At 39.7% G+C, this 72089-nt stretch overlaps 4 protein-coding genes across 8 annotated transcripts; 2 read left to right on the forward strand and 2 right to left on the reverse strand.

Moving 5' to 3' along the window:
• Positions 1–12314: 12314 nt before the first annotated feature.
• On the forward strand, positions 12315–17476 carry nefma (neurofilament, medium polypeptide a). The gene is made up of 3 exons (XM_039780745.1): positions 12315–13562; positions 14425–14549; positions 15188–17476. Exons 1-3 carry the CDS (start codon positions 12504–12506, stop codon positions 16794–16796), a joined length of 2793 nt encoding a protein of 930 aa, XP_039636679.1. The 5' UTR covers positions 12315–12503; the 3' UTR covers positions 16797–17476.
• Positions 17477–21948: 4472 nt separating this feature from the next.
• Positions 21949–25161, reverse strand: nefla (neurofilament, light polypeptide a). The gene is made up of 4 exons (XM_039780393.1): positions 24004–25161; positions 23712–23836; positions 22759–23186; positions 21949–22661 (listed from the first exon to the last, which is right to left on the reverse strand). Exons 1-4 carry the CDS (start codon positions 25042–25044, stop codon positions 22219–22221), a joined length of 2037 nt encoding a protein of 678 aa, XP_039636327.1. The 5' UTR covers positions 25045–25161; the 3' UTR covers positions 21949–22218.
• Positions 25162–29378: 4217 nt separating this feature from the next.
• On the forward strand, positions 29379–31452 carry pgam2 (phosphoglycerate mutase 2 (muscle)). The gene is made up of 3 exons (XM_039780400.1): positions 29379–29907; positions 30106–30286; positions 30962–31452. Exons 1-3 carry the CDS (start codon positions 29491–29493, stop codon positions 31129–31131), a joined length of 768 nt encoding a protein of 255 aa, XP_039636334.1. The 5' UTR covers positions 29379–29490; the 3' UTR covers positions 31132–31452.
• Positions 31453–32709: 1257 nt separating this feature from the next.
• Positions 32710–38236, reverse strand: LOC120545803 (syntaxin-2-like). Of its 5 annotated transcripts, none has more exons than XM_039780398.1 (9): positions 38103–38236; positions 37423–37481; positions 37245–37344; positions 36506–36580; positions 35478–35551; positions 35169–35277; positions 34596–34669; positions 34286–34423; positions 32710–33146 (listed from the first exon to the last, which is right to left on the reverse strand). In XM_039780398.1, the coding sequence occupies exons 2-9, from the start codon at positions 37471–37473 to the stop codon at positions 32940–32942; spliced, it is 828 nt and encodes a 275-aa protein (XP_039636332.1). In that variant the 5' UTR covers positions 37474–37481; positions 38103–38236; the 3' UTR covers positions 32710–32939. The 5 variants fall into 5 exon arrangements, with proteins under 5 accessions (XP_039636332.1, XP_039636329.1, XP_039636330.1 ...); XM_039780395.1 differs by having other exon boundaries at positions 37423–37484; XM_039780396.1 differs by lacking the exon at positions 38103–38236 and adding an exon at positions 37822–37925.
• Between the last annotated feature and the right edge of the window lie 33853 nt (positions 38237–72089).

The raw sequence follows: 72089 nt of genomic DNA on the forward strand, positions 1-72089 counted from the left end.
GGAGATAGATACAATAGATAGGCCTAGAGCTCTGGAAATGAACACTGTCCGAGATAGATACAGTAGATAGAGCTCTGGAAATGAACACTGTTAACTAAAATGCACAATGTTGTTTAAATAACACATGTCTGCGTTGCTGAGTGCCTTGAACAGTGAGAAATGGATAGATGGATGGATCATTTACTTCAATAGATAAAGCAAAAAGAGTCACAGACCTGACAGCTTCAGCATTCTCAAACACAGAACTTTATCTCAGCAGGTTAGTTGGCATTTATAAAGCCTCTTCCTGAAGACAGGATCATATGCATGACTTGTGTAGTTGGCACCCTACGGCACCAGGACCAAAAGGTCCTTAAGGCCGACCCACCTGCCGACTGAATTCCTTCTTTGTATAAAAAGAAGTCAGGCCATTGAGTTAGTGTTTTCAGAAAACTACCCTCTTAAATGATGAACACCATCTGATTTTGTTAACGGAGAGTAAAAAAACAGACACTGATGAAATAATTCCATAGGGGTCTCACAGTGCTCACCCTCAGTGGGGTAATTCAGTTTGATCTGCTCGGCTCCCGCTGATCGTTCACTTCCTCCTCCAGATGAGAAAAGCTGCTGACTTCAGCTTTAGATATGTTAAGAGTCATCGTGAGGCAAGACCGTGTCAGCATGTGTGAGACATAAAGAGCAAAAGACACGGATGCAAGGTAACACTTTACAATAAGGTACATAGCATTTTGAGTATATTACCGGGAAACAAATGAGGAACGGATGAGAAACTAACTGCTAGTGAACCATTAGTTTAGTAAGTAACTCATAATCAAATTTTATAGAGTAGCTAATGATTAGTTAATGATTGATTAAATAAGCACTTACATAATCATTCCTAATGGAGGACTATATAGTAGATAATGATGAGTTACTAAAGAACAGACTAAGAGATCCTATATTAATAAAGGGTGAGGCTATTTGCACCCCTGGTACAATTAGCAGTGTATGCTATTTGCACCCCTGGTACAATTAGCAGTATGCTATTTGTACCCTGGTGCAATTAGAAGTGTATGCTATTTGCACCCCTGGTACAATTAGAAGTGTATGCTATTTGCACCCCTGGTACAATTAGCAGTGTATGCTATTTGCACCCCTATTTGCACCCCTGGTACAATTAGCAGTATGCTATTTGTACCCTGGTCCTGACTTGCGCAATTGCATGCAAATTATCCAATCCAAATTTAAAAAAAATAAGATCATCACACTGGGGAATCGAACTCCAAACTCCCATACCAAAGTTAAGCGCACTAACTACTCACCTAGCAGTTCTTTCAGGAAGTTGAGCAACTTTTTACCACTTGGTTTCTTCAAGCCTCGGTTGCTAGGTAACCATACTGTATACAAAAAAATAGGTACTAACTAACAAACTAACGGTTGTATGCTTTCACTGAAGACAGAAAGCGCAACTGTAGTATCCATTTTCCGCTAGAAATTCAATTGTTATAAACTTTAGAGACAAAACTTCCCTAATATGCCAGTTTCTGCGGTCATGGAAGATGAACGTCCGCCATGTTTTCGGTGCACGCGAGCAACGTTTTTTTGTTGTTACGTCACAGGGTGTAAATAGCTCAGCTGTGTGGCCGAGGCTATTCGTACCGGGGGTGCAAATAGACACTCCGATTAATAAATCGTTAAATAATGTACAGTTCATGAATAACTGTGAACAGATCACACCACTTTCTTTATGAGTCGTTCCTAATTAAGCTGCTGAGCCGCACAAAACTAGCAACAACTTATTATTGATTACTTAAACATTAGTTACTGTTTTTTGTGTCCCCCAAGTAAAGTGGTACATAATACTGAATAGTTACTAAGTAGGGGTGTAACGATACATCAATCTGTATTGATATATCGATTCAATTCTCAATGATCCAATATTATCGATACAAAGTGAAAATATCGATACATAGTCATCTTTAAGATGCGCCTTTATTTTGAAATTCCCACTTTATATTTATTCTTTTTTATTAAAAAGAGTAGTTTGTTTTTAATTTAAATGTCTGGAAGAGCTTAGTAATGAAATTGTCAAATCATATTTTAGTTTAGTTGTAAATATACAGTATAACTGATTGTGTTAAATGGGCTCATGTATTTTCTCGTATCGGTCGCAGGCCCCTGAATTGGAATCAATTGAAATCGTATCGCGGCAGACTTTGTGATATCAGTAAATATTGTATCGTTGTCTTAAGAATCTATATAATAACGTATCATGATAAAACGTGTGATTTACACCACTATTACTAAGTAGTTCCTCATTACCTCATCATTACGGCACTTTTCCGGTGATGGCTGAGCATTACTACGCAGCCTCAAACTGAGCTTGACGACGTAGATGTGACATGAGCAACCTGTCTGAAAGTTGTAAGTCTTCTGGTAGCTGAAATCTCAATCATTCCGAATCTTGCAGAGACGGAGAGCATAGGTATATGTAAGGAGATAACATAGGCACAGGCTAATTATTGCTAACTAAAATGCTAGTTAACATTAGTAATTAAACTTAAACAGCTGATGTAAGTCAAAACTGCCTGCGAGCCTCTCCTGACTGTACGGTAATTTCTCTACTGTGCGACAGTAAGTCGCGTGGTTATGACACAATTGTTAGCCTATTTTTACAAAAATGTCTCCTACGGAGCCATAATGTGAGATACAAGGTAATGGAGCCTTTTATACATTGTCGTGTTTCTTTAGAAATAAACAATGGACAAACAGAGTCTTTAAACGCTTCAGATGTAACGTTATCCACTGTCCAAGTGACGCCAAAATGAATGGGAGTCAATGGAATGCTAACGGAATGTGATGGCTTGTTAGCCTACAATCTCCCCATAGGAGGTACGCTTTCCGGATGCTCTCGTACCCCCTTGATATCTATTCAGAATTGTACTAATTGTAAAGTGCTACCATGTAATATGTACTATGTGTGTTTATGTGATGTTCCTTTTGTTCTGAGTGACCCTGAAGAAAAGCAACTACAACAGCTTCCTGCGGCAGCGCGATGCACAATCTTCCCCTCAGACATCAGGTCGCTTTATTTGCAAAGCACAACATGTGTAATCGAATTTGTCTCGATGACATTGAGACATATTGACAACTTACACAGCCGTACAATACATGCTGACACACATGGTTCAGGGACAACAGGGGCTTACAGAGCGAGGAAGAGGACGCCGCCACAAACATGCAAAAGGTGGCAGAAGGTGCTTTACAGTTAACAGTCCATATGCACTGAAGATATGACAAAGCATTTTTGCTAAATACTGTTGGAGTACTACTAACACACAGAGGGAAAATAGTTGTTTCTACAAACACTCTCCACTCAAGCAGAGTTGAGATAGGTAATCCATCAACCCTAACCTTAACCCTAAGTGATTTTATCACTTTCATTTTTTAATACCTCAACTAATTAAGGACTCTGCATTTTTCATATTCACTTTCACCTAACTTTACTTTCATATTGTAGTAAAAGAAACCCTTAACCCAAATATAATTGCTGAAGGAAATCAATGTCTCAATGACTAATGGCATCATTAAAATTCGTGGCTAAATCCTGATAAAACAGCAGTCCACTGGCCACCCTAACCCTAGTCTATATCCACGACCTTCCACTTCCAGGATTGCCGCCGCAAATTCCACCATATTTCCTTTTATGCCAGATGTCCGTTACCTTATGCTTTCTTTGTGTTGGAATTTTAAATTACGGTTGATTTCTGAGGACTATGGTTAACTGCTCCTCAGATCTCTGCAGGGTAAATCTAGACAGCTAGCTAGATTATCTGTCCAATCTGAGTTTTCTGTTGCACGACTAGAACAACTTTTGAACGTACACATGTTCCACCAAAACAAGTTCCTTCCTGAGGCTATTTAGTGCTGCCCATGACGATTGTGATTGGTTTAAAGACATGCTAATGAACCACAGCACGTTTTTTTCCCATCCTGGAATGCTGTGTGGACTAGCCAGACCCTCCTCCGCAGCGCTGTGGAGGAAGGTCTGGCAAAGCGAGACTACCCTAACCCTAACCTTAAATATGGACAATGAAACCCTAATGCAAATCTTGTACATAGGCTGCTGTATACCAGTGACGGACTGGGATATAAAAACGGCCCTGGCATTTGCAACACACCAGCCCTATTTTTGTCAATAACCTAGCTTCGAAATTAGTAACTCTGCCTTCCGAGTGTATCGTTCCACGCACTTTGCCGCAGTACAATCTTGACTATTTGTGGCTGCATGCATAAAATAACTTATCAAAATTAACCAAAGACAAATTATCAGAAGTGGCCCATAGGCATTTGTCCAAATTCCAGATGGCCAGTCCGTCACTGCTGTATACTGTACTTAGAAAGTGTTACTGTACTCAGTACACACAGATGAAGTTCAAGGCCATGCTAATCAAACTGCTAGAGTATAGCTCCTGTGTGATCATAGAGAACAAGAACACATAAAGCTATCAGAGTAACTGATGGTGACGTGAGGCGAGAGTAAATATTATCATAATACGTATATGAATATCAGGTTGGACTATATATCATGTATCTGTAGCACCATATGCTGCATAAACAAACAAAATGAATCACTGGAATATATATAAGGTTTAGAGGAATATAAAGTGTGTGTGTGTGTGTGTGTGTGCTTTAAAATGGTTTTGCACTCAGGGAGCCATCAGATTTATAACACACTCCCCACTTTGTTTGTCATATAATTTGTTGTGTGACTTTATTAAAAGAAGACAGATTGAAATTAATGTGAAAGTTTGATGTTTCCCTTGCTGAGGAAGTACTGACGGAAAGAGATAAATTATTTTTCAGCTTGTGTTTCAAAACTTTACATGCAGACAAATGATTTGTATGTAGGTCTTGTTTTTCCAGGTATTCACAATTATTAACTTGTGCACATGAATAATGCTTGAGTGTCCAAAGTACTAGCTCCTGAGGACAAATTATCTAAACTTAAGTCTCAGACCTGCCGGGCTCCACACAAGTCTAATCTGTTTTGACTTCTTTTTGTGTGTCTCATAATGTGAGTGTGTCACATAAGTTCTTTGGCTTTTGCCAGCCATTCTCCCTGTGCGAGGAGAAAGTGGAACAGTATTATTTCTGTGAGCCGTCCACAGAGAATCACCTACGAGAAAAGACGCCGCATCTGCCCAATCCACACACACACACCGAAAGACAGTGAGGGAGAGAGCTACTGATGCATTGCAGATAAACTGCAGATCCTAACCCCTCCCTTTCTTTTTTCCTATGCACCCCCCCCCACACACACACACACACTCTTGATGCTCTTTTTTTGCCATGCCACTACTGATGACATCATCACCTCCCACTAACATCACCCCATACAGTTATCTACAGCCTGTCCCACCCTGCTTACCTCATCTGATCCTCCTCACCTTACACCTCTCACCCATCCATCTCAACAGCCAGCAGATATTTGACCTATGCAGAATGCTGCAGTCTCAAATCTTAATCTCCATTACAAATGTTGCATGGTTTAATGACTCAGTTTGCCACGATCATTCTTTCACTTTGTTACATAAATTCGGACACATGGCACATGTTCTGTTTGTTTGTTTTTTACTTAAAATGTGAACTGTTTGCGCTTTCTGTCGAAGAAATCCATGAGACCAACATTCTAAAAGCACAATTAAATCATTAAGTTATATGAACCTATAGTGCTCATCATAAGAAATCTTTTTTATGCTTCTCACACAGGTTCTCTTTGACTACAAGCTTAGATTCCATAAAAGAAGAGTCCCTGGTGGAGGAAGTACTTAGATCCTTTACTTAAATAAAAGTATAAATATGTCACAAAATGTACTTAGCGTATTAGAAGTAAAAGTACTATTTATGCAAAGCTGCCCTATTCATTGTTTTATACTATTATATTCATTACATTATTTGATTTTACTGTTGTAGTTGGTCGGGGTGGGGCTCTACACGCTTTAGTTTATAACATATCATCTTTTAGAGGCTGATCAAATGTTTTGCATGTAAAATGACTTCATCTGCAAAGTCATTCGCAACTCTAGCTGTCAGATGAATGTAGTGGAGTGAAAAGTACATTTCTTTCTGAATTATAAGGAGATGGAGGATATATTTGCAGAATTGAAAAACTGCAAAAGTACAAGTACCTCAACATTGTACATAATTACAGTACTTGACTACATGCAAATGTATTTAGTTACTTAGCCTACTGAGAAAGATTTTGTTTATACTTTAAAGTGTGTTTCTGCCATTTAGATGACACTTTTAGGCACTGACATGCTTGCTGCCATAATTACAGGTAATTCACTAACATATACTAAGCCGCAGCTGAAAATAGACCCCCCTACAAATTTTAATTTATTGGAAGGATAGCATCTTGTTCTTGAGGGGGGGTCCTATAAATGCACTATTTACTATTATAGAAGTCTTGCACATAACTTTATATGCATTTCCACAAAAATTTCAGCCAGACATATTTTGTATCTTTGGAAATTTTGAGATCTAAACTAAATTTCAAAAATAGAGTTCTGGGAATTTTAACAATGTTTGGCTGCACAGCATCATAGTGACTCACAGTCATAATGACTCACGAGCAGGTCGGTGAGGTTTAAACTGTGATAGGAGTATGCCTACATTCCTAGATTTTTATACTCAAGGGCGATATTTATACATAGACAATATCATCTTTAGGTTCAGTGTCATGTCCTTAAAAATATTTTTTCTCTTAAAGTGCTCATGTTTATGCTCATTTTCAGGTTCATAATTGTATTTAGAGGTTATATCAAAATAGGTTTACATGGTTTAATTTTCAATTTTCATATTTTTGTTGTACTGCACATTGCAGCTCCTCTTTTCACCCTGTGTGTTGAGCTCTCTGTTTTAGCTACAGAGTGAGTCATCTCACTTCTGTACCATCTTTGTTGGAGTTGCACATGCGCAGTAGCTAGGTAAGGACTACTAGCCAATCAGAAGCAGAGTATGAGGGAGTGCCACGCTAGCAGCTAGGCGAGCATTATAACGTGTGTTACAAAGTGACGCACGTTCGTCTCTGAAGTAAAGGCTGGACTACAGTAGAGCTGTTTGGAGCAGTTTGTGAACAGTGTTTTTTGTTGGAGATGGTAAGTCCCTTTGGGGTGGACTTTGGGCTTTTTCACTTTGTAAACCTATAACGTGCACAAAAAGATAACACAATAAAGGAAAGGGAAAACGCAAAAAAGCATAATATGTGCACTTTAATACAAAAGAAAACCTGCACTGATTTTTTGGGCCAACATGTGCATCAGCAGAAAAACTCTGGGAAATAAAATGTTAATCAACATACAACGGACCTCAAATGGGAGCTGAACATGCAATAATCTAAATCCTTCAATGTCAAGGCCCTGAAGTGCACACACATGCACAAACACATGTCTCAATGATGCAAATGGGAAAACGTATGGGATGTAGTAAAACCTTGCAAACACATCTTATTAACATGGTGATGAAAAGTTATTTTACTGTACATTTAAAGTCAACGTTATACTATCATTCTGTGAAACATCATTATGGAAGCACACAATGCCTCAGGTGTAATGGTGCATCAGGACAGAGCTACGTCCTTGGTGACCAACGTGTTTAGGTACTGTATCCTGTGAAGGACGTCTCCGTGACAACTGCTGGTGCTTAACTAAAGGTATGTGATGCCAGGCGCGGCAGATGGATGCTAGTGTTGTAGAGGGCGGAAAAGGGATAAAGTTATTACGGTGAACAATAAGAGACAACCGCTATATGGTGACTGGAAGCCAGACAGAGTGACGTATGGAGAGGCAGAGAGGAGGCGGGAAGGAGGGCACAGGGAGGGAGGGAGGAAGTCAGAGGGGAGCTGGGAACAGATGGAAAGTATAGGACGAGGTAGCAAAAAAGATAAGTAGAAAGACTTAGTAGAAAGAAAGAAATTAAATATAAAGTAAATAAAGTTAGTAAATAAGCAAACCTGAGTGAAAAGTAATCAAGAAATAAAAGACAGGATGCTGATAAAGAGGAAGACAACCCAACAGATAACAACAGCAGCAGAGATGGAGAGGGCAAAGTAGACACTGTTTCAACTGCTGTCTCCAGCAGCTCAGTATTTATGGCTGTGTATGTGACAAGTCATTCTGTCTGGCCACCTGCATTCGCCCCAAAACGGTCCTCTATGTCTTCCTTAAGTGGCTGACTGCAAAACACACACACACACACACACACACACACACACTAGGGGTGGCACGGTTCACAAAACCCACGATTCGGTTCGTATCACGGTTTTAAAATCTTTTAAACTGACCTTTGTCGATCAAAAAAACAGACAGATTCAGCAACTGCATGGCCTATTTCTCGCTTAAAATGTTTTCAGAAACACGTTTCGGTGAACTATTTTCGTAAAATACGAGATCGTATTCAGAACGAGCCGCCATTAACAGTCTGTTTTGAAATTCGGGAGCAGCCAGACCCACGTGACGCGTTCGTCCAATCAGCTGCCATGTGTTGCGTTCGTCACGCTCATCCCGCTCATCATTTCTGGTAAGTGTTTTAACATAAGTGTTGAAAGTGGGCACTACGGCAGTAAGTGGTTAGTGCACATTAGCAGTGTACTGACGAACCGTGCAACACACACACGCTCCGTACCGAGACAAGCAAACCGAACGGTTCGGATGTTTTTTCATGAACCGTGCCACCCTAACACACACACACACACACACACACACACACACACACACACACACACACACACACACACACACACACACACACACACACACACACACACACACACACACACACACACAGGCTAGTTTAATGAAATATATACTATACATAGGCTATTGCTAAAGGCATTAATAGAAGAATGCTCATAATTTACATGGCGTTTTGGGAGTCATTGTCAATCAACCTATTCTGTCGTTTAGGTATGTGGGTGTGTTGTCCAGTTGAGATGTTCAAGGATCAAATGTGGGTGTAGTGTTCGGGTGTCCACACACTTTTGGGTATGTGTATACAGTAGTGTGTCGTGTATAATAAAATAATTGCTAACTTTTGTTTACATTCATCAATATACTGCTGCTGTACAGAAAACAACCATTGTTTACATTTCAACTAAAGTTGCTTGTGTTAAGCAATCACACTTTTGACACAGACCTCAACGTGATATCATGACTTTGCGTAAACGTACACGCCCACTTTCTTAAGACAAGTGGCGTGTTATCTGTACGCATTTTGAGCTATCCGCGTGTATGTCTACACTGTATACAGTGGACGGCAGTCTGCAACGTCACAGCGTAAACACACACGCCACTTTCTAAAGCCACGTGGCGTGTTATTGCGAGGCTACGTGTTATCGCGGGGCTACGGTTGGGTTTAGGAAACGTCACATGCGGGTTGGGTTTAGGAAAAGAAGAACGGGGTTGGATTTAGGAAGTCCTGTGTTGTAAGGTTCTGCATTCAAAGCCTTGATTGAGCAAACGTGAAAACAAAATGTGCTTACACTAAGTAACATCACTGTTTGAGAAACGTTACAGTTTGCTGACTTTATGAGTATTTTCTTCATGCGCTACAGTTACACTTCATGTACATTGGAATTTACCATTATACCCTAGTAGTCACTTGTGGCTGCTGGTTAGCAAAAGTTACAAAGTCTCGCTTTCAATAGGAGGAAATGCTATTTAGTTCCATTTAGCTACCTTTGCTGCATGTCATTCCCCCTCTCTCTCCCCCCTTTCTGTCTTCAGCTGTTCAATTTAATAAAGGCCTAAAAAAAGAAATTATCCAAAAGAATATATAATAATATAATAACATTTTGTATGGCCTTGACCTGAAATCCTACAGCCCTGCTCCTACTCACTGTTGAAAATCAAAGGATGCTTTGGAATATATGTGTCATATGCTTTATTATCCTTCTATTAACAAACACTGAACTGATTATATGTGCCACTCAACAGTATATCAGCTGAACTAAAAAGGGCACGCTGTCCTTGTATTTTCTGTATCAGCACATAACAACATATCCCTGCACTATGACACCTAAAGATGCCCGTGGCTTGACCTCATTCGAAGGGGAATGCATTCTCTGTGGACTGGTCTCTGCAGGTGAACAGCTGGGACAGCCTGGGATGAGCTTGTCTGCTTTTATTATAGAGCCTGTTTCTGCTGCAGTGCCATTTGAAAACACTCCAACCCTTCTGCAGTGCGCTGGAGCCCAGAACTGATGTTGAATGACTCCCCTGTTTTTGCCCAACCCACACATCCCTCACTCTGCCGTGTACATCACACCACCAACGCCCTCGTAGGGCATCCAAAAGCACCTCGAAGTCCTGAGTGGACCGCCCAACAATGAAATATATGCGTATTAAAACTCCTGCAGCCAGCAAGGGGGCCTGTAAACTCACAGAGTAATGGTCAAGGACACTGTAACATCAGCATGTGAGGAGAATTGTGGGTGCGGCTGCTGGAGTCTAAGCATTTACAATACATATTAGTGCTTAAAATAGGCAGACATGCACACACACGAGGAGAAAGTCATTGTGACCGTCTCTCTCTCCCTCTCTGTCTAGCTCTCCTTCTATTTCTCTCTCTTTCTGCCTTTATGTCTCTGGAGCAATCTAAAATTGGCCAGGCTTGATGCATTAGCTCTGCTTGACTAAAGCTTGCAGTGGAAAGCCAATGAGGGGGACAAGAAAATGTAGACAGGTGATTAATGGGAAATGTCTAAGTCAGTGTTGAAAAACAGAATGAGTTCTCTACTCACATGCTGCAACCAAAACAAGCAGGCTTTTAAAAAGATGATACCTTGACTTGTACCATACTTGTATAATTTTTTTCGCCAGGAATTTAGATCAGAGTGAGAGTGTAATAACCAGAAATGCAATATATATGTACAAGTTTGTGTATCTTGAGCACCTGTTGAGAAGTGTTGTGATAATTTTGACAGAATTATACACATAATGGATCCTCAAAAAGCACTAATGCAACTGTTTTTGCTGCATTACCTCCAAGAATTGGTAATCGTTTCCACATTGACCGGAGTGACCTGAGATTAGAGTGAAACACCAAGATTGATGGGAGATCAATAACCTGGTGGTGAGGTGAGGTCAAGCCACCAGACGGCAAGCCCGCACTGACGCTTCACTGTTCAGGGGAAATGTCTCAGCAAATGGATCCCACAAATCCCATGTGTCTTTGCACCTACAATAGTGATGATCCTACAGAAAGCTGGAAGGAAAGCGTGTACATCTGCGTCTGTGTGGTTTACAAATGTTAACACTATACAGTAAAGCTATGCAGGAATGTACAATAAGTACATGTGATCCACTACACAAGGGAATATATAAGAAAATGTCCCAGTATTACAACTCTCTGAAGGAAAAAGCATCCACATGTAGACTGTACAACTTACTCTCTTAATAGTTTTGCAGTGCTGCGACAGGCTGTCGGACCCTTTAATGTTTCACAGATGTTAACCAAAAATGAATACAATCAAATTAGTTTCTAGACATGAATTTATCATTTATAGATAGATCTGTTTGATTAAACAGAAATACATTCGGCATTTCTCTTTCGTTACTTTGAATGTAACAGGACAAATGAGGAAATATATGAGTACATACACATTTCTACTATTCATATGACATTATACTAACTCCACAATCACCACACACTCATGTACTGTAGTGGAGAAGACTAGGGGACACACATAAACAAGCTGAGGAAGATCACTTGGTGTAATCGTGTGAGAAGTTCAAGTGACAAGGCAAGCTTGGCTTCACAGTCCGCAGACTTTGTGTCAGCTGATAGCTGCCATGGTGTGGTCGTTCAAGTTCATGAATTCATAGTTCACTTCAATAAGCTGTCGAAAAGAAAGAAAGAAAGAAAGAAAGAAAGAAAAGAAAGAAAGAAAGAAAGAAAGAAAGAAAGGGTTTTTCAGCTGAGGAAATGACAGCTGTTTTGCTGGTCGCTGTCCATGGTGCTGAAATGACAGAGCCATTTCAGCAAGGATTGTTTAATAACACCAGTCACGTTAAAATTCACATCTTGATCTGGGTCTGACTAAAGAGATGTGGGACTGTTCTTTTACTTCAAATTATTTAGATAGACAGATAGATACTATCTAAATCGGACACCCACGTAGCGCATGGAGCCCACGTGGATCAGACTGAACGGGACCCCGGACCATTAGCAGACTGCCTGAGGGGGATGGGCCCTCCCCTCCCCCCCCTCCCCTCCCCTCCGTCGATGGACGAAACTAAACTGCTTGGACTTGCCTCGTTATCGACAGAGCCTCAGATATAAAAGGAGCAGGCAGTGGAGCTCTCAGTCGCTGTGAATGCCATACACCCCTCATCTGCACACACACACACACACATACACACATAACACACATACACCCCTATAACACACTCGGCCTGCGCCTTCGCCCCCCTGCACCGTCCCCCCTTCATTCCTGCTCACATCCCCGGTAGTCTGACCGGATGAGTTACCCGGTGGACACGGTAGGGAGCCCCTTCAGGAGAACTATGGATACTAGGACGACCGGCTACGGCTACAGCCGCTCCGGTGGCACCCCCTCCAGCGGCTTTCGCTCCCAGTCTTGGTCCCGGGCAAGCCCCGGCTCCACCATGACCACGTCCTACAAGAGGACCGTGAATATGCCGGTGTCCCGAGCATACGGCTCAACGGTGCTCAGCTCCGCCGACAGCGTTGATTACAGTCAAACCTCTATCCTGAACGGAGACTACAAGCGATCTAGCGAGAAAGAGCAACTCCAAGGGCTCAACGACCGTTTTGCTGTTTACATTGACAAGGTGCACTACCTGGAGCAGCAGAACACGCAGATCGAGTCGGAGATCCAGGCACTGCGGCAGAAGCAGGTGTCCCGCTCCCAGCTGGGCGACGTCTACGACCAGGAGCTGCAGGAGCTTCGCTCCATGCTGGAGCAGATCCACCACGACAAGGCGCAAATCCAGCTCGACACCGACCACATCGACGAGGATATCCAGCGGCTGCGGGACCGCTTGGACGAAGAGGCTCGCATTCGGGAGGAGACAGAGGCCATCATCCGCGCCCTGAGGAAGGAAACCGGAGACTCGAAGTTGGTGAAGTCGGAGTTGGATAAGAAAGTTCAGTCGCTGCAGGACGAGATCGCCTATATTCGCAACAACCACGAGGAAGAGGTGAGCGAGCTCATCGCCCAGATCCAGGAGTCTCAGGTGACCATGAAGAGGCAAGACCTCCAGAAGACAGACATCACCGAGGCTCTCCGGGAGATCCGCTGCGAGCTGGAGGGCCACTCGAACCAGAACCTGCAGCAGGTGGAGAACTGGTTCATGTGCCGCTACGCCAAGCTCACCGAGGCCGCGGAGCAGAACAAGGACGCCATAAAGTCCGCCCGTGATGAGATATCCGACTACCGCCGCCAGCTGCAGTCCAAGACGGTGGAGTTGGAGTCCGTCCGCGGGACAAGAGACTCGCTGGAGAGGCAGCTGAACGACATCGAGGACCGCCACAACAGCGATCTGTCCAGCCTGCAGGTAGGAACCAGCTCCGGGCAGCCGCACGGCCGGCCGTAAAGGGCTGCAGATAGTTGGAGTAGACTTTAAAATAGTATATGCTACTTTATTGTTTTTGTTTCAGACTTCATACTCGGAGTTTAGTTGCTATCGTAATGATGGATAGATTAAGTAAATCCACTAAATATTTCACGTTTGTTATATCTTAGTGACGCAGTTTTTATGTGAGGGACTTAACAATAGAAAACTTACTTAATAACAGTAAAAACGGATCATATTTTCTTTTCTATATTATAGTTAAGGGGCTGCGTTGACACATTTTCTGCTGCATAATGATTGCTATGAGCATCATTGCGCTTAGGATACAAGTGTCAGGAAATGGTTAAAGAAGGGGGGACACTGCAGCAGACTCTCACCCCCCCCCCCACCCTCTCTCTCTCTGTATTGCTGAGTCAGAGGCGATGCCTTCATTGGCTCTGTCCTTAGGCCTACATCACACCACTGAGATTTGGGGGGAGGGGGGTGGGTTGTATTGACAAGTGTGGAGACTGTCCTTGAAAAAGAGGCATTCAACTTCTCTAGAATATACTGTATTGCGTCAAATTATATTAAAGCAACAGCCTTTGGTGCACAAAGTCTACGGAGTTCATACAAATGTGCACAGAGAACAAAAGCGGGAATAAATCAACAGGGGTTGAGTTTAAGTTAAAGGTCAATTCGACAAAGGTTTTTGGAATCCTTTGTACAATTGCCACCATGGTTCTTGGTAATCCATGAACAGAGCTGCATACATTTATCTGCAAAAGAGAAGGAAGCTTTGCCCTGCACGTCATTTTGTTGTCGTTAATTGGCCTTGCGTCGTGTCTGCTCTGTTTTTCCTCAGGAGACAATTCACCAGATGGATAATGAGCTCAAGAGCACCAAATGGGAGATGGCTCGTCACCTGCGCGAGTACCAGGACCTGCTCAATGTCAAGATGGCCTTGGACATTGAGATTGCTGCATACAGGTATACAGTGGTGGAATGTAACTAAGTAGAATACATGTACTTTAAGTACTGCACTTAAGTACAATTTTGAGGTACTTGTACTTCACTTGAGTTTTTCCATTTTAAGCAACTTTATACTTCTACTCCAGTACATTTTAAGGGAACATATTCACTTTTTACTCCACTACATTTATTTTATAACTTCACTGACTTTGCAGATTCAGATCCTTAAAACAAAAAAACACATAAACAAATACATGATGACATATTATTATTTATCAAGCTACACAGCCGTATATGAAGTAATTCAAATAAACTCCAACATTATAACATGAACACATTAATGCATCATTAATTATAATCCAATAATATAATTTGTATTATTCTGAAATGGGCCATTCTGCATAATTAGTACTTTTTGGTAGTTTAAGCATATTGCGATGCTAATACTTTTGTACTTTTACTTTAGTAAAGTTTAGAATGCAGGACTTTTACTTGTAACCGAGTATTTCTACACTGTACTCAAATAAAAGAACTTCCTCCACCACTGCAGGTATTTCACATTTACAGTCATTTCACAAAAATGTGTACCCTTCTCTGTAACAAATGTGATTATTAAATGCATAATGTATAATGTATAATGTATTTGTTTTGCCCAGGAAACTCCTGGAAGGCGAGGAGACCCACTTCAGCACTTTCCCTTATCGCCAGACAGTCACCCCCACCAGAATCTCTAAATCAGAGCCTCCCAAGTTTAAGGTGCAGCACAAGTTTGTGGAGGAGATCATCGAGGAGACGAGGGTGGAAGACGAAAAGTCTGAAATGGACCAGGCCCTGGAAGACATAGCACAAGAGCTGTCTGCCACACTCGGAGGGGGAGGAGATGAGGAAGACGAGGGGGAAGAGGTAGGAGAGGGAGAGGAAGAGGAAGCAGAGGGCGCAGGGGAAGAGGGAGAAGAGGGTGAGGGCGAGGAAGAGGAAGTTGTAGCCGCCACTGAAGCCAAAGTTAGCTCTAGTGCACCCGCTAAGGAGGAAGAGGAGGCGGAGGAGGATGTAAAAGGTGGCGATGAAGAAGAAGAGGGGGAGGGAGAAGGCGGTGAAGAAGGAGAGAAGGAAGAAGAAGGTGAGGGAGGGGATAAGGAAAAGGGGGATGATGCAGAGGAAGGCGAAGAAGGAGAAGAGGGAGATGAGGAAGTTGAGGAGACAGTATTGTGCTCCAAAGCACCAGAGTCTAAAGCCACTCCTGACAAAGAGAAGGCCGGAGACAAAGAAGGAGAAGAGGATGCTGGTGCCGAAGAGGATGGCGGCGATCAGGATGAAGATGCAGGCGGTGAGAAAGCATCCAAAAGCGGAGATGAGAAAGAGGAAAAAGAGGATGCTGACAAAGGCAAAAAGGATGATAGCGAAAAAGACGAGAAGAAGGTAAAAGATGAGAAAGCGGACGACAAATCAGAAGAAGCTGTAGCCAAGACAGAAGCTCCGAAAACAGAGGCTGCAAAGCCCGAGGAAGCTGCCAAAACTGAGGCATCAAAACCTGATTCTCCAAAGCCTGCATCTCCGAAGTCTGAGTCCCCCAAAGTAGGCTCACCGAAGTCGGAATCCCCAAAACCTAGCTCCCCAAAAGCAGAGTCCCCTAAGTCAGAATCCCCTAAACCTAGCTCCCCCAAAGCCGAGTCCCCTAAGTCAGAATCCCCAAAACCTAGCTCCCCCAAAGCCGAGTCCCCTAAGTCAGAATCCCCTAAACCTAGCTCCCCCAAAGCCGAGTCCCCTAAGTCAGAATCCCCTAAACCTAGCTCCCCCAAAGCTGAGTCCCCTAAGTCAGAATCCCCTAAACCTGAATCTCCAAAAGCTGAATCCCCAAAGACAGAGACCGCCAAGCCTGAGGCCCCTAAAGCTGCTGAAGAGAAATCAGAGAAAAAGAGCGATTCAACAGATAAAAAGGTAGAAAAGAAGGATGTAGCCATGAACGGCGATCTAGACAAGAGCAGCCCAGAAGAGATAGAAAAGAAGGACGAGGGGAAAGAAGGCGACGTGATCGCTAACGGCGTGGACGAGAGCCCATCCAAGGAAGATGGCAGCCAGAAAGTGGTGATCACCAAAACCGTGGAGACAATCACCACCGGAGAGGACGGATCCAAGCATGTGACCAAATCTGTCACTGTGACCGAGACGATGAAGGAGGAGGTGGAGGAGGTGATGCAGGTCTCCACCAAGAAAACCGAGAAGCACTCCACCCAGTCCATCAAGCAGGTGACAGAGGCCGAATGAGCAGACTCCAGACGGCTGACCCGTCCGAGAGGACACGAAGAAGGCAAGCAAATCAACCCAGAACTAACATAACAAAGGAAATCATACAGCTAGAGCGATGTAATAAAGAAAACCACTCTCATACAAAACAAATCATACAGAGAAGCCAAAATTTAAATGCTACAAATTTCAAAAATGCATGTTGAGGGACAGCTTTAAAGGGGCTTCGCAACAGACGTGTCAGGAGCAAGCGACTGAGACATTTTATCCTCTTTTTCTTTCTTTCTGCAGTTCACGGGTGAGCTCACGGGAGGGAGGGAGGGAGGGGGGTGTCTGCATGCTAGCTCAGGAGAGGGGAGTACTTTCCTCTCTTATCTGTATGTTATGTATGGTAGAGATACACTGTAAAAAGAGTAAATATGTAAAAGGAATATATGTAATGTGGGTGAGAGTGAGAGTGAGAGAAATATTATTAAGGTTGAGAGGTTTTTTGAGTTGAAGTAAAAGGGGAGGGGAAGGCAGGTGGGAGGGTCCTCTACTTTACTGAAGACGCCTTACTTGGCATGTGAAGATACCAACTGAGCCAAAAAGAAACTAACAAGAAATACACAACATACAGAGAATAAAAGAGACGGGCAGTGATATGATAAACAAATGACCATATACATCCAGTAACTGAAGCAGTTAAAGCTTAACGAACCTGAAGAAACTACTAGCCTTAAACATGCTTTTTATCAGTGTCTGTTATGTTTACCTGAGTGCAACTGAAGAAAAAAAAACTGCAAATGCGCAGATTTATGCATCCTTGCATAGGATGGACTTGAATTTAAATACAGAAATAAATGAGGTGCTACTGTTTGCAATCCCATGACTTTACTCATCATGAACGATTTCCCAGCAGCATTTGCTCAATAAATGTCATAATGAAGTAAAAAAAAAAATATTGTGTCTTGTCAATTTGTATTGCAACCAGTGTCAGAATTTAAGGGGGGTAAAGGGCAAAAATGTACCAATTTAGGCCAATATACTTATCCTACAGTACATTAAGGCATTATTTTATTTCCTTGAATTAATAAAATTTCCATTTATGTCACTAAGTGGTGCCAAAACATTTTAAAAGTGTTTTTAGAAAAAAAGTATTATTTTTTTAAATTTCTGTTTGCAATTGTATATAGACCTACATATATCAACACTTAGAGTAGCTTTATTAAAGCGCCCATATTATGCTCATTTTCAGGTTCATAATTGTATTTTAAGGTTGTACCAGAATAGGTTTACATGGTTTAATTTTCAAAAAACACCATATTTTTGTTGTACTGCACAGCTCTCGAACGAGGTAGCATGCTAGCGTTAGCATTAGCTACGAGCTAACAGTTGCGGTTAGCCAGCTCATTTCGGCTTGTGACGTCAAAAGCCATGCCGATTTTGAACAGCTCACCCGAAGCCTGAAGGCAGGACACATTCAGAAACCGTATCTCACTCAAAACAGCATGGATGGATTTTTTTCAAAGTTTGTATGCGTGTGGAAGCACCAGAGACCAGAGATCACCAGAGAAAAGAACACCCCAAATCCAAGAAAAAGTGTTTTTTTCATAATATGGGCACTTTAAGTAGTTTGTAAGTAGTTGAAAGTATTACAACTTGGGAGAAAAGAGCTTTACTATAAATGTTTAGTTATGAAATGAATGGCTTTAATTTTAAAAAGTTATTAGGCTATATCTTATTACCCCATGTGATTTAATGTGGTCAACTAATTTAACTAATACTCATTCAGATGGTTTATTATTAGGGTGAGTCTATTTGCACCCCTGGTACAATTAGCAGTGTATGCTATTTGCACCCCTGGTACAATTAGCAGTATGCTATTTGTACCCTGGTGCAATTAGAAGTGTATGCTATTTGCACCCCTGGTACAATTAGAAGTGTATGCTATTTGTATACTATTTGCACCCCTGGTACAATTAGCAGTGTATGCTATTTGCACCCCTGTGCATTTACAGTACCTTGGCATATTTACACACAGTTATCCATACTACTCATGTATTACACCTTTTTGGAATATTATCGCCCTGACATTCTTACCCTAACGATAACCATCCCACTCCTCTTGCCTAAACCTAATCAACCCAACCAGAGCAGGCATATTCATGAGTTTTCCCCTACAACCCTGCCCATAAAAAAAAATTTGCGTTCGCGGGTCCTGACTTGCGCAATTGCATGCAAATTATCCAATCCAAATTTAAAAAATAAGATCTCCACACAGTGGAATCGAAGTCCAAACTCCCACACCAAAGGTAAGCGTACTAACCACTCACCTAGCAGCTCTTTCGGGAAGGTGAACAACTGTTTACCACTTGGTTTCTTCAAGCCTCGGTTGCTAGGTAACCATACTGTATACAAAAAAAATAGGTACTAACTAACAAACTAACGGTTGTATGCTCTCACTGAAGACAGAAAGCGCAACTGTAGTTTCCATTTTCCGCTAGAAATTCAATTGTTATAAACTTTAGAGACAAAACTTTCCTAATATGCCAGTTTCTGCGGTCATGGAAGATGAACGTCCGCCATGATTTCGGTGCACGCGAGCAACGTTTTTGTTGTTGTTACGTCACAGGGTGTAAATAGCTCAGCTGTGTGGCCGAGGCTATTCGTACCGGGGGTGCAAATAGACACTCCGTTATTATTACTGCTACCAATATGTGGATATAGTATTATTGAATATTAAAAGGTAATGTTACATTTATTAAAAACAACACAAGAAATGTACGTTTTTTTCAGCCCTTCCCCCATATGATCATTTTTGATTTCACACGAAGTTCTAGTGGCCAATTAAATGTATGTAGTATTATGATTTATGATTAATATTTAGACCAATATTGTTTTATAATCAAAAGCAGCTCTTAAATATTGACAAATTTGCCAGTAATGCTATTTAAAAAAACTGTGTTATCAATCAAGGATGTGAACTATGTTATCTAATTTAATTTAAAAAGTTATTGGATTTCATTTAAATGAATGCCATTAATCATTTTCAGGACATGTTTAGTGGATATTTAATTTTGGAGTGTGATAAGGTTTGACTGACCTCGCTGAACGGATGGTCAAGATATATTTCTCGGCTTATGGGTAAATCGCTGAAAGATATTTCTTCCGCTTTAGATTGGATTGATGTGCTGCTGAACAAGGTTTTAACTATGTGGCTTTGTTTTATTCTTTTGTCAACAGCAAAATATGGCAGATGTTATGGCTGAGAGGCTGTGTGCAAAGAAATAACACTTCATCAGTGTCTAATGATTTACACAATCAGTTTTTTAAATCCACCACCAGGGCTGTATGCAGGCAACATACCTGATAAACTTTGACTTTGACATTGACGTCACGACTCTTCTCTAAACTCGTATCAACTGTATGCTAATGAGTCCTCCTAGTTGCACACAGCATTGCTAACGTAAGCTAATATTAGCCACCATTTGCTACAATTGTTGTTGTTGCAGCAAAGCCCCTTGATGTGATACATTGATTAAGGCTAGATTGTGTTGCTTGTGAACCACTGTATGAGGTGAACGGTACACGGTGCATGTTTTAAACACAACAGGAAAGTAGTTTGGCTGGCTAAAACACGGTCAGAACCAGTGGTCAGAACTTGCAGCAGCAGCCCATGGAAGGGGCAGGGACTTCAAAAACCCTACGCCGATTGCTGCAATTTACGTGATAACTCATTCAGTGATCACTCAGACGTGATACACATATTTCCATTGCGAATAAACGTACACAAATACCCTTGGAAATCATAGAAAAAGGATAACTCCAGAACTTACCTGAAATAATTAAGTTTTCTTCAGTTTCAAAGTAATCCAGTGACATTTGTCAGTACATGCATGGATGGGTACATTGCAAACCGGAGCTGCTAGCTAATTCATATTTTTGTTTTATTTTTAATGGTGCCAATTTGCCATAGGCCTAATGGTAAACAGGGGCTCACATACACTCACTACATGGCACCATAGACAGTATATAAGAATGGCATGGCACCTTATATACTTCATGTTTACATCCACCACACTATGAGAGCAGTAATTCCAAAACGTAGATCAATGCTTATAGCAGGGGTCTTTTTTTAAGGCCAAGGACCCCTAACGTGAAAGAGAGATGAGCAGGGATCCCCACTACATATTGTATACAATTGAGTTGCATATTAAACTGGGCCTATAATAAGGTAGGTAAGGTAGGGTGGCCTAAAGCCTGAACACATACCTTTTCATGTTGCCCTACATTACTTAACTTCTATTTATATATCCATATGATCATGTTTTAATGTCAAACGTATGTGGAAGGCACAGTGAATCCAAAGCTTACTGTGTCTGTGGATGGCTACAATAGAGGCCAGTAAGCCTATCATCAATGTTGTTGAGGTTGTGTGTGTTTTTTTTTTAAATAGGCTGATTTATCATTTCAAATAATATGTTGGAATCATATACTGTATATGTTCAGACATATATATATTTTTTAAAGATTATTTTTTGGGGGCTGTTCCCTTTATTTCAAATTGGATAGATATGAAAGGGGGAGAGAGATGGGGGATGACACACAGCAAAGGGCAGCAGGTCAGATTTGAACCCTGTGCCACTGCAGGACTCAGCCAACATGGGGCGCTCTTACTGGGTGAGCTAGAGGCTGCCCCATATGTTCAGACATATTTTAATTTTGAGGGGAAAAAACATAAAAAAAAAAAGTATTAAACAATAATTTGGCAGCCCCCCCTGCAGTGACCCCCAGGGGTCGCGGACCCCCTGTTGAAGATCTCTGGCTTATAGAATATAAAGGAAGGAAGACAAAATATAATAGTAGGCCTAGGAGTGACAAAAATGTATAGGCTATTAACTTTTTTGTGCTGCACTACCGTATCAATATATATATTTTTACATTACTGTCAGAGGGGGGCAGAGTGTCAGACCTTGAAAGCTTAAAAGGCTACACAGCAAATACTGACTGAAATTCTAATTGCCTGATCAACTGGGAAACATGGAATTAGTGAATGACACATTTTTCCACTGGCAAGGTGATTACAGAACAACAGCGTTTCCAAGGGCCTATGCTGTAAATCTGTCTTACATCTACTTGCAAGGTGTTAAAAGTTACGTCGGGACTTGTTTGTGCTTTACCAGGCTCAAAATTTAAGAGGTGTTTATTAAATCACCAAAAACTCACACGCTCACTTTTGCATTCAGAAGTTACACATATTACACTCATCAGAAAGTGTGCAACCAGACGTTTATGGACTAATCTGGATTTTGGCAAGCAGTTAACCTTGATTTGTTGCTTTAAATGGCTATTGGACTGTTTTATTGAGCACCACAAGCAGATTCAAGAGGATAGCGTTGATGTCTCTACAGGTTATCGAGCTAATAGACAGTCTTGACTGAAGTTGGCTGGGGCTACGGGCTTACTTTTTACCCTTTGTGCTTTTTTCTTCTGCAGCTTCAGGTTTGATTGCTTTTCCTTCCTCTTTCTCCTTTATGGCGTCAGCTTTGTCATCTGTTTTCGGAGGAACTTTGTCATCGGCTTTGTCGTCAACTTTGTCGTCGACTTTGTCATCGACTTTGTCATCGGCTTTGTCGTCGACTTTGTCATCGGCTTTGTCTTCGGCTTTGTCGTCTTTTTTGGCATCCGCTTTCTCTTCTTTCTCTTCGCCTTTTTTTGCTTCTTCTTTCTCCTCTTTTTCTTCTTCTTTTGCATCCTCATCTTTGTCATCACCTCCTTCTGTTTTTACCTCCTCTTGTGTTTCCTCTTTGACCTCGGTTTCCTCTCCTTCTCCTTTGTCCTCTTTCTCCCCATCATCTTCAGCGGCCTCTGTCACCTCTTCCGTTTGCTCCTCCCCATCACCACCTGTATCAATAGATGAGAATTGTATTATTATTTGTGACCTTAATAATTGAAGTTGAATCAAGCCATTTCAGGATAAACTAAAAAACAATGCACTAACCCTCTTCTCCCTCCTTAGCTTCTTCATCTCCCTTAGCCTCTTCTTCATCTTCCTTCTCTTCATCTCCCTCCTCCTCTCCTTCCTCTTCATCCTCCTTCTCCTCTTCCCCCTTTGTCTCCTCCGTCTCCTGTCCTTCCTCCTCTTTCTTCTCCTCCTCCTCTTCCTCCTTTACTTCCTCCTCGGCTTTCTCCTCTTCCCCGGGGGGGCTGGCCTCTGCTTGCTGGGCGTGGCTGGCGGAGATGATCCCCTCGGTGGTGCTGAAGCTGGAGCTGAGCAGGCGTGATGTCATCAGGTAGGAGGAGCCAGAGCTCATGCTGGAGAGGATGGGCCGGGTGAAGCAGGGCGCTGAGAAACTGTGGCTGTACATAGAGGACACACTCCCAGGCCCCCCTACACTGAAGCGAGACTCCTCCCCTTCCAGCAGCTTCCTGTAGAGGTTGGTGAAAAGACAGGAGACTAGTACTTCAGATGGGAACTCAGTTAGTGGCCGTTTTATTACCACTCAATACTACGATGTCTGATATAAAGTGTGGAAAGTGAACATTGATTCTAATAAATCAAAAAAGTGACCTGCTCTTTTTTGACTTTTCTATACTAAGAGCCTAAACATCAACATAAATCACTTTTAGTTTTGCCATACACTTTGCAGACATATCTACATAAAAAGAAACATGAGAAATACTACACTGTAGCTGTGTTTGAATATGCTAATGCTCTCTGAAGAACATGCAGGTCACGTTTTACTTAAATTAAATAAATACTTCAATTTTAACCTTAAATGACCTTGTGAATAAACTCTAAATCTATCGAAAAGGTGCGTCTCCCCATAATCATTTTTTGCACCACGTTAACATGCTAAAATCATCGCTACTAAGAAATGTCATCTCTTTGTTGTCATTGATTCTTTTCATTTCCAGAAAGGATTCCTCAGCTTCGCTGTTCTTGCTACTCACCTGTAGGCAGCAATCTCGATGTCCAGAGCCATCTTGACATTCAGAAGATCCTGGTACTCTTTCAGGTAACGTGCCATCTCCTGTTTGGTGCCCCTTAGCTCACTCTCCAGCTCTGCAATGGTGTCCTAAATAGAAGAAGTGAAGACAAAAGTACATATATCATGAAATAAAATGAAATCCTTAAGTAATACTTTTAGGGATGAGTAACCCCCCCACCAACCCACCCCACAATCAAAAGAGCTGAATAATTAATAACACATGAGGATAGAATACACCGAAAAACACTACTGACGTGCATAGAATCTATCTCAGCGTTCTGCTTGTCCTCCATCTCATGCAGCTGTTTCTGCAGGGATTCATTGAGGCCTCTGCATGCATCGATCTCCAGCAGGCGGGCCTGGAGCTGGCGCCGGTACTCTCCTGCTTCGTCCTTGGAGCTTCTCATGGCGTCGCTGTGCTGGGCCACAGTTTCAGTCATGGTGCCCACCTTCACTCTGAACCACTCCTCTGCTGCCTGCATGTTTCTTGCTGCCAGCCTTTCATACTGGGACCGGATGTCCCTGAGAGCCCCGGAGAGGTCTGGAGTGGCGGCCTCAGACTCTACCGCCACCTGGACACCCAGCTGGACCTGGGCCTGAAGCTCAACCACCTCGCCTTCATGAATCCTCTTGAGGAAGGCCAGCTCCTCCAGCAGAGTTTCGACGCTCTTCTCCAGCTCAGCCTTAGCTAAGGCAGCCTGGTCGGCCCCGCGACGGGCATCCATCAGCCGGCCCTCGGCCTCTTCGCGAGCCAGCACCTCCTCCTCATATCGACCCTGCAAGGCGCTCAGGGTTTGTTCCAGTCGCTCTCTCTGTCCCAGCACAGCCTGCTGTTCTGCCCTGGCCTCATCCACGGCGGCTCTCAGGGACCGGGCCTCTTGCTCATACAGCGCTCTCAGGCGGGATGGCTCATTGTGCCTCTGCCTCAGCAGCAGCAGCTCTGCCTCCAGAGCACGGTTCTGCTGCTCCAGCTCACGCACTCTCTCAATGAAGCCAGCAAAGCGGTCGTTGAGGTCCTGCAGCTGGCTGCGCTCTTGTGTGCGTACGGTGCGGAAATCAGAGCTGATCTGGGCGGCCTGGCTAAGCTCCAGCTCCAGGGAAGAGGCTTGTGAGGAGGAGGAGAGCAGCACCCGGCCAGGAGAGGAGTACTTGAGACGGGAGGACATCGGGGAAGCATGGGAGGAGTAGACGGAGTGGGTCCTCCCACGGGTTACCGCGATACGAGGGGGAGCCTCGACATACCAGCGTCTGTATGGCGAGGCAGAGTAGTAGGGGTCATATCCGATGCTACTCATGGCTCAGTGGTGGGAGGACAGGCTGCTCTCCCTCTCCTCTTTCTGTGTATGTGTGTGTGTGTGTGTGTGTGTGTGGAGGTGTATGAAGGGCTCAGGTTTAAGCCTCTACTGCTTGCTGCTGCAGCAGCCTGGGCTTTTATAGCAGGACAGTGAGCTCTGACGCAAGCGCTTTCCCCAAACTCTGACAATGCAGGCTCGATAGGCTTACACTGCAACGGTAAGAAATGAGACAGAGAGGATCCATGGGAATGAGTGTAGGAGGGAACTGAGGTAAAGATAGAAAGAAGAAAAGAAAGCAGGGAAGAGGTTGCAAAATTACAAGCTGCTTCTGTTTGTCTTGTCATAACAGTAGAGTTCATTCAAGCTAAACAAAATCACTTTTAATGAAACCACAGTGTGCTTCACTGCAAATACCTGTGATACATTTTGTTTGGCGTTTCATATACTATATTTATAGCAAAAAGATGCTAAAACATACTTGTTGTGCCATTCTCACTGCAGATGAGAGGGGAGGGGTGTCCTGATTTAACAACCGTGACACAGCATCTCTCCTTCTGGTGGAGAGCAGAACTACAGCCTGCAACCTCAAAAGACCTGCAATGATGATATCCCAAACAGAAGGTTAGAGGTCACATGTTATTTTCCAATTTCTTGGTCTATCAATAATGCAATGACATTGGTTAATTAGCAGTGTACATGTTATATCTGTTTTTTCCCTTCTTGTCTAATATTTACTATAAAATCTCATCTTCATTCTGCAAAAGGACCTCATGCAAATCTGACAGCATATATTTTCTGAATTGGTACATGTCTTGGAATCTGGCAGTAATTTTGGGGAGAAAGCATATGATCACTAATCAAAACATAAACATTAGACATATTGTTAATGTTTGAAAGCAAGCTTTTTAATCAGTGAAATAAAAGCCTTCTTTGCCTTTTTGGTAATAAGCTTTTCAGGTTATTCTTTCAATTCTATAAAAGATAAACAGTGCAGCACAGATACCCTGGCAGGTCATTTAACACCCAGCAGCTGACATGGATTTCCTTTTCGTGTGTGTGTGTGTGTTTTTTGCAGTCAGCCGCTTAAGTAAGACATAGAGGACAATTTCGGGGCGAATGCAGGTGGCCAGACAGAATGACTTGTCACATACACAGCGTGTATGTGTGTGCGTGCGTGCATGTGTCGTGTGTCTTTGCACGTATGCAGTGGCTCAGTGAAAGTCTATGCTGGGAAATTAATCTTGCTTTCGAGATCCATGCATAAATGAAGTGTATTGCAGGGCTTTGCAGCAATATCTGTATATGTATGTGTTGTGTGTGTGTGTGTGTGTGTGTGTGTGTGCATGTGCTTGATCCATAGTGTGAATGCTCCAGTAATTTGCCTATGCAGCAAAGGCCCCCCAGTACTTGCAGACAGTGCTGTGCCCAAACAGGAGTGAGGCAGGCAGTGAGAGGTGGGGGACTTCAGTGGGAGCTGCATGGACTGTGCTGCAGGCTGAGTCATCGTAACAGTTGTGATCACACAAACTCCCCTGTGTACACTCTTTCCCACCCTAACAGCAATCTGTACCAGGGGGATTTTTGGCAGACAAGATGCTTACAGGACCTGGGGAAATGAAAGACAGAAAGTTAACTTAACTTCTCAACATTAACTTCTCTTCGCGTACAAATTAACTCACTCACAGTGCCAATTTCTAGGTTGTTGATTGTTCTCCCTGTGAAGCTGACTAACATAACATAAAAGCTCAACCTTAGTCTTATTATCGAAAGATTACTTTTAAAATTCCCAGTAATTTCAGGTATCAAGGCTAAACTGATAACAGCATCACACACGTTGTAAAACAGCAACCCTACAGCGCACAACATCCATTTTCCAAACCTTACAACCTCAATATACAATCCAACTATTTTTCTATTGCTGTCATGTACATGCACTGCTCCTCTTACATATCTTAACATGGATAAGTCACCCACAGAAGAACATAACACTGAGTCACAGGCAGTGCAGTTGTAGAAGATCATTGATTCACTGGGATTGGCAATGCTTGGTGGTAATAGTGGTCATGTTAAATCATTTTTAAATATTAAATATTATTAGTATTTATCGAGAATTTATAGGTGAATTATTAATCCTCTTTTAGCCTGTAGGGGCACTTTGAATAACAAGCTGACATATATACAGCCACCACCCTAAATAATATTGCCTGATTGATCATTTACCAGACATAAGAACAAAATTAGCTTTAATTCAATTTCTTTGGTGTTAGATTTCCTGCATCACAAGGCGTACACTGTTTCACATACATAACAAAACATACCATTCAGCCAGGCAACAAAACACTCCAAACATGCACTGTTTGTTACATCACACATTATGAATAAGCAGCTGTAGTGCAATCAGTTTCAGCACTTCACATTCAGCACTTATAGCCTTCACAGGTATAAAAGTACATCAGCTGGATACATTGCACCATAATTTAGTGTAACATGACGCCTGGCCTACTGAGAACCCAAACTCTGATTTAACAGTTTGACAGAATGAGCTCAAATTATTACTTATTCCTGGACACCTAATGAAAACAAGTCAAATGTTCACTCTCCTCCTCTGGTCTCCACCAACTCCTAAAAAGTTGTGTATGGTCAACAAAAGTATGTTCAACACCCACGCTGTAACTTTATCTGTCTTGGCAGGTAGCGTTGAACTGGTGTATCAGCTCTTTTTTGGCTGGAAAATGGTTGCCTACAAGGGTTCAACAGTACATGTGCTGTTAATGTCAATTCACCATAGAACCAGAGAGACCCACCCACAAAAAAGCACATCCAGTGTTTTTCATGCAGCATCATCCTTGTTAGTACCTACTTTGTACAATACAGTAACCTAACCCCTTATCATGATCACATGAATCAGGTTGGCATTATGCCCGGACTTCCATTAATATAATATTTTTGGACTATTGTATTTCTCTTTTTTTCTATATATTGATCATAATTTGATTTGGAATGGCAGGAGACATTGACTTTGCCTGGCAGCTTTGGCTCTGTGGCTTAGTTTCCAAGCTCCATCAGCACTTTGATCTCTGTCCTGTAAGTTTGAGTGCTTCCCAACATTCACTTTCATGAAGGATACTGCGGAATATTTGGCTTTGATCATTTGTCTCAGTTCGTATAATATTTCCAGCATGGGAGGAACACGAGTCATTTCTCGATTCCAGACTCAGAATAAGTTGAATCTTTAAGTATAATAAAAGTATGTAGATAATCTGAGATGGGGCAATTTCCTGTCAGAGGGCAGCACTTTAATCTTTTGGTTTGCAGTCAGACCCATGCTTGTACAGCATATACAGCTGTTACGATGTATAATGTGGTATATATGTACATCTAACAACTATGGGATAAAATGCCTTTTGGGATAAAATGCCAGGCTTCCTCAGTCTTACTTGACACAGTGTGACATGTTGCATGTAAAAATTATACTAGAGCAACTCCTAGAGGTGATGGCCTGTAATAACAATTTATAAATTCCTCTGCCTGTTTTAAGATTTAACATACTGTATAGACTTTATGATGATTTGCTAATATATGATAATGTTTCAGGTTGGACCAGGTTGAGCCCTTAAGGTGAGTCAGAATGTAGTTCAAGATTTTTGAGGAGGCTTTTTTTCGTTTAACTGACAAACGTTTGTATACTACTTTTATAGTTTTTGCTGTGTCTGCATCTTTAGCCTGATCTTGACTCTTCGATTGTATAAACAAAACTTATTATTTGTGTAAGAGTAGTAGCAGAAGTGGTGGTAGTCAGTTAGTTGCATCATTTGAGTTGCTGGAATTGGCAGCTACATGTACAGTAAGACAAAGCACATGAGTGCATGCTGTAATTCAGCTGTGTTTTGGCAACACGCTGCCCATGCATTTCACCCTACCACAGTGATGAAGCTTAGTGGAGTTGTATGAGACTCTTTGTCATTATTACAAACATAAAAAATGCCCTGTGAACAAATGTAATATTTACTAAACATATGAATACTTCACCGTGCAATGAGCTGCAGTTTCTTAGTGATGAAACTGTTCATCTCAGAGTGAAGCGCCTCTCTGCAGCCAACTCTGATCTTTACACTTTTGTGCCACAGATCTCTGTTTAAAGATCATGTTGCTATTTTTGCTTAATATCTGACCTCTGGCCTTCCCAGCCACCACATTTCCCACCATCCCAGCAGAGGTCTGGTTCTATTGGCTGGGCTTATATGTCTATCAGAGCATGAATGCCTCTCACAGGCGGAAAGGAAAGGAGGCCCGTCTGCTATGCACTGCCACAATCCCAGCTGCTATAAAAAGAGTGGTATGCTGGTTTGGGCTCACTGTTGGTCAGACAGTGTGTGTGTGCACAACTTAGAAGGGCTGAGGGAACTGTGTTTGGTTTAAGTTAAGCTCAGGAGACACACTGTAAACATGGCTGCTACCCATCGTTTGGTTATCGTCCGTCACGGTGAGAGCGCCTGGAACCAAGAGAACCGCTTCTGCGGCTGGTTCGATGCTGACCTCAGTGAGAAGGGTGTGGAGGAGGCCAAGCGTGGAGCCCTGGCTATCAAAGAGGCAGGCCTCAAGTTTGACGTGTGCTATACCTCCGTGCTGAAACGTGCTGTGAAGACTCTGTGGACCATCATGGAAGGCACAGACCAGATGTGGCTGCCTGTGATTCGTACCTGGCGTCTGAATGAGCGTCACTACGGAGGCCTTACTGGTCTGAACAAGGCCGAGACGGCTGAAAAGCACGGCGAGGAGCAGGTGAAGATCTGGCGCCGCTCCTTTGACATCCCACCTCCACCCATGGACAAGGACCATCCTTACAACAAAGTCATCAGCGAGGTGAGACAACTGACACTAAGGGAGGAAAGTGTTAACTAATTTAGAATAAGAAGCAATACATTCATATGATTTCCCTGACTAATCAGACTAATGTCATGAAGCATCAACTGGCATAGCTTTATTTTAAAGTGCTCTTATGTTATGTAACTCCTGTCAATTGTTGTGAAAGTAAACTACTTTTTTTTTTTCTACCTCCAGTCCCGGCGCTACAAGAATCTGAAGCCCGGTGAACTCCCCACATGTGAGTCACTGAAGGACACCATTGCCCGCGCCCTGCCTTTCTGGAATGATGTCATCGCACCTGAAATCAAGGCGGGAAAGAACGTTATCATCGCTGCCCACGGCAACAGCCTCCGGGGCATCGTCAAGCACTTGGAGGGTGAGCATTACAGTTTGTAGGTGGACAAAGCTTAAAAAATAAATAAATAAAGAAGTTCGGCAGTGAAAAGTAGAAGTGAATGTTGACATTATAAAATCTAACACCACAAAATAGCAGAGTACTTCAGTTTGAAAATAGCTTTCATTGCATAGGTCAAGGCCTAAATAATCACAGACACTTGTCTTTATACACACACACACACACACACACACACAGTTGTGGATTACAGAGCTTAAAAATAGCATGCAGGGACTGAGCTCAGGGACAGGGGACCGGGTCATGAGCTGGGTTCCCATTACAGTGACGACCTTTATGTAGAAAGGTTGTACTTTTTCAAGGAGTGGGCAGACCTGGATAAGAGAGAGCTAGAGAGCCTAAAGGGCAATAGTAAATGTCAGATAGGTGTGGGGGGTGTCAAGGATGACAGAAAGAAGTAGATGAAGTTTCTTGGATCATATATTACAGATCGGCAATTGCTGTAATTAAAATAACTTAAAATACAATCAGATATAAAGAAACCCTGCACTGCTTATTATTCCTTCTATTATGCAAGACCATTGTCCTTCCTGTCTGCCTAGTTCAGCCCCAGACAGCCTTTTATTGGATCAATTACATTCCCTCGGTTTTTTGCTATTCCCGTGTCTACCCGTCTGGTCTATCTGCCTGTCTTTCCAGGTATGTCTGATGCAGCCATCATGGAGCTGAACCTGCCCACAGGAATCCCAATTGTGTACGAGCTGGACGCAAACCTGAAGCCTGTAAAGCCCATGGCTTTCCTCGGTGATGAGGAAACCGTGAAGAAGGCCATGGAGGCTGTGGCCGCCCAGGGCAAAGCCAAGAAGTAAGCCTGTTCTGGAGGCTGTGAGGAGGCAGAAAAAGAGACTGTCCCCCCCCCTTTCGTCCTTCAACCTTTCCTGCTATGCATTTGTTCATCCGTGTAGTCCATTCCAACTGGGGAAATGTTTAATGGTTCTTTTTGAGACGGGCCATTTTCAGCACATTAGCTCCGTTTGTTTAAATGACAGAGATGACCTGTCAATCAATGCAGACAGCCGGGCCCTGCCATTTATGCAGCCACACATCACTCAGCCCTTTTAAATTGTCTTTTAAACCGACGTTGTAGGCCTCACCACCCTGGCCCAACCAATAAAGAAACCTTGTTTTTATGTTGGCCTTTGTCTGTTTAATTTCTCTCCTTACTTTGTCACTTTCCCCTTTTTCTTTCTCCAAATTACATGGTCATCCTGATCTATTATTCCTCTTCAGTTTCCTATTTGGAAATCAGTGGTTTCAGCAAAGTGCACTGGTGCTGTGAAATCTTATCCAGTAGGTAGAGAGGAGGGGGAAAGAGAGAGAGAAATACAGTCTGAGAGACAAGTCAATGGGTTCATTCTGGCAGCATTCCCATGATGCAGGCAAGAGTTTTTGCCTATCCTCCCCTACAGTCAGATCATACCAAGAAACAAATAGGTGATGAATAATTTCAAGCAATTGCCCATCATACATAAACTACAGACAAATTAAAAGAAAAACCTGAATATGTAACAAATAGATATGCTTCAAAACAAGTGGCATTTTCCAGGCATTGGTGAGTGGTTACCTATATTCCGTGATGAAACATTTATATCCTTTTAGGAGTGGACGATAATGCCTCCATCAGGATTGCTAGATGGAAGGAGTATGACAATTATATCCAATGTTACAGAGCACTCTCCACCACCACCATCAAAACACAGAATTTTATTTATTTTGGAAGATAACTCTCCCCAGTAGTTTCAGAAACTTAAAAATCTATGCCATTGAGAACTGAAGCTCGTCTTTCGTTTGTGGGGAGGCAAACTTCATGATGTACGTCAATATGAAAGACCTTTTAGTACTACATTCCTTGTACTTTTGAGGACTTTTTGTGTGGCACTTTTAGGACTGACTACAGCTTTTGTACATCACACATACGGATTGATTCCAGTATGTGTACTGACAGCAATCCCTTTTCCCTCTTTTATTCACATCACAATAAAGCACCAGTAATAAATGATGTACAATAGCATTCACCACATAGGTTTATTTTAGGATTGGCATAGTCTTACATTGGCATAGTCTTACAGTTTATACATCACAAACATTTCTTTCTGAGTATTAAACGACATGACATTACATTATATTGAATTAGTAAAACACACGGTATCAGACAAAACACAAGAGTTCAGCAGGACTGCAGAGGGGAGGGAAGGTAAATGATCCTGGTTCAGAGTTCTATCTAATGTTGTCGTGCCACCTACTGGCCACAAAGGGGAACGGCAACTAACTGGGAGTGAGTGAATTAATGACCAAATCAATCCAGAAAGAGTTTTGCATCTGAAAATGTAGCTTGGGTTAGTGTGTTAAAATATTTATTACTGCCATGTCTGAAACCTAAGTCTTAGAAACTGGCCCGTCCGCAGCATCTTGTCACTTTCATTTGACAGGTCACTATGAAAGCAGTTTAAATTCACCAAGTTAAAAATAACGGCGTCCTCATTATCCTTTAGAAGGCGTTTGAGGCGGCAGACAGGCACTGTACCATAAATCAGATGAAAAGCGTGTTCCATCGAGCACAGGCTTTGATGTTGTTCAGGATGTGTGGTGCAGTCAATGTTCAAACAGGCTCAGGAGCTCAGTCATGGTTTAAGTCTGAGGTGTTTTGATCAGCAGCAGTTTTAGCAGTGGTTTTTCTCTTGAAATGCTTGAAGAAGCTCGGGAGAGATGCTATCTTGTGTGGGTTCTTCTTGTACGCGACTGCTTCACAGGTTTTTGCTTTGGATATGTCTATATACTCTGCAGCACTAGTTACATTCTTTTCTATGTTGTTGATCAATTCCCCCTGATAGAAGAGAAACATAACACCTGTCAGGTTGTGGGTCCCTTGACATCAGTATATTCCTTTATTTCACCCTAGGGTCCTTTGCACCATGACCTCGAGCCAAACAACCCTCCAGAAGCTTTTTTCAGCTGGGTCTAACATTGGACGAGTTAGCGTGATCAGCAGTAAAACGAGTGCTTAGGGACGTCTACAATTTACAACACCGAAAAGAGATACAACAAAAATATTTATTAATTTAATGATTAAATAAGGTAGTGTCTCCAAACTTACCTCAATTATAACTTGTCTGCTGCTAGTTGTACTACAGCACTTTTAAAAAATAAGTTAAATTAATAAATATCTTTGTTGTATCTCTTTTCGGTGTTGTAATTTGTAGACGTCCCTAAGCACTTGTCTTACTGCCGGTAGCAGTAAGGCAAGGCAAGGCAGCTTAATTTATATAGCACATTTCAGCAACAGGGCAATTCAAAGTGCTTTACATAAAACATGAAAGAGCAGTTAGAACACAATTAAAGACAATTTAAAAGACAAGAATAAATTTTACAGTGCAGTATAAGAATTTAAAGAACTGAGAGATAAAATACGCGAATAAAGCACAGTTAAAACATTTAAACATTACCCATGATTGACAAAAACTTTATTGTCCTGTCAGCATCTGAGAAATAATTAGAAATATGTCCGTGTCTGCAAGAGGATAAAAATGATAAGAATTTAAAGAAAGAGCAGTTAAAACAGTTAAACATATAAAAGCAGATAAAATAGGTTATTTAAAGAAAGGCAGCACAGAGTAGCAGCAGAGAGCAGAAGCCAACAGGCAAGTGTTATTTAAATAAACTCATGGTGTACTTACAAACTTTCCAATCCATCGTTTTATGAGTACATAACCTATCTGTACTACTGTAGAAGTTTGGTATCATTTCGGGCATTATTAGTGGGGTCATTTACGAGATACACAGTTGGATCCATTAGTGCCTGCACTAAGCTATTCAGCTGATCACGCTAACTCGTCCAATATTAGACCCAGCTGAAAAAAGCTTCTGGAGGGTTGTTTGGCTCGAGGTCAAGGTGCAAAAGGACCCTAGGGTGAAATTACTCCGAACCATCACTTTAACGTTTCCAAAATGAGGCAGCCGTTTTACCTGAGTCTCCAACAGCATGGCAGTGTCAGCAAATATGTCGTGCAGCTGTTTGATGCTGGACTCGAGGCAGATGATGTCCTGATGACGAGATTCAATCTCACTCAGAGCCTGGCTTGAAATTCGAGCGTCAGAGTTGATCTGCGGTAGGAAAAGTACACCGGTTGATTTTATAATCATAATCATAAGCTTCACATTACATTATAACTGCATATCTAAGTTGAAATCAACGACAAAAACAAAACTACAATAGAAATTACTAACTATTGCATAGCCATGTTCATGGCCCAGAACTAAAGGCTATTCCACTAACATCAGATACGAAGATGGCAAGATTGTCACGGTGCAGCATCTCCTCCAACTCTTCATCTGTAGTCACTTCATCCACTGAAACAGAGACAAAACGGATGGGTTGACATTACTTTTCAGCGATTGTACAATTGTTTTAACAGGCGTTTCATATCAAACGTAGCATCATTTTATTTAAAAAGAAAGTATGCAGGCTTAATTCTTAAATGACCTATCACAAAATAGACAATCAATATCACTCTACACTTTAAAAAAATTTTTTTATTGATTCACAGTCGCAGTAAACAATACATCAGCAGAGTCACATTTACATTTTTCTATCCCACCCATTACTCTACAGTTTTTTTGTGTTTTGTCTTCATAAATGAACCAACAGGAAGTGTATGAGTTGTTGGGTGTTCACCACAGGATGGCGTAATTACACCTCTGCTCTCTATTACTATGCAACTTTCTTTCTGTCTAGAAACACCTGCAATAACTCTACTGGCACCAACATCCTTGTGTATGATATGAAGTGTATTTACACAACAATGAGCAGAGTGGGGGAGGAACAAGTGTTCATGTTTTGGCAACTCACCAATCTCCAGCTGTCTCTGAATGTGCGCTTTGCATTTCTCTCTGAAGGAGATTTGTGCCTTATGGTAGCCCCTCATGACTTCAGCAAAGCACAGAGTCAGGTGTGAGTGCTGGTGAAATCAGACGATGAAATCAGATTATTCAACAAGAAATTAAAATGAATTCATTTAAATATAAATCACTTGCACACAGACTATTATCAGAAGTGATTATGTCAGGTGCGTAAAGATTTAGACTTCTTTGTAATAAACTCAGGAGTTGACCATCTTTATGTATCTGGCTTTTATAGGAAATAAAAGTACTGCCAGACCTGGTTCTTCTGAATACGCTGAATTACTGAGGCCCCTTTATTGTTCTCATCCACATCCAAGTTATTCTGCATTGCTGAAAGAACCCATAAGACAGATGTAATATGAAATCAAGCACAGAACCAATTCAAAACTTTAATTAAAACACACTATTCACAACTCTGTCATAGAAAACATGATGGTTAAATTACAGATTGTCTGATGCAAACTGTAATTATATAATATTCCTGCAACTAATTAATGTGAGGCAGTGTCTTTTATTGATGACCAATACAGTAAAGTACAGTAGCCTTCCTTTTCTAACCATTTGCAAGTCAAATCCTGTGTTACATACTATAGTCCCAGAATTTAAGGAAGTGCGATTTGCTGCACAGATCCTCCTCTTTGTCTCAAACAATGATGGTGAACAGCCACATAACTCTGCATGTTGAAAAATTGCACTGTACATACTGTGTTACGCCTCAACTACAGTATGAGCCAAATAAATATCTACTGTATAAAAGCACATTTTGCTAGCCTAGAAATCTAGACGCACCCTAGCTGCAGCAAATGTAATTTGCAGCCAGGGTCAGTCTAGCAACTCTCTGTTGGCTTGTGAGCTGGAAAAACCAAACTCTGGCCAGGCCAATCACATCGTGTATAGAGGCGGTGGGCGGGCTTAACATAATGACAGCAGAATTGCGACGGTTACGCGTGAATTCCCTGCTATTTGAAAACAAAGAAGATGGCTGCTGCTGCTGGCAAACAGCGGTCTTTCGTATCGGCTTTGGCTGCGACTCTGGAAGACTTGGAGTTAAGCACTGAATGTGTTCGGAGTTTTGCCGACTGGATACGGCAAAAGTTTAATCTATCAACTAGCGTTGCTCTGGTTGGCTATGAGTGCAGAGGGAATTTGAAAGACAACCGTTTATCCCGCCCCTCGGATTGAGCCCTGCCAATGGTGAGTTCCCAGACCCAACATCTTGATGTGGGTCTGGCTTGTCAGGCTAACATCTTGCAAGAATAAAAACAATAACAAATCTCCACTCACATTTCAACTTGGCTCGGACCAAGTTGGCGTTCTTCTTGGTCTCACTGTTCAGCAGCTCCAGCTCGTCTTTGTTTTCTGAGAACATCATAAGATCAGCAGGAAGAAGAAACAATTTCAACATTTAATGTGGTGTATTTCATGCAGTACAATTAGGGATGTTGTCAAAGATGACTATGCAGTTTTTTTATATTCAGATTAATGGCAGCTTTGTCAACCTCCCCTGTATCATTTCACCCAATGTCACCAAAACAATGTCAGACCACCTCATTTAAGTAGAATTGAGCTAATCAAACACAATCAACATTTGTCAATAACATGGAGTGTGGAGAGCACCTGCAGACACATATTGGATATGGTTTAATTTTCACTAAACTGTCTGGCTTATTGCTGATATGACATTGTTATTAGCATTGTGTAGGAGCATGTGTGTGCAGATCCTGTAGCTGTGTCTGACAAACATCTATTTCTATGTCCACATTATACTCATTACCCCTTCTACAAACAGACACACAATGTGTTTGTCAAAGGCTGTTAAGCCTTTTTGTTTCTGTTGCTCCGTTTGTCCTTTCAATGTTGTGTGCCCTGAAGGAGGCGGGGATAGGTATCTGAGAGCATCAGCTCATCAACTGTAAAGGCATCAAGTTTCTACTTGTCTAGAACTTAAACACTTGTTTAGCTCATGGGGACATTACCAACCAGATATCCACATTTCACTATGACGATGGTGCTCTGTACTTACTCTTGTCTGGGTTTGGAGTGGCAAGGATGGCGCCATATATTTTCTGCACCTCTTCTGCTTGGCAGAAGATTTTTTCAATGAGGCTTCTCACCTCCTCCACCTATACACAGACAAACACTTACTTTAAGCTACTGGATATGACAAGACAAAAAACAGACACAAGCTGTGCGAAATTTACCGTTTTGAAAAAATCCTCCAGGTTGAACGTGCTCTCCGCTGTATCTGTCATGTCATGTCCTGCTGTTCAAAAAAGAATTCATTAGGCTATTTAAAATGGAAACCTGTTGCTCCAGATACACAGTCCTTTGAACATTGTCTACATTTATACGGACAACTTCAAAATGAAATAACTTAATACGCAGTCATAAACAACACTGGCTGAATGCATTAACGTTAGCCATTTTTGTTTCTGCTCAGGCGAAGTCAGGTCTTTTAACTAGCCCAAACTGGTGTTAAATACTTGCTGTAAGTACAGCTGCAACGCGCTCCGCATTATCATAACAACAAAGACCAGTAGCCTATGACATTCTCAATATTTCTGTTACTTTCGGTATTCACGTCAAGGCTCGACCTCTACCTGCACTGTGTCCTCCTGTGGGCTGAGCTGAGCGCACCTGTGAAATAAACTAAAGAGCGCGAGCACGCAGGCGCGTAACCGTCGAAACTAGCAAACAAAGAACGTTTCCCACCCACCACCTGTGTGTTTAAGCTAAAGCTACACGGAGCAGGTAGAACGAGTGAAACACCTCTTCGTTGGACAATAAAATTAAGCTGTCGAGGCGTTGCTGTGTTTAAAAGATAGTCTACCGTTAGTAGGGCGAATATATGTGATAGTGCAGCCACCCAATATAAACTTACCCTCAAACTCCGAGGAGGCTGTATCCGAAATCACTCACTCATTACTCTACTCGCTGAAAGGGGAGTTGAATGTAGAGCACTTTATAGCGAGTAGCGAGTGATTTCGGACACAGCCCGTAAAGGCTATTCTTTCTTTCCCCTCAGATGTTAATATTACCCAAAATGCTCCTGGTCTCTGCTTAGTGTTGTTAGGCATGCTGGCTTGCTGGCATGGGACATTTAAATAGTGCAGCCATAATGTTAGTATATGAACTTTTTCTTCATTTGACAAGTAAAAATGCTTAGAACAAAGATATATGAGTAGCCTAGTAGATAGTTTTTTTATTATTATCAATAGAAGTAGGCTTTGGGATGCCTTTCAAGCATCTGCCCAACAGATGTGTGCTCTAGCTCTAGCCTTCTAACTATGGGCCGAATCTTTGTTCAGTAGGCATTGTCCCTCGAAAATAGGCTAGATATGCTTAATTAAACTAAATCAGAAAACTCAAAGGGCTATGTGATGTTTTTCCCAAGGGTAGTCTTCAGGATATATTGTTTGACTATATTCAGCCCATTGTATTAAGTTTGTGTCTTCAGTGTTTTACAAACTTCAAACAACAATGGCCTCAGGCTCTCCCCTAAGTAGGCCTACATGACAGCATGATGCCCCAGTACCAAACCAAGCTGCAGGATCAGCCCTAATTTGTACTGTTTATATAATGGTAAACATCCAAGTCAACGGCCCTCGATTACCTGCTGTTACATGATCCGTAACTGCAAACTTTCAGGCCTAACTATCGCACTGTTTGCACTGGTGCAGCTTAATAGCACCATGGATGCCTGCATCTTCTGACAAATTATGTACTTGTAATTAATGGAAGGAAGTTATTGTTGAACCCATATTTTTTATGAGGCATATGGAGGGACTGACACACTTCACATACATAAGAATAGAGCTGTACTGTACTGTTTTTCTTTTAAAAACTATATACTGTATATATACATTGTTGCAGTCTCTGTTGCGGTCACAACTGTTAAGAAATAAATCACTCATTAGACAGACATTTTCCAGGCCCAATTTAAAGTATTTACATTGCAATAAAAGCTCACCTGCATACATTTTTTATTATCATGCACTGTAAAAATGAAAGCAAGCAGATTTCTTTGCTGACTTACCAAAACTAACACAGGTACACTTCTGCGTTATAAAACATCTGACAGACCCTTTATCATAGCAGGGTGGACACAGCTGCATCTGTTTCTATGGTCAACTTGTAACATTGTCTGTTTAAAACGGTTACTGTAAACTTCCTCTGTCTCTTTACAAAGGTGAAAACGTGTTTGGAGACATGAAAGGATCACAACATCTGCCACCTCTTCAGAGAAATAAATTACAGATCCTGCAGAGACCTGCAGCCTGGCCTTTTCACATGAGTGGCACACACAGTGAGAAGCTTCCATCTCAAATCAGAAGTTTTTATAAATAATGCAATGAGTGCTCATGGGGACTTATCATCTTCTTTCATTTTGCCAGAAGCAAAGTAGGCCTTAACTAGAATATATAAATATATAAAATATAAAAAAAAATAATAATATATATATACATATATTATTTTTTGTTAATGTTGTTGAAAGTTATGTTGAAAGTTATTTCCTCAAGGCACATGGTTACAGTTATCAAGGTGTGGCAGCAGGATATTTGCTCACTAACGGACATCTTGCTGCCAGACAACTGTTGTGTCAATGTCTTTTATTTCTTTGTCATCCTGTTTGCAAAGATATAAGATTGATCTAAAACGGCACCAGATATAAAGAAAGATGATTTAATTTCAATAAACAGCTAAATATGCCTGGAAACATGTAGTAGTGCTAGTTATACTATATCATCATTTTACAGTTTGATTGAATCATGTTTATTTACCAATTTGAAAGCATTTAAAAACATTTAAATTGGACTAAATATTTTAAAATCAGGTCGTAGCAATGCAGTTCATGTGTACAGTAGAAAAGATATAGACATTCTGCCCTTCACTTTCCATCACCATTTGATCTTTAAGTGAGAAATGTTATACCTCTCTGAGGGGAGGTCAGAGCAGATTTCTTTCTTTTGGACACTTCGGCAAGATGAAGACATGCCCTCACAGGGGCTTGAATACAGGACTTCGACATGAAAAACAACCTTGCACTCAATTCACCTATATGCTGCCCTTCAGACTACAGTTTTATACATGTAACCGATTATTCATTAAGGAGAGGCCTGGAAACATTGTCGTAGGCTCTCTTGCATTTAATATATTTTTTATATGAATTCAATCTTCTCATTTTATTATTTGATGCATTTCTTTCTTCCCACCACTAGAGGTAGCTTCAAGATTATAATTAGAAAATAGTGCTTTTTCTCTTTTCTCTTTGGCCTTAAAGGGGATCATCAATACCCAAATAAGCATCTCAGCATAATTAATTTTAGTTAGACTCAGGTTTTCTGAGAAATCAACATTTAATGACTAATAAGCAATATTTTCTTGGCAACAGACATATTTTGTGCAATTTCAAGAAGTTCAGAAAAAGAAGATCAGCAAATCAGGAGGTGGTTTACTCTGGTTTCTGAGTCAGCAAAGGAGATCATATAGATTTCTTGTCATGGTGATACTGTATAACACACATTACTAGGTTTAGGAGGAACACACTTTACGAGTGAGTATATATATATATATAAGTGGGATAGCCACTATACATATTCTCCTACAATCCCTGGACAGGCAGCACCTGCACTGCCTTGCTTAGGTAATTCTGTTGTTTTTGGCTGGTGTCCTGAGTCCAGGCAACAATGGGCTGCTAATTACTAATTAGCAGTCCGTCCAGTCCATACCAAAGCTAAAACAGATGTACCAGCCAAATGTCTCTCTGCCAGCCGTCTTGTCCCAGCCTCTGCATCCAAGACAACATGCCTCTGTGGGATAACAGTGACAGAGCTTAAGATGTTGTAACATGCCATTGTAATGCATGGGGTTGGAGGTACTTTTTCGCAAAGACAATCTCTAGTCTTGTCACTCTCCATTGGCTCAGTCAGCGGAGTTGTTATCCGGGAAAGCAGAGACTGAGGCAGCTTATTTACTCCCAGGGAATAATGAGTAACGAATCCAAGGCCTTTGCATCTCCTCAATTTAAGAACTGGAGTATGATTTTGATTGATTTATATCAAGAAAAGCAGTTGAGTATGGTGGTGATAAAGGACACAAGCAGCAATAAATAAAAGGAAATGTCTCACTTCATTTCAACCCGCCTTGTGCCTTTGTAAGCAGTAAAACACATGATACCACACTATAGTTATATGTAAATATAAGGACATTTTTAGTGCTTAGCAATACTTTCTATAAAACTGCTCTATAATTGCTCCTATTAAGCCTCTAAAACTGATTTATTGTATAAACAATTAATACATGCTTTCTAACACACTTTGAGATTTGTTGATGTGTTTAATTATATATTATTATATATGATTATAGCTATGTTTAACTGCGCTATCAAGCAACATTAGTTATGACAAATATATTCTAAAATATCCTCATATTTGCTTACAAGTACATTGTAGTTTGTAGTGTACTATATACTATATAGTGTTTATATAACGTTTATGAATGCTAAATGGGGAAAATAAAATGTTAGCATTAAAAATAAACAGAGAAAACTTGATGATTTTATTAACAATATCCAGCAGTGGCCCCAGAGGGAATCTGACCCCTGAACTTGGCAATTTTGATGCCATGAGCTACCGGTGGAGCAGTACAGGCCCACGCTCTTACTTGTTAAAAGGTTTCAATGATAAATGAATAATTCATGCTAGTTGGCAGGCTCAGCAGTGCTTAGCAGCAATTTTGCAGCCTGGTACACCCAGGAGTAGACAGGCAGGCAGCTGGGGAGCAGTTTTGCTCCATCGTTGACGATGAGTCCCTGGTAAAGTAGCAAGAGGGTGAGGAAGTCCAGCTTCGATGTGTATCAGGTCACCTGTGTAATCTTGTCAAAGCAGAGATGACTGGAAATAAAATACATGAATAAGGCTATGACTATCACCTGGCATTAAAATTATGTAAGTGTAACAATGGACAATTTATGGGGTAACACAATGAAGTCAAGGTGGGGAGGTTATAACATCTGAAATAATTTAGTGTTTACACCAGGCCCACAAAGGATTTGAAGACACACACAAACACACACACATAATTTAATATCTTCACACCTCTGCTGCCCCTCCTGGCACCTGCCACCTCCTGTCTCCTTTTTACTATTTTTAAATGAGAAAATTCATTATCTATTAAAATGCCATCGCAAGACATATGTGGTGATTTTGGTCATGGCAGGAGCTAACTGTGGGGTGAATGTGAGCCCCTCCACACGGACCACCTAATTAACCAGGCAGGCAGGGGTAGAGGTTTACACTCAGTGCAATACAGCTTAATTGTGTTTTCACTTTCATGATTAAAAGTGGGATCTGATAATGTTGTAATGCTCAGTGGGTGTGGAGTACGGCATCAAACACTGCCAGGGTGATTCGCAACCAATCCAATAACACAACCTCCACCAAGGCTTTGCTGTAAATAGAGAAGTCCATAAAATAAATATCATAAATCAGGGATATCCAGAGCATTCCAGAGTTGCTTGAGATAAGGTGGTGTTTATGTTTTGTCCACTTCATCTCTTGTCTACTTCTGCCTCTGTTATTGACTTCCTCTATTTCCCAAAATGACATCCAGCATCTCACAGAGAACTTGCCCAGATTAAGGAGCGACAGATTCCAGTCAAGATAAAGCATGTCATGGTCCTCAACATGACCTTTTTACATCTGCGATGCATTGTCGATGCAGGATTGGATCCTTTATGATGGATTTCTTTCAGTGTGATCCTTAAACGTCAGAAGAAACAAGAAATTAATGAACAAGGCTTTTACTGTTATCAACAGGCAAAAAGAAAATACATAAGACAAAGTGCAGGGAAATAAGGCAATCTATTAGCCTGGTAGACACCAGACCCTTCTCATTTGTAACTGAGAGTAGGTCTGAGAAAGGTTCATTGACAGTTGATTTCCAAAGGGGCGTCACCAACGGACGCCGCTCAAATGCCTCTGTGCGCATTGGATAGTCCTTCAACCAATCAGACCAATGATCCTAGTGACGCTGCGCTTCGGTAGCTGTCATGTTGAATGTAAAGAAAAAGCTGCTTGCCGTCGCTGCGCTATCGTCGTCGAGTAAAGCCTGCCTCAGCGGTTGTAATTGGTGCCTCGATTTTAGGGACATTGGAAATGGGTTTGAATGGGCTCTTCACCAAACTGACTTGCAGAGCAAATCTCAAATTTGGCAGAAGTTCGTCAGGGTTTACCCAGGCAATTTGTTGGTGTTTTTTCCTTGAATATGCCCAAGAATGAAGGAAAAAATCTAGTACCTATATTCTTTCTGTAATGTCTAACTGTAATGTCTGTAAGGTCTAACTGTAATGTCTGTAATGTCTAACTGCAATGTCTGTAATGTTTAACTGTAATGTCTGTAATGTCTAACTGTAATGTCTAACTGTAATGTCTGCAATGTCTAACTATAATGTCTGTAATGTCTAACTGTAATGTCTAACTGTAATGCCTTTAATGTCTAACTGTAATGTCTGTAATGTCTAACTGAAATGTCTGTAATGTCTAACTGTAATGTCTAATTGTAATTTCTGTAATGTCTAAATGTAATGTCTGTAATGTCTAAATGTAATGTCTGTAATGTCTAACTGTAATGTCTGTAATGTCTAACTGCAATATCTGCAATGTCTAACTGTAATGTCTGTAATGTCTAAATGTAATGTCTAACTGTAATGTCTGTAATGTCCAACTGTAATGTCTGTAATGTCTAACTGTAATGTCTGTAATGTCTAACTAACCAGATGAAAGCAAGAAGTAGATCAAATATTATTGACTTCCGATTGAAAGTAACTGTTAAATTGAACTCCTATACAATCCATTAATAGGAAACCTATTGTCCTAATTCAAAAGTACTTTTAGCTCTCTGGTACCAGCAGGAACTGGCCTGAAAGGCAACTTCTTGTTTTTTCTAAACTTTTAGGCATTTGAGTCAATTCAAGTTTTTATGTTGGTGTGCTGAAAGCTCAGAGACAGAAGGTCTTGTGGCAGATTCCTCCTCGCTGGACACGCCTGCTGTAACCTGAGCCAGTCTCTCATAGACTGTCATCCAGTGCACTTCTCTCTAAAGCTCTTGTTTCCTCTAAGCTTTTCCTGACTGAATTGTTATCCCTTCTATTTATAAAGTATACTAGTATATTATATATTATTATCTTTATGGTATAAAAGTATTATGTTTTACTGTTTATAAGAGTTATCTTTAACTTATATTATATTTTACTTTTTGTGTAAACATATAAATATGAGAGTAAATATTAAATGAATATGTGTATACCATTGTCTCAGTACATTACTCATAATGTACATCATTAAGAAGTCACATCAACATTAAACATTTTCATTTAGATATTTAGTCTTAATCATATCTCCAAGTTGTTGATACATTTAATCATCAAGGTTACAAACCCCATCTCCGCACTTACCCAAACCTTACACAACTCACAATCAATCCAATTCAGATTCGAACAACGAAACGTACTTTAAACAAACAAAACACAATACTTATCTTAAAAGTAAAAAATTATGTGAACACCACATTCATTAAACACCCTATTTATTATTGCTACTATATCCCTTCTATTTGAGGCATGACAAGCTCATCACTCAAAAAAAACGCAGCACATATAAATCTGTTCAGTGGTTTAGCCATTAACACTGTCCTGTGTTACACAGCAAAACCTGAATAAAAGCAACACAAAATTCAATAAATCATTTCTTTTAAAAGAAAACCATTCACCAAAGTGTTTTCAACATCAACATCAATTAATTTAGTTTGAACCTATTTGTGATATAGCAAATCAAAATACAAACAAAGTCTATAGTGCAGTTTTACTGAAAAAAAACTCACTAGAGTACAATATTAAATTAACTGTTTAGGCTGAAATCTCATTTCAACCTGTATTGGTTTCAATATAACCAATAAACTAAGACGAATTAAACAAAAATATGTTGTTTATTTTCTTTTTATCTTTAGTTTGCAACCCAAAGTTATACTACTTGTTGTCTGGTAGTTCTAAAAATCATTATAAATTAAAGTTTTTTAGGCCTATAGAACAAACCTAAGTACTTCTAATTTGACATCTATTCATCCAATTTGTTACCTGATATGGGAAACATATCACATTCTATAATTTATGACAAAAACTATATCAAAAATCATTACTGAACTCTACATGCACAACTCCTGTTTTTCTCTTATCTCTGAGTGTGTGTGTAATTGTAATTTCTGTAATGTCTAAATGTAATGTCTGTAATGTCTAAATGTAATGTCTGTAACGTCTAACTGTAATGTCTGTAATGTCTAACTGCAATATCTGCAATGTCTAACTGTAATGTCTGTAATGTCTAAATGTAATGTCTAACTGTAATGTCTAACTGTAATGTCTGTAATGTCTAACTCCGATGTCTGTAATGTTTAACCTTAATGTCTTTAATGTCTAACTGTAATGTCTGTAATGTCTAACTGTAATTTCTGTAATGTCTAACTGTATTGTCTAACTGTAATGCCTAACTGTAATGTCTGTAATGTCTAACTATAATATCTGTAATGTCTAACTGTAATGTCTAACTGTAATGCCTGTAATGTCTAACTGTAATGTCTGTAATGTCTAATTGTAATGTCTAACTATAATGTCTGTAATGTCTAACTGTAAGGTCTAACTCTGATGCCTGCAATGTCTAACTTTAATGCCTGTAATGTCTAACTGTAATGCCTGTAATGTCTAACTGTAATGTCTAACTGCAATGTCTGTAATGTCTAACTGTAATGTCTAACTTTATGCCTGTAATGTCTAACTGTAATGCCTGTAATGTCTAACTGTAATGCCTGTAATGTCTACCTGTAATGTCTGTAATGTCTAACTGCAATGTCTGTAATATCTAACTGTAATGTCTGTAATGTCTAACTGTAATGTCTAACTGCAATGTCTTTAATGTCTAACTGTAATTTCTGTAATGTCTACCTGTAATGTCTGTAATGTCTAACTGTAATGTCTAACTTTAATGCCTGTAATGTCTAACTTTAATGCCTGTAATGTCTAACTGTAATGCCTGTAATGTCTACCTGTAATGTCTGTAATGTCTAACTGCAATGTCTGTAATGTCTAACTGTAATGCCTTTAATGTCTAACTGCAATATCTGCAATGTCTAACTGTAATGTCTGTAATGTCTAAATGTAATGTCTAACTGTAATGTCTGTAATGTCTGTAATGTCTAACTGTAATGTCTGTAATGTCTAACTCCGATGTCTGTAATGTCTAACTGTAATGTCTTTAATGTCTAACTGTAATGTCTGTAATGTCTAACTGTAATTTCTGTAATGTCTAACTGTAATGTCAAACTGTAATGCCTAACTGTAATGTCTGTAATGTCTAACTATAATATCTATAATGTCTAACTGTAATGTCTAACTGTAATGCCTGTAATGTCTAACTGTAATGTCTGTAATGTCTAATTGTAATGTCTAACTATAATGTCTGTAATGTCTAACTGTAAGGTCTAACTCTGATGCCTGCAATGTCTAACTTTAATGCCTGTAATGTCTAACTGTAATGCCTGTAATGTCTAACTGTAATGTCTAACTGCAATGTCTGTAATGTCTAACTGTAATGTCTAACTTTAATGCCTGTAATGTCTAACTGTAATGCCTGTAATGTCTAACTGTAATGCCTGTAATGTCTACCTGTAATGTCTGTAATGTCTGACTGCAATGTCTGTAATGTCTAACTGCAATGTCTTTAATATCTAACTGTAATGTCTGTCATGTCTAACTGTAATGTCTGTAATGTCTAACTGTAATGTCTGTAATGTCTAACTCCGATGTCTGTAATGTCTAACTGTAATGTCTGTAATGTCTAAATGTAATGTCTAACTGTAATGTCTGTAATGTCCAACTGTAATGTCTGTAATGTCTAACTGTAATGTCTGTAATATCTAACTGTAATGTCTGTAATGTCTAACTGTAATGTCTAACTGCAATGTCTTTAATGTCTAACTGTAATTTCTGTAATGTCTACCTGCAATGTCTGTAATGTCTAACTGTAATGTCTAACTTTAATGCCTGTAATGTCTAACTTTAATGCCTGTAATGTCTAACTGTAATGCCTGTAATGTCTAACTGTAATGCCTGTAATGTCTACCTGTAATGTCTGTAATGTCTAACTGCAATGTCTGTAATGTCTAACTGTAATGCCTTTAATGTCTAACTGCAATATCTGCAATGTCTAACTGTAATGTCTGTAATGTCTAAATGTAATGTCTAACTGTAATGTCTGTAATGTCCAACTGTAATGTCTGTAATGTCTAACTGTAATGTCTGTAATGTCTAACTCCGAGTGTAATGTCTAACTGTAATGTCTTTAATGTCTAACTGTAATGTCTGTAATGTCTAACTGTAATTTCTGTAATGTCTAACTGTAATGTCTAACTGTAATGCCTAACTGTAATGTCTGTAATGTCTAACTATAATATCTATAATGTCTAACTGTAATGTCTAACTGTTATGCCTGTAATGTCTAACTGTAATGTCTGTAATGTCTAATTGTAATGTCTAACTATAATGTCTGTAATGTCTAACTGTAAGGTCTAACTCTGATGCCTGCAATGTCTAACTTTAATGCCTGTAATGTCTAACTGTAATGTCTGTAATGTCTAACTCCGATGTCTGTAATGTCTAACTGTAATGTCTAACTGTAATGTCTTTAATGTCTAACTGTAATGTCTGTAATGTCTAACTGTAATGCCTGTAATGTCTACCTGTAATGTCTGTAATGTCTAACTGAAATGTCTGTAATGTCTAACTGTAATGCCTTTAATGTCTAACTGCAATATCTGCAATGTCTAACTGTAATGTCTGTAATGTCTAAATGTAATGTCTAACTGTAATGTCTGTAATGTCCAACTGTAATGTCTGTAATGTCTAACTGTAATGTCTGTAATGTCTAACTCCGATGTCTGTAATGTCTAACTGTAATGTCTAACTGTAATGTCTTTAATGTCTAACTGTAATGTCTGTAATGTCTAACTGTAATTTCTGTAATGTCTAACTGTAATGCCTAACTGTAATGACTGTAATGTCTAACTATAATATCTATAATGTCTAACTGTAATGTCTAACTGTAATGCCTGTAATGTCTAACTGTAATGTCTGTAATGTCTAATTGTAATGTCTAACTATAATGTCTGTAATGTCTAACTGTAAGGTCTAACTCTGATGCCTGCAATGTCTAACTTTAATGCCTGTATTATAATGTGTCCGGTTGCGTGTTGCTCATGTATGTGATGTCTAACTGTAATGTCGCAATGTCTATGTTGTGTATGATGTCTTGATAACTGGCAATGTCTGTGATGTCTAACTGTAGTGTCTTATGTGATAATCTAGCTGTAATGTCTATGTAATGTCTAGCTGTAATGTCTAACTGTGGTGTCTTTAATGTCTAACTGTATCTGTGAGTCTAACTGTAATGTCTTTGATGTCTGTAATGTTGTAATGTCCAACTGTGATATCTGTAATGTCTGGCTGTGATGTCTTGTGTCTGGGGGTAATGATAATCTAACTGTGTAATGCCTTGATGTCTGGTTAGTGTCTTATTGATGTCTATGACGTGTCTGTGATGTCTTGTGATGTGCGGCTGTATTACTGATGTGATGTCTGGTGGCGGTATTGTGATGATATGTGTGATGTGTGTCTGGCACGGAGTGTCTGTGTGTCTACTGTGATGTCGTTGTGGACTGTAAATCTCGTATCTGTAATGTCTAGCTGTAATGCTGTAAGGCTGGCTGTGTGTCTTAATGTCTGGCGGTATTTGATGTCTATAAATCATGATATCTGAAATGTGATGCTGTAATGATGTCTGTAATGGTGCTGTGATGTCTGACTCGTATGTCTGTGATGTCTAACTGTGATGCTGTGATGTCAATGTGATGCTGATGTCTACTGTAATGTCTTATGTAACTGGCTAATGATTTGATGTTTACTGTAATGTCTAGTGATGTCTAACTGTAATGTCTGGCACTTAATGTCTGGGGTGATGTTGATGTCTGTATGTCTACTGTAATGTCTTATGATGTCTGCTGTAATGTCTTATGATGTCTAACTGTAATTACGAGTTGTGATGTCTGGCTTATCGGTGTGGCTGTGTTATGTTCTAGCTGTAATGTCTTATTGTTTAACTGTGTCTGTAATGTCTACTGTAATGTTGGTGATACGTGTGTGTGTCGGATGTCTAACTGTAATGTCTGGCGTAATGTGTACTGTAATGTGTATGTTCTGACTATGGTTCTTAATGTGTGGCCTTGAATTGTAGTGATGTCTGAAGCTATGTGTAATGTTATGTCTAATTTGTATGTGCTTAATGTAATGTGTAGGATTATGTGATGCGCATTAGTGATGTTACTGTAAGCTATGAATGTTGTATGTAATTGTGATGTTGTATTGATGTTGTACTGGCTATGATGTCTGGTGTATTATTGATGTCTGACTGTGATGTTTGTAATGTCTGTGTATGTTGTAATGATGTCTAACGTAGTGTCTGTATTGTCTAACTGTATGTTGTGATTCTGACTATATGTAATGTGTGATGTCATGTAATGTCTAGCTGAGTAATGTTTTGTCTGCTGTGCAATGTCTGGCATGTTGATGCGTGATAATGTGGATGTGATATGTTATGATACGTTGTAACTTCGTGATGTCTAACTTGATGTCTGGGTATGATGTCTACGCATGATGTCTTGCTGTAGTGGTAGTGTGATGATCGCTGTGTCGGTAGTGTGTGTCTCAACGTGATGTCTGGCGTGTGTGTTGATGCGTGATGTCTGCTGTGATGGCATACGTGTGTGATGTCTAATTGTGAATGCTTGTAATGTCTAACGCAGTGTCTGTGATAATCTGGCGTGTAATCTGGTAATGTTCTATGATGTCTGTAATGTATAATCTGTGATAATTGGCTGTGATACTAACTGTCTGATGTCTTAATGATAATCTGTCTGTGATGTCTAACTGTGGTACGTGATGCTGAATTGTGATGTCTGATGTTGTCTTGGCTGTGTTGTCGTGATTATGGTGTCTAACTTGATGTCTGGCTGTATTATATGATGCAACGTATGGGTATGTAATGTCTAATATGATATCTAGACCGCTTTAATCTGTGATGTCTAACATGATATGTGCTGGTTATTATGTGATGTCTAACTGTAATGTTTATATGATGTCTAATATGATACTTGTGATGTCTTGCTTGTGTTATTGTAATGTCTAACTGTGATGTCTTGGCATTGATGTATCTGGCATGATGTTTGTGATGTTTGTGTCGTAACGTATGAATGCTAACTGTAATTTATAATGGCGTGCTTGTGATGCTGGCTGTGATACTTGTATTGTTTAATGTGATGTCTGTGGTATTGGTGATATGTTTATGATGTCTAGACTGTGATGTCGATGTAATTTATATGTATATGTAACGTGATGTACTGTAATGTTATATGATGTCTAACCGTGTAGATGTAGGTGATGTCATAGCTGATGTGTGTGTGTGTGATGTGGCTGTGATACTGTGATACGTGAGGTCTATGATACTGTGATGTCTGTGATGTTGACATAATGATCTGACTGTGTGTCTTGTACTTAAACTGTAATGTCTAATGATGTTTGGTAATGTTTGATGTGATGTGATAATCTGGCCTGCGTATGCCTGTAATAGTCTAACTGTAATGTCTGTCGTAATTGGCTAATGTATGTCTTGTGATCTGGGCAATGATGTTATATGTAATCTGGCTGTGATAATCTAGCTGTAATGTCTGTATGTTCAATTGCGTAATGTCTGTAATGTCTAATTCTGTAATGCCTGTAATGTCTAACTGTAATGTCTAACTGTAATGTCTTATGTAATTCTGGCACTATGATAATCTAGCTTTATATGCCTTGTAATGTCTAACAATGGTAATGTCTAACTGTAATGCTGGTAATTCTACCTGTAATGTCTGTAATGTCTAACTGTAATGTCTTGTAATGTCTAACTGCAATGTCGTGTATCTAACATGTATGTCTGTGATAATCTGGCTATGATATCTAACTGTAATGTCTTATGTCTACTGTAATTCTGTAATGATATCTATATGTAATGTCTGTAAGTGTACGTAGTCTCTATAATGCTGTAATGATGCTTACAGTATGTAATATCGTAATGCTGTAATGCTATATGTTATGTAATGGCTGGTTATGCAATGTCTAGTATGTAATGTCTGTAATGTCTAACTGTAATGTCTAACTGCAATGTCTGTAGTATCTGACTGTATGTCTAACTTGTCGTACGCATTGTCTAGTTGTAATGTCTACTGTTGTCTACTAACATGTAATGCAATGTGTACTTGTAATGCAACTGTAATGTCTAACTGCAATGTCTGTAATGTCTAACTGTGTAATGTCTTAATGCCTGTAATGTCTAACTGTAATTCCCGTAATGTCCAACTGTAATGCCTGTAATGTCTAACTGTAAGCCTGTAATGTCTAACTGTGTATCGCTTGCAATATCTTGTGTAATGCAACGTTGTCACGCTTTGTATGTGATGTCTAACTGTAATGTCTACGGTATTGTCTGGCTACTGTATATATGTCTAACTGTAATGCCTGTATGTAATGTCTAACTGTAATGTCTGTAATGTCTACCTGTAATGTCTGTAATGTCTAACTGCAATGTCTTTGTCTAACTGTAATGTCTGTAATATGTAACTTGTAATGTCTGTGTAATGTCTAACTGTAATGTCTGTAATGTCTAACTGTAATGTCTAACTGTGTGCGCGTGTCTACTGTAATGTCTTGTAATGTCCAACTGTAATGTCTAACTGTAATGTCTGTAATGTCTGTACAATATAATGTCTAACTGTAATGCCTTTTAATGTCTAACTGTAATGCTGTAATGTCTAACTGTAATGTCTAACTGCAATGTCTGTAATGTCTAACTGTAATGTCTAACTTTAATGCCTGTGTTGTCTAACTTGTGCCTTGTAATGTGCAACTGTAATGCCTGTAATGTCTACCTGTAATGTCTGTAATGTCTAACTGCAATGTTTGTAATGTCTAACTGCAATGTCTGTAATATCTAACTGTAATGTCTGTAATGTCTAACTGTAATGTCTAACTGCAATGTCTTTAATGTCTAACTGTAATTTCTGTAATGTCTAACTGTAATGTCTGTAATGTCTAACTGTAATGTCTAACTGTAATGTCTGTAATGTCTAACTGTAATGTCTGTAATGTCTAACTGTAATGTCTGTAATGTCTAAATGTAATGTCTAACTGTAATGCCTTTAATGTCTAACTGTAATGTCTGTAATGTCTAACTGTAATGCCTGTAATGTCTACCTGTAATGTCTGTAATGTCTAACTGTAATGTTTGTAATGTCTAACTGTAATGTCTGTAATGTCTAACTGTAATGTCTGTAATGTCTAACTGTGTGTAGCTGCTAACTGTAATGTCTACGTAATGTCTGTAATGTCTAACTGTAATGTCTATAATGTCTGGTCTGTAATGTCTAACTGTAATGTCTGTAATGTCTAACTGTAATGTCTGTATTATTAATCTAACTGTAATGTCTGTAATGTCAAATCATGTAATGTCTGTATTCTTTAATGTCTAACTGTAATGTCTAACTGCAATGTCTGTAATGTCTAACTGTAATGTCTAACTGTAATGCCTGTAATGTCTAACTGTAATGTCTGTAATGTCTAACTGTAATGTCTGTAATGTCTAACTGTAATGTCTGTAATGTCTAACTGCAATGTCTGTAATGTCTAACTGCAATGTCTGTAATATCTAACTGTAATGTCTGTAATGTCTAACTGTAATGTCTAACTGCAATGTCTTTAATGTCTAACTGTAATTTCTGTAATGTCTAACTGTAATGTCTGTAATGTGTAACTGTAATGTCTAACTGTAATGTCTGTAATGCCTAACTGTAATGTCTGTAATGTCTAACTGTAATGTCTGTAATGTCTAAATGTAATGTCTAACTGTAATGCCTGCAATGTCTAATTGTAATGTCTGTAATGTCTAACTGTAATGTCTAACTGCAATGTCTGTAATGTCTAACTGTAATGTCTAACTGTAATGCCTGTAATGTCTAACTGTAATGCCTGTAATGTCTAACTGTAATGTCTAACTGTAATGTCTGTAATGTTTAACTGTAATGTCTAACTGTAATGTCTGTAATGTCTAACTGTAATGTCTGTAATATCTAACTGTAATGCCTGTAATGTCTACCTGTAATGTCTGTAATGTTTAACTGTAATGTCTAACTGCAATGTCTGTCATGTCTAACTGCAATGTCTTTAATGTCTAACTGTAATTTCTGTAATGTCTAACTGTAATGTCTGTAATGTCTAACTGTAATGTCTGTAATGTCTAACTGTAATGTCTAACTCTAATGCCTGCAATGTCTAATTGTAATGTCTGTAATGTCTAACTGTAATGTCTAACTGCAATGTCTGTAATGTCTAACTGTAATGTCTAACTGTAATGCCTGTAATGTCTAACTGTAATGTTTATTTGTTTTGTTTATTATTTAGATCCCCATTAGCTACTCCATTAAGCAGCAGCTATTCTTCCTGGGGTCTTAATTTTTACCAAAATATTAACATCAAAGCTGTACAACAATGAAGATAAATACAGAAGTACACATAACATCTTCTAAATCATATAACTAAAACACAACATAACACATATACACTAAACATAACAACATAACCATATAACAATATATTAGCTCTTACATGTACAAAATATTACCACTCTCTAGGTATAATATAAAATAAAAATCACATTTCCATTGCCGTATCTCATTATGAAGTCATTATTAAAACCATAATTACAGTTACTCCAAAGTAAATAAATACAGTCTCAGTCTTTTGGAAAAACTGACATTGTGCCTCTCTGAAACCAAAAACAACGGGAGCAAGTTCCATGCCACCATTGCTCTATAACATGATGTTCTTTGAAGTTGATTTGTTCAACAGACGGGTAACAAGAAACGCCCTTCACTTGATTGGCCCGTGGAATGAGTATGAATGTCACTGAAAAAAGTCAATCTTTCATAAATAATTTCTGGTACTTTTGTAATAATTAAATTTTTTAAGAATTTAATAAGAGAATAATTAATTCTGCTTCTTACATGAAGCCATGTTAACTGATTGTGCATGTCCCTAATACTTGTTCTAAAAGAACAAGTAAGGACAAGCCGAGAAGCTTTATTTTGTGCAATCTGTAATCTGTTTAAATTATTCTCTGTAGTTGCAGCCCAGATGATGGAACAATAGTCCAGATGACACAAAACTATTGATTCCACCAGAATTTTCCGTATGTGAATCGGTATGCATTTCCTGCAATGGCGAACTACAGCCATACTCCTGCCCATTTTATTCAATATTAGTTTTATCTGAGTGTTCCATGTCAACCTGCTGTCCACAATCACAATCAAACCACCAACTGACAAGTTCAGAGTAGGGGAATCTTTTAAAAGATGATTAGATCCCAACATCATACATTTACTCTTCGCAATATTACTAATTAACTTATTTTCTCTGTTCCACTTTTCAATTAATTTTAGTTCATTATTTAATACAGTATTAAGTCTGGTAGAGTTATGATCAAATCAAATAGTCAAGTCATCTGCATAAAGGGCAATACTGGCACACCCCAAAATAAAAGACAAATCATTAATGAAAAGAGAAAATAACAGTGGTCCAAGACAACTCCCTTGAGGCACCCCACAACGCAGAACCTTTGTCTCAGAATAACTACCATTAAACAGTACATTAAACTCCCTATTAGTAAGATAACTATAAATCCATTGGATTGCACACTTTTTAAAACCATAACAACTTATTTTTTTCAATAATAGATCATAATCAATTAAATCAAATGCTGCACTGAGATCTAACATTACCATACCAACTAATTTTCTATCGTCAATTTCATGCAACCAATCATCCGTCATCTGAACTAAGGCTGTCGTTGTCGAGTGCCCTTTCTTATAAGCATGTTGATAAAGTGAATTTAACCCATTTTTAGAGAAAAACAAATTAATTTGATCATAAACAATTTTCTCCGTGATCTTACTCAAAATTGGCAGAATACTTATAGGTCTACTATTTTTCCCAGAAAAATGTTCCCTTTTGTTTTTAGGAAGAGGCACAATTTTAGCTTTTTCCAATTAGCAAGAAAAACACATTTTTCTAAACTTAAATTAATAATATAACATATAGGCATAGTAATCACATCAGCAACCATCTTTGATAACTTAACATCCAGTTCATCAATACCAGGAGGTTTATCTTTCATTAACTTTAATATGTTTTCTACTATGTTAAGACTTACTTTGTCAAATTTAAATGTACATGATTTATTAAACATAATTGTATCTTTAATTGTCTTAAAAGATAAATCAGGGTATTCCTGTGAAATCATCTCTTTTTGTAAATTCTGAACTTTCTTTGTAAAATAATCTCCTAAATAATTAGCTATATCAGCAGGTTTAGTCAAAAAAGTATCACCTACATCTAAAAATTTTGGTACAGATCTATCTCCCGCCGCCCTGTTAATTGATTTAACGTATTCCATAATTTATTCCTGTTTGATTTTACTTCCTCAAATTTATATTCATAATAGTTCTTCTTTTTTGTTCTGTTTAACTTTGTGACAAAATTTCTTAATTGCTTGTAACCTTTCCCATAATCCATTATCTCCTGATAAGCTTGCCTCTAACTTTAAGTTATCTCTTTTCCTCATATATTCTTTAAGTTCAGCATCTAACCATGGAAAAGCAATACTTTGTACTGTCATTCGTCTTAATGGGGCATGTTTGTCAACAATTGGCATTAATAAATTTGTAAAAACCTCCAAAGCTAGATCAGGATCTGCTTCTCTTAATACTTGTGACCAGTCGATATTTCTAATATCAGCACAATAACTAGCCTCATTGAAGTTTTTAAAAATCCATTTAATTATTATCTTCTGACCTGGTTTGAGGATTTAGTTTTTTCTGTTAATTATAATTAAATTATGATCACTAAAGCCAACACAAATAGAAATTGCTTTTGAACACAAATCTGTAGCATTAGTAAAAAGTAAATCTATACATGTTTCCGTTTTTGTCCCATCAGCATTATAAAAAATTCTTGTTGGTTTTTTGACCACTTGTGACAAATTGCAAGTATCGGCTATAGACTGCAACTTATTTTTCAATGAGCAATTATTCAATCTCCAATCAATATTTAGGTCACCTAAAAAATAAATCTCCATATCTAAATCACAGACTATATCCAACATGTAACAGATTTGATCTAAACAGACTATTGGTGCATTGGGAGGCCTATAGCAGCAACCAACTAGAATAGGTTTTAAGTGTGGCAACTGCACTTCCAACCACAATGCTTCAACCCCAATACAACCAAGGTCTTGTCTGGTCTTTACTGGTATTTGATCCTGAACATAAAAAGCCACTCCTCCTCCATTTATATTTCTGTCACATCTATATAATAGGTATCCATTTACATGCAAAGGGAAGTCCTCTATAGTTGCATCTAAATGCGTTTCAGATATTGCCAAAATATGCAAATTATTATTTTCCAGAATCCCAGTAATATCCTGTATCTTATTTCTCAAACTACAAATATTCAAATGAGCTATTTTTAACCCTTTATTTGAGAGTATTTTATCTATCACCATTCTTTATTTTACACAAGTAGTAACTTCTAATTAAACATAGTAAAGAGCTATCAAATGAACAAAAAACACACAAAAACACACATACACCCACATTCACCCAGATGCACCCCCATATTGCCAACATTTGTCAACAACAACTAATAAGATGTTACACCAACTCAGACAAACCTACTATTATACACATAACTTCTGAGGTCATAAAAACATAAATCATAAGTCATAAATCAAGCCAACCAGTCTCACTATTACCATAAACACTGATATAATTTAAACCGAGAAACTGAGAGCATATACATTGTAATTAAAACTTCGAAATCAGGCTTCAATATGTCTATAACTAGGCTACATGCACAAAGTCAATACCTGTGCTTGACCCTCAGTGTTCATTCGTACTTTGCATCTTCGGTTCAACCACAGTCTTGTAGAATGTCTCTGCAGCTAGATGATCAGTAAACTTAATGGTCTCTTCATTAAAAGTCAAAATCAAAATAGCTGGATGAATGAATCCCGTGTTTCACTCCTGCGCCCCACAACTTGTTTCTCACCTCACGGAAATGCGCCCTAACCTTAGCCGTCTCCGCAGTGAAGTCAGGAAAAATGCGCAGCTTCATTCCACAAATCTCAAACAGCTTTTCTGTCTTGGCTAAACGTAGAATCTCATCTCTCGTATCCAACCTGTGCATCCTTGCAATCATTGCACGCTGACCAGATTTAGCCACAGGTCCAACACGATGAGCATTTTCCACTTCAGGTGCGCGATGAAGTTTATCCTTGAACAGATCAGTAAGCAAAGCAGACACAAACCTTGTTGGATTCCCCTTCTCTGTATCTCGAACCAAGCCGAGAATACGAATGTTATATTTCCGACTATGATTCTCCAAACGATCAGCTTTCTCTTTCAAGTCAGTGGTCTCTTTACGCAAACTTTCATTTGCAACCTCCAGCGCCGTAACCCTGATCTCCATGTGGTCAAGCGTTTCCTCCATAGCAACAACTTTGTTGGAACACTCGGCCACTGTAGCTTAAGTTATGGGAAAATAATAGGCCTACAATTTGAGAGATTTTTACATGCAATTTATGCAATTATATTAAGAATAGTGTTAATGTTACTAAGTTAGGTTCCATAAAACTTGAATTAGAAATGTATTTTTTGTATAAAGGTTACCTATTAATATAAATGTACTTTTGATACCTGAAAGGGATTTATATACTTTTGATACTTAAGAGAAGACATTTGAGAACGGTTGTACAACTGAAGAGATTTAGATATTTCAATATGGGTTAACTGAAATATCACTTCATTTTATTTTCATTGTAGCCTAAGCAATTGATTTTATTTCTGAATAATAATTGAGAGAACTGATTTGGCCTTATCTACAGGTGGAGGAGGTGGAGATTTGAGAAGCGCTACGCACGGGAGGTCCGGTCCAGAGTCGGATATTGGATCACATTGATTCTTCAGATCCCAGAGTCTTCCAGGGGTTACAGATTCCCAGTTCAGTTGGCTGGGTGGCAGCTACAGGATCAAGACTCAGAACTTATACAGATTGCCCTGGATTCCTTCTTCATGGTGGTAGGACAAACAGAAACCAAACTCATATGGGCCCCAACGTTGAACATCTCTGAACTCTTGTCATCAAAGAACAATTGAGCTCATAGAACTGAAAAGGGTTTCTTTTATGAGCGCACTTTATTATTTTAGTTGTTATTTTTCATACCTGTGTTTTATCTGTATATGTGTATGCCATGTTTCTGTGTATATTAATACACTTCTCAAACTTTATCTTGGTTTCCTAGTCTCTTTATTGATGTTCAATTCTCTGGCTCTTAACAATCTAGTTTTCTTCTGGTTCTGGTCCAAATTCACAACACTTCCTAACACTACAACGAGCTATTTCATAAATGTACATTCTTACTACATCGTAATAAGGGTTACAAATACTGTATTTTACTTGTGTTTCTTTTGTATCTGCTAGCCTTTGCAACTCATTTATAAATGCTTTGTAAAGCATAGCAAGTCCTCACTTTAGATGGGCTCACACAGTATACTTAACTAACCAGTAGTAACTCATGAGTTAATCATGGATTGATGTGTTGGTAAGTGCTTGTTAAAGATGTATTAACACTAACTATCCGTACGCATATTTCTGAAGGCATGTCCAAATAGAACAATACATGTGTGTGTCCAGGTTCTGTTAGCCTTTTGGAAGTCATTTATAAATGCTTTGTAAAGCATAGAAAGTACTCACTTTAGATGGGCTCACAGTAGTACTTAACTAACCAGTAGTAACTCATGAGTTAATCATGGATTACATTATTGGTAAGTATTTGTAACAGATGTGTTAACACCCCAGCTATTAGTTTAGGCCTTTTTCTAAATCATAACATTTTATTTAAGACATGAACAAATGTAGGTCTAGATAGTCTGTTAATCATTAACTTCCTAGTTTTAAAAAACCTTTTACGTTCCTGAGTACCTAGTTGATAATGGTAAAATTACTTAATTTACAAATGGTTAATGCATCATGTAGGAATTATTAAAAAATATACTGATACACATTTTACATGGGCTTACTTACTATGGACCAACCATTTACTAACTGCATTTACAAATGCTTTACTGATTAGAATGAATGTAGGAACTATGCTTTAGAAATGATAAACAAATAAATTACTACTAGTTTGTAGATAGTTTATAAAGGGAAAATTATTTAATTTACTAATGGTTTTTGCAATATTTAGAAAGTGTCAAACTTCTATTTATAAACATAATTTTCAATTCAATTCAATTCAATTCAATTCAATTTTATTTATAGTATCAAATCATAACATAAGTTATCTCGAGACACTTTACAGATAGAGTAGGTCTAGACCACACTCTATAATTTACAAAGCCCCAACAATTCCAACAATTCCAGTAATTCCCTCAAGAGCAAGCAGTGCGACAGTGGCGAGGAAAAACTCCCTCTTGGGAAGAAACCTCGGACAGACCCAGGCTCTTGGTAGGCGGTGTCTGACGAGCCGGTTGGGGGTGTGATGAACAGTGGCGATAGTAGTACAAATAATGGAACAGTGACTGGATGTAGCCGGGAAGCCGCAGGGTTCAGCAGGACGCGCATGATACTTGGCGGGCATCGCTGAGCTCAGCAGGGAGTGCAGCAGGACCACGGCGACAGCTGCAACCAGGGTCTTGGTGCCAACGTTCTCCAAGGAAATACGCTTGGGGAAAAAGCATAAGGACTCCTCGGGAGTAAACTCCCCAGAAGCTAGGATTAGTAACAAGCATTTCTGGGACGGGCTGCACACAAATAGTAATAGTAATAGTAACAGTAATAGAAAGGGAGAGGAGAGAGCAGCTCAGTGTGTCAAAGGAAGGAAGTCCCCGGCAGTCTAGGACTATAGCAGCGTAAGTATAACAGGTAACTAAGAGAGACAGGTCATAAGGAGAGGTAGCTTTTTCGGGCTTAGAACTCTCCCCTGCCGGATCTGGCTTGGCTGGCCTGCCTCCCTCTACTTTGTTATGTATTATTAAATTAACAATTATGAAGAGAAGCAGTTCGGCCAGTTAGGTGAACACTGCAACTCCTCACCCCTAATATAAGCTTTATCAAATAGGAGAGTTTTAAGTTCATTCTTGAATGAGGTGACAGTTTCTGCCCCCGGAACCCAGATCGGGAGCTGGTTCCATAGGAGAGGAGCCTGATAACGGAAGGCTCTAGCTCCCATTCTACTTTTAGAGACTCTAGGTACCACCAGTAACTCTGCATTCTGGGAGCGCAGTGTTCTAGTGGGACAATAGGGTATTAGGAGCTCTTCTAGATATGATGGTGCTAGACCATTTAGAGCTTTGTAGGTCAAGAGAAGGACTTTAAACTCAATCCTGGATTCAACAGGAAGCCAATGCAGAGAAGCTAATACAGGAGAAATATGATCTCTTTTCTTAGTTCTTGTGAGAACACGCTACGCGCATTCTGGATCAGCTGGAGAGTCTTAAGAGACTTATTTGAGCAACCTGACAGTAGGGAATTACAATAGTCCAGCCTGGAAGTAACAAATGCATGGACTAGTTTTTCCGCGTCGTTTTGAGACAGGATATTCCTAATTTTGGCAATGTTACGAAGATGAAAAAAGGCTGTTCTTGAGGTTTGTTTTAGATTGGCATTAAAGGATATATCCTGATCAAAGATAACTCCTAAATTTCTAACAGTGGTGCTGGAGGCCAGGGCAACACCATCCAGAGTAGCTATATCTCTAGATAATGAAGTTCGGAGGTGTTTAGGGCCCAGCACAATAACTTCAGTTTTGTTAGGGTTTAACATCAGAAAATTATAGGTCATCCAGGATTTTATATCCTTAATGCACTCTTGAAATTTTGCTAGCTGACTGGTTTCGGTCTGGTTTGATTGACAAGTGTAATTGGGTGTCATCCGCATAACAGTGAAAGTTAATTGAGTGTTTTCTAATAATATTGCCTAGAGGAAGCATATATAAGGAGAATAGAATTGGTCCAAGCACTGAGCCTTGAGGAACCCCATGGCTAACTTTAGCGTACTTGGAGGATTTATCATTAACATTCACAAATTGAGATCGATCAGAGAAATAGGACCTAAACCAACTCAGAGCAATTCCTTTAATGCCAACCAAGTGTTCCAATCTCTGTAACAGGATTGAATGGTCAATTGTGTCAAATGCAGCACTAAGATCTAGTAAAACAAGAATGGAGACAAGACCTTTGTCTGCAGCAGTTAAAAGGTCGTTAGTAATTTTCACCAGTGCCGCTCCTGTGCTATGATTCTTTCTAAATCCTGATTGAAAGTCATCAAATAAACTGTTGCTATGTAGAAAATCGCATAACTGATTAGCAACCACCTTCTCAAGGATCTTGGATAGAAAAGGAAGGTTAGATATAGGTCTATAGTTTGCTAAGACCTCAGGATCCAGGGTGGGTTTTTTCAGAAGAGGTTTTATCACAGCTACTTTAAATGACTGTGGTACATAACCTGTTAATAGAGACATATTGATCATATCTAGTAATGAGGTGTTAACCACAGGTAATGCTTCTTTGAGTAGTCTCGTTGGGATGGGGTCCAAGAGACAGGTAGATGGCTTAGCTGAGGATATCTTTAACATTAATTGTTGAAGATCTATAGGATAAAAGCAGTCTAAGTATATGTCGAGACTAGTCTTTATTTCTAACGACTTGCGTTAAAGGTGAACCGTTAGAAGTTGAGTGTAAAATGTGATGAATTTTATCTCTAATTGTTGTAATTTTATCATTGAAGAAGCTCATGAAGTCATCACTACTCAGAGCTAGAGGAATAGATGGCTCAGTAGAGCTGTGGCTATCTGTCAGCCTGGCGACAGTGCTGAAAAGAAACCCTTGGGTTGTTCTTGTTTTCTTCTATTAGTGATGAGTAATAGTCTGATCTGGCCTTTCTTAGGGCCTTCCTATAGGTTTTGAGACTTTCTTGCCAATCCAAACGAGATTCTTCCACCTTGGTGGAACGCTACCTCATTCGAGGTTTCGCGAGATTTGTTTTAATTTGCGAGTTTGGGCGTTATACCAAGGTGCTAGTTTCCTTTGCTTCATCATCTTCTTTTTCAGGGGAGCCGCGGAGTCTAAGGTCGTCCGTAGGCATGTCGTAATACCGTCTACAAATGCATCAATTTGAGAGGGACTGAGGTTAACATACAGGTCCTCTGTTATGTTAAGGCATGACATAGAGTCGAATGCTGTTGGAATATCTTCTTTAAATTTAGCTATAGCACTGTCAGATAAGCATCTGGTGTAGGAGCTTTTATCTAATTTAATATAATCAGGTAGTAAGAATTCGAAAGTGATTAAAGAATGATCTGATAATACCGAATTCTGCGAAAATATTATTAAATCCTCAATTTCAATACCATATGCCAGCACAAGGTCGAGGGTGTGGTTAAAAAAAACCGTACGCCTTGTGCACACTCTGACTGAAACCGATTGAATCCAGTAATGAGTTGAAAGCAGTACTAAGGCTGTCATTGTCAACGTCCACATGGATATTAAAATCACCTACAAGAAGTACTTGGTCTGATTTAAGGACTAAACATGATAAAAACTCTGAGAATTCAGATAAAAATTCAGAATACGGACCTGGAGCCCTGTAAATAACAACGAATATAATTGGCTGTAATGTTTTCCATTTTGGATGTTGAAGATTAAGAACAAGACTTTCAAATGAGTTATAATGTAATTTAGGTTTAGGAGTAATTAGCAGGCTTGCATCAAAGATGGCTGCAACTCCCCTCCCTCCGCCTGAGCCTCTAGGAATTTGAGTATTAATATGGCTGGGAGGAGTGGCTTCATTTAGACTAACATAGTCTTCATGGCCCAGCCAGGTTTCAGTAAGACAAAATAAATCAATTTTATTGTCTGATATCAACTCGTTTACCAGTACTGCTTTAGAAGACAGAGATCTAATATTTAATAGTCCACATCTAATTTTCCTATTTTGTTCTATTGCAGTAGTTTTAATTCCAATTAGGTTGTTAAGTATAGCGCATCTTTTGTTTACCTTTGATTTAACCGATCTGAGCCGGGGGACAGACACCGTGCTTATTAGACCATGAGTGGGCGACTGCTCCAACGGAAGCACAGAGGGGCGCGTAGCACTGCACCTCTGATTACTAATATCAAACTTGGGTTGTCATGGTTTATGTCTGATAAACTCGTTCAGATTTTTTGATATGAGAGCGGCACCGTCCCAGGTGGGATGAATGCCGTCTCTCTCAATCAGACCAGGCTTTCCCCAGAACGCCCTCCAGTTATTCACATAGCCCACATCATTAGCTGGGCACCACCCCGACAACCAGCGGTGGAAGGATGACGTACGGCTGTACATTTCATCATTGGTCAGGTTTGGCAGGGGTCCAGAGAAAACTACTGAGTCCGACATTGTCTTTGCGTATGCACAAAGTGACTCAACATTCATTTTAGTGATCTCCGATTTACGACCATTACCACCTACGTGAAGTATGATCTTACTGTATTTACGGTTCTTTTTTGCCAGCAGTTTTAGATGGGTTTCTATATCGCCCGCTCCAGCCCCGGGGCACATATGACCGTAGGTAGGCCTACTGTAGCCGCCGGGGCCGCTGGCTTCACATATCGCAGTATAGAGCTCCCAATAACCAGAACTGGCTTCTCAGCGGGTGTATCGCTGAGTAGGGAGAACCTGTTAGAGAGGCGAAGACGCTCCGGTTTTCGAGAGCCTTATTTACTATGAACAAACCATTTATGAGTGTGTATACAAATGCTTTATTCATGAGAATTAACATAGGAGCAGTGCTTTACAAATGATGAACAAAGCATTTAGCAATAGATAGTAACTGGTTTATAATGGGAAAATTATTTCATTTACAAATGGTTGTTTCATTATTTGCTAAGTATAAATCATGTACTTACAAACATATTTTTCAAGATAGGCTTATTTACTATGAAGAAACCATTTATAACTATGTGAACAAATGCTTTACTGATGATGAGTTATGTAAGAACAATTAATTAATAATGATGAACAAACCATTAACTAATAGGCTTGTTTACTATGAACAAACCATTTATAACTGTGTGAACAAATACTTTACTCATGATGAACTATGTATGAACAATTAATAAGTAATAATGAACAAACAATTAACTAATAGTTAACTAATGCTTAATAAATGATGAATTATGGATAGCAGTTTTTATAAAAATAGGCTAAAGATTGTGTCATAACCACGCGACTTACTGTCGCATAGTAGAGGAATTACCGTATAGTACAGGAGAAGCTCGCAGGCAGTTTTGACTTACTTTAGCTGTTTAAGTTTAATTACTAATAACTAGCATGTTAGTGATCAATAATTAGCCTGTGTCCATGTTATCTCCTTACATATACCTACACTCTCTGTCTCTGCAAGATTGGGAATGATTGAGATTTCTCTTGGCACAGCTACCAGAAGACTTAGAACTTTCAGACAGGTTGCTCACGTCACATCTACGTCGTCAAGCTCAGTTGGAGGCTGCGCAGTAACGCTCGGCACTCACCGGAAAAGTGCATTTAATATCCTTCACTGGTCACCGTCCAGAGCAACGGGATCTGTTGGTCCAGTTTATATACTGTCTATGTCCGTTGCCTGGCGTACGAGTTCAACTTTTTTAACGCATCCGGATGCCCAACGGACCCGACTTTTTTGGCACCGCACTCGTTCACATCGGTTCGGACCCATTCACATGCGGTCTGCGAATCTCCATAGGAAATGAATGATTTCCGGTCGTTTCGCAGCCGTATCAGAGCTGATTTCAAGTGCCAGTGGGAAGGCGGTGTTAGAATTCTTCATGGGGGAGACAAAAACTACGCACTATAGCTTTATGTCCTCACAGTGAAGCTGCGAGGTTCACACATCCTGAACAAAATCAGCCAATTATCCAGGTTAGCAGTAGCAAGTAAGCTAAGAAGACACAGCAACTTAGTTACTAGTTACTAAATAATGAATTACCAACTTGGCCAGTTATTTAACCCCCCATTGTAAATATATTTCCCTCCATGCTTTGCTGTCCAGTCATCAAACTGAATATTGCCCGAAAGCAGGGTAGGCCTTTACATTTGATTGAAACTCCATTCTCCACTTCATGCTATGTTGGACAATCCTAAGTACGCTACATTTCACCACACGTCCATTATCACTTGATGGCCTAAACAAAACTCTTTGATTGCCATTAATGCTCAACAGATCTACCCTTGGGAGTCCTTCAGTGGAGCACAACACTGTTCATTAACTTCTCTGTCACTCTTGTAATTGTGTGTTTTCTGTTTTAAGTTGTGAGCACGGCGGGGCACAAAATCACCGACACGCATAAAATTGAGATTGCACAGACACAAGAAGACACACACATAAGTGTTGTTGAAGTTGTTGATTGGGACACGGATAAAAAAAGAAAAAAAAGTTAATATAATAATATAATTATAACTTTATTCAGGACACAAATGGAAGGTCCAAAGTACATAAAAAATGACAATATTAACAGACATATAGCAATTCATAGTACAATTCATATAAATTAATAAAAGGTCAAAAACCTTCACCTGTAATATACAAACAGGAGCGCCAATGTCTCCACAGTCTAGATGCGTACGTGACAGAGCTAAAATCAATGTGGGCTAAAGCTTATATAATTCTGTTTTCTCAGACAGACATTCTACACATATACCGATAAATAAAGTTTCTTATTAAGACAGAAAAGGTAGACACACCAACACTAACAAACATTTGGCTAGCACTACACCATCCTGGTTATTTTAGAAGCAGTGAACAAGTGGGCAGTATATAGTGGTGTACAGAATGCTTTAAATAAAGCTACCTTAAAGGAATATTTCACCGCTGGAAAGCTGAATATATCTTTAAATTGGGTCACTTATGTTGTAGAAATGTGAAAAAAAAATTGAAATTGGTGCCTTCTAGGCCGAGAAAAGCCAGAAAATGTGTTTTGGTCTTATATGGATGAAAAACACCAAATCCCAGAATGCACCTGCTTTGTTGCTTTGAGTCCACTCCCAAGCCACGCCTACCGCTTGACAGACCGACAGAGGCATTCAACTCAACTCAAGCTTGTTTTATTGTCATTTCAACCATATACACGAAACAACGTTTCATCGTGACTCAAGTGGTGTTACACATTTAACATATATAAAAACGACATTATATAAAAACGACATACGAAACAGGCTACATTTAGTACACACACTTTATAGGCTCCGTAAAGTTCAGCTAACGCATACTAGCATTAGCGCTTGGTGGGCTGTAAACACCGAGCATAAACACAGCCGTGAATTAGTGTGTAATGTAGAATGGTCGGCATTTAACAGTCACAAACTCCACCAGCAGTTAGCAGTTAAATGGATACAAATCACATTTCTGCACCACTCGGTGTTAACACAGCCCACCTCTTTTACCCGGCGACAGAGCATCTCTAGCTCAGAGGGCTAGCAGGCCTGGTAGCTGGACAGTCCGGTACACTATTCAGGCATGTTTCCACAACAAAAACACAAAGTCTCTGAACTCACGTTGGGAGTGTCGTTGAAGTTGGATGTAGTCCAGTTTGTGGTCTAAATGAGCGGACACTTGCAAGCAGGATCCGTAAAGTTCAGCTAACGCATACTAGCATTGGTGTAGCTAAACACGGAGTATAAACACAGGCGTGAATTAGCGTGGAATGTCGAATGGTCGGCATTTAACAGTCACAAGCTCCATCAGCAGTTAGCAGTAGCTAGTTGGATTTTATTTCTACACCAGTCCACCTCCACGGGCCGGCGAGAGCAGCCTGGTAGCTGGATAGTCCCGGTTCCGGTACACTGTTGTTCAGGCATGTTTCCACAACAACAAAAACACAGCAGTCACTGAACTCACGTTGGGAGTTTCGTTGAAGGAGGATGTAGTCCAGCTTGTTGTTTAATGAGCAGACACTTGCAAGCAGGATGGCTGGGACAGGTGGACAGCTAGCGTTAGCTTTCCACCTAGCCGATGAGGATGTCCCCTAGCCGGCTAGCGGCATTGAGCGACTCCGCTGGTCTCCGTGCAGGCAAAGCTCACGTAGTGTGCCGAGTATTGCCTTTAATATAGTCTGTAATAACGTTTCCCTCCATATTCTCCGATCTGTACCGATGTATCCCGGTGGTACACACGTCCGGTAGTTTGAATGCAGATAATTGTTGTAAATGTTTTCTGCTGAAAACCGAAAGCCTGTTTAGCGAAGATTCAAGATGGCTGACAGTCGTTTTTATTCGAATACTCTCGGCCAGACTTCGGCAGTCCAACCCCTGTGGGCGTGTTGAAAACATACGGAAGTAGATCCTACTACTGGCTGTAGTCCTTTGCCTCTGGCCCAAAAATCTTCCAATGACGCAAAAATCGTCATTTTACGTCATCGGAAGATTTTTTCCAGGCCCCAAATGCAGAAATCTCTCGTCTCAGGGGGACATGAGGGAGGGAGGCACGGTCATTCAGAAATACTATCGGGTTTCTACTGATACAAAGCTGAATGCTAAATCGGTGAAGTATCCCTTTAACATTAGCAGAATACATGCCAAATTTACGTGCAAGCACATTAGCTTGAGCATTGATCTTGCGACACTGACTGTTTATGTCTTTATCATCTGATAAATCATTAACAATATGATGACCAAGATATTTAATCTCATCACACACTTTAAGGGCAGTACCAGATAAAAAGAAATAAGGAAATACTAATTTCCTTTCTTCTTTACTTCTAACAATCATAATATTATAATATTGCTCGTATTTGTCTGTTCAAATAAAAACAGTGACTCTAGTTCAAACTCAAACCGCTCTCTCTTTACTTTAGGCCCGATCACCTCATACAGTGATACATTGCTTCCAACAACTTTCAGACCCCTATCTACCTTTTCTCAAGATTCCTCTAACCTAAACTAAAGCTAAAAATAAATCACTGCTTCTCCTTAACCAAGATCATTTTAGGATCAGGTTTATTTAAGACACAGCAAAGCCTACTCAGCTGAAAAATGAACTTACTTACTTATTCCACATAAGGTAAATTCCTGCACTAACCAGCAACCCAAGACATATGCACGGCGAAGGCTGAGGTCTAGTCATTAGTCATTTCCTTTTAAGGGAGATATACAGTCTAGATTACAAAACCAAGGTCTCCTTACAAGGTCTGTGTTCGCTCTATCAGAATGTGATGTGAATGTCAAATGAGTCTGGCTACAAGTTATATGATTAAATCTACCCTGTGATGCTGTGTATGGATAAATAAATCAGTAAAATGTTATGTTGGCCTGAGTCTCTCACCCGTGCTGGAGGGCACGGGCAGATTTCAAAAGCCTTGATGTTGACCTGTCAATTATTGGTTCTCTGCTTTTCATTTCATTTGCTCCCTCTTCCTGTTTCACTTGTTTTCTCAATTTTATGTGATTTTTATAAACTAAATAATCACTCAATCTAAAAACGTATAAAAGCGAATAGATAATTAAAATAATTGTTAGTTGCATGCCAACCTTAATACCACTTTCATATGTCTGATACCATTTATTGATATACATAGGCCACTTCACTGCTACCACTCCTATTATTACTAATGTTATAATTGTTTTTGAAGTGTTTTGAAGTTTTTGGCTGCTGCTGTTGACGTTGCACATATCGGTACAGAAATGCATGTTTGATCCCTTTGGCTTTGTTACTGAAAGCGTTTTCTCTCAGGCAATCTGGCTCCCCCCAGTTTCATTACCCTTTATAACAAGCTGCCAGCCCCATTTATGTAAATGGTTCATGATTTCATCTTTTGCAAAAGAAAAAACAGACATTTTTTGTGCTTTCATTTTGCTTTCAGAGTGACAGTGAAGGGACATCTAGAATAGCTTTCCTTCCATCTGAGCTCACCATGAATACATCCCGTAATTTATCAGAATGTATTGTAGTTAAAGGCTTCAAATGACAACTAGCGGCAGAACAGAACCTGGAGGAGGATGAAGCGATGAACCCTGAATTATTTTACATCACAAGGCTACTAATAAATGTGCTTCGTCTCTTGTGCTATTGCAACTTTGATTTCAATTACATAAACAAAAACACCTTACAAATAAATACATATATTTTCCTTTCAGAGACTTAAAAAAGGGAAATATACTGTAATATACTGTAATAATTGACAACCGCAAACAGGTGCCGCTGCATGCAAATGGAGCCTCCTATCTGTGTATGCTTAGGCCCTGATTACACGACAACTCTCACGGGTGAAAATCACGGGGACAAAACATTTTATCAGATATGCCTTAAAGTTTAGACGGTGACGGCGTTTTTGGGGCTTAAAAACGCAAAAAAGTGAAACCACCCTTGAGTGGAAATCTTAAAACGCTGCACCGTCGCGTTCCCATCTAAAGGGTAAAAACGCAAAATTCTGCTCCGATCTGCTCACGGGGGCTCTCATCGCGTACGCGTTTACGTCACAGGCATGCGCCAGTACACTTTTGCGCCACAATATGCACACAGATTTCCCCCCCAAAACATTCGTCTAAACGCGGAATAAAAAGTGAGAACGCAACGTCACGTTTTCTCTTCAGATCGTTTCCGTCTAAACATAGCCTAAGTCATGAAGCATGACTGATCGTTTTTTTTTTTTTGTCACTCTAGGAGAAACTGCCAGCTTTTAAAGCATTGTTTCTCAATTTCAGGCAAATTATTACAGTAAGCCATGAACTGCGGCTCAAGGCTCCTCTGGTATCCCTGACTGACTGACTTTGACAAGGTAGGTTCGCAGCAGCTGAACCTCATCAACTCCTGGAAAGCATCACTTATCCCAGTCATGACAGCACTGAAAAGAGTATAAAAAGACTGGAAATGGACACATCCACAGGGTCACTTTTCCTGTTTGTAGGTCAGTGAACACAAATACAGATTTAAATGTAAGTGTGTTTTCATTTGATACTGACCAGTAGTTCACTGGCATGAAAAGATATTCAGATCAGACCAAACAGTCGTGGGAGGAATTAAACTCTAGATGGCAGTCTTGTGTGACAAGTCTTCACTGATGTAAAACAATTCTCATCCAGCAAGGGAGGCAAAGCTGAAGTTTAACTACCACTAATCACTGTAATTGTTTACTTTCGTTATGTGATGCTGATTGAAACGGAGTTCACCTCCCTCTGAAAGCCCATCAGGCTTTAATTTTCTTCAGGCTCCGAACCACTCCCAGAGCTTTCTGTGGAATGTTAAACAAGCTGGATCAGTTCAGTCTCAGTGCAGTCTTGCGTGGTGGCAGCTGTGTCTTGGCTAACTGTCACAGGTAGTAACCTTGGCACAGAAGTACACCTTAAGTGATACTTTGATGACCTGGGAGGAATGAGGAGCTGATTTTGGTTTCCATCCATCTCCTTCCATTCCATCCATCTGTACTGTATGTGTCAGCGGTGAGCACAAAAATGTATTTAGCACCTATGACATACAATGTACGTTAAAGATTATGGTTACCAATTGATAGTGAATTTTTGAGACTAATGATACTGATATTGATATTTGAGAGTTTTGAAAACAATATATCAACTTTTCTTTTACATACATAACATATGCAAACATTAACATTAAATCTATTGTTTTGAATAATTGTGATCATTCTATGTGCTCAGCGGGACATTTTACAATTGCACTAGACTAATTTACACCCATGCTAGCAGTTCTATGAGACTGTACCTAGCTAAATGCTTACCTCAGCATTCTAACATGCTAACAATGACAATGCTAATCTGCTAATGTCAGGCAGGTATAATATTTACCATGTTCACCATCTTAGTTTAGCACATTAGCATGCTACATTTCCCACTTAGCATGAAACACAAAGTACAGCTGAGGCTGTATTTGGTCATAAACCAAAGTATTGGACATATTCAAATTTTGACCTGATGACGGCGCTAAATACAAAGGCAGGGGATCACAAAAGCTTTTATAATGAATTCTGAGGGGGACGTGAGTCACGTGACTGTCTGTACCAAATTTCATGGCAGTCATTTCAATAGTTGTCAAGACATTTCAAAGTATTTATTATATAATATTTGTCCCAGGTCTTTTGGCGATGTGGGTCCCGCGTTTGTCATTTGTCACCACATATGTCCTCAAGAAGTGGAAAGGGCAGGAAGGAGGATAACTAAGGATAATGCAGAATAATACTCATTTTATTCTATTCACCCAAACATACAGTTCTTATAGAGAAGAGAATAGAAATAAATGAAAATACTGGAGCAATTGCTTTGATTGAAGTTTGAAGAATACAATTTAAAGAATATTAGCCTCTGAGGCCTTTGGAACAGGACATAGCCTAGGAGGCCAGCACCGTAATACAAATATCAGATACTGCGGTTCTGTTTTATTCATGAGAGCTTAGTTTATATCGACGATGTTTCATTTCTGGGATTGTTACGGTGCCGACGAAGGTTCCACCGGATGTCCCTCATTTTCGGCTGGATGTCCCATTACCTTCCTCTTTCTTTGTGTTGGCATTCTAAACTTGGGTCGATTTCTGAGGACTATGGCTACCTGCTCCTCAGATCTCTGCAGGGTAAATCCATTTACAC

This window comes from Perca fluviatilis, chromosome 17 (assembly GCF_010015445.1).
Source record: "Perca fluviatilis chromosome 17, GENO_Pfluv_1.0, whole genome shotgun sequence".
In the NCBI taxonomy this organism is placed as follows: domain Eukaryota; kingdom Metazoa; phylum Chordata; class Actinopteri; order Perciformes; family Percidae; genus Perca; species Perca fluviatilis.

What these genes read in the sequence shown, in the direction of transcription:
- LOC120545803 (XM_039780398.1), bottom strand. Translation starts at nt 37,473, where the DNA reads ATGACAGATACAGCGGAGAGCACGTTCAACCTGGAGGATTTTTTCAAA. An exon ending in AGCGTATTCAGAAGAACCAG is followed by an intron (nt 35,278 to 35,477) that starts GTCTGGCAGTAC and finishes TGATTTCACCAG; the next exon opens with CACTCACACCTGACTCTGTG. An exon ending in CCATGCTGTTGGAGACTCAG is followed by an intron (nt 33,147 to 34,285) that starts GTAAAACGGCTG and finishes CTCTTCTATCAG; the next exon opens with GGGGAATTGATCAACAACAT.
- nefla (XM_039780393.1), bottom strand. Translation starts at nt 25,044, where the DNA reads ATGAGTAGCATCGGATATGACCCCTACTACTCTGCCTCGCCATACAGA. An exon ending in CTGAGATAGATTCTATGCAC is followed by an intron (nt 23,837 to 24,003) that starts GTCAGTAGTGTT and finishes TCTTCTATTTAG; the next exon opens with GACACCATTGCAGAGCTGGA. An exon ending in AGCTAAGGAGGGAGAAGAGG is followed by an intron (nt 22,662 to 22,758) that starts GTTAGTGCATTG and finishes CTATTGATACAG; the next exon opens with GTGGTGATGGGGAGGAGCAA.
- nefma (XM_039780745.1), top strand. Translation starts at nt 12,504, where the DNA reads ATGAGTTACCCGGTGGACACGGTAGGGAGCCCCTTCAGGAGAACTATG. An exon ending in GCGATCTGTCCAGCCTGCAG is followed by an intron (nt 13,563 to 14,424) that starts GTAGGAACCAGC and finishes GTTTTTCCTCAG; the next exon opens with GAGACAATTCACCAGATGGA. An exon ending in ATTGAGATTGCTGCATACAG is followed by an intron (nt 14,550 to 15,187) that starts GTATACAGTGGT and finishes TGTTTTGCCCAG; the next exon opens with GAAACTCCTGGAAGGCGAGG.
- pgam2 (XM_039780400.1), top strand. Translation starts at nt 29,491, where the DNA reads ATGGCTGCTACCCATCGTTTGGTTATCGTCCGTCACGGTGAGAGCGCC. An exon ending in ACAACAAAGTCATCAGCGAG is followed by an intron (nt 29,908 to 30,105) that starts GTGAGACAACTG and finishes TTCTACCTCCAG; the next exon opens with TCCCGGCGCTACAAGAATCT. An exon ending in CATCGTCAAGCACTTGGAGG is followed by an intron (nt 30,287 to 30,961) that starts GTGAGCATTACA and finishes CTGTCTTTCCAG; the next exon opens with GTATGTCTGATGCAGCCATC.